The sequence below is a fragment of the Pseudoliparis swirei genome, chromosome 7 (assembly GCF_029220125.1).
Source record: "Pseudoliparis swirei isolate HS2019 ecotype Mariana Trench chromosome 7, NWPU_hadal_v1, whole genome shotgun sequence".
Classification (NCBI taxonomy): domain Eukaryota; kingdom Metazoa; phylum Chordata; class Actinopteri; order Perciformes; family Liparidae; genus Pseudoliparis; species Pseudoliparis swirei.
Window position 1 is genome coordinate 10,933,728 of NC_079394.1, and position 67,424 is coordinate 11,001,151.

General features: G+C 40.5%; 2 protein-coding genes across 3 annotated transcripts; one reads left to right on the forward strand and one right to left on the reverse strand.

The window, feature by feature from the left end:
* Positions 1 to 358: 358 nt before the first annotated feature.
* tacr1a (tachykinin receptor 1a) lies at positions 359 to 34,534 on the reverse strand. 2 transcript variants are annotated; one of them, XM_056419895.1, is made up of 6 exons: positions 33,840 to 34,534; positions 20,663 to 20,857; positions 7,545 to 7,695; positions 5,988 to 6,011; positions 5,815 to 5,891; positions 359 to 3,324 (listed from the first exon to the last, which is right to left on the reverse strand). In XM_056419895.1, exons 1-6 carry the CDS (start codon positions 34,241 to 34,243, stop codon positions 2,979 to 2,981), a joined length of 1,197 nt encoding a protein of 398 aa, XP_056275870.1. In that variant the 5' UTR covers positions 34,244 to 34,534; the 3' UTR covers positions 359 to 2,978. The 2 variants fall into 2 exon arrangements, with proteins under 2 accessions (XP_056275870.1, XP_056275869.1); XM_056419894.1 differs by having other exon boundaries at positions 5,815 to 6,011.
* A 5,220-nt stretch (positions 34,535 to 39,754) lies between these two features.
* On the forward strand, positions 39,755 to 54,293 carry zgc:110329 (uncharacterized protein LOC550500 homolog). Its single transcript, XM_056419838.1, has 8 exons — positions 39,755 to 40,027; positions 45,668 to 45,853; positions 46,838 to 46,912; positions 47,021 to 47,116; positions 48,902 to 49,018; positions 50,352 to 50,402; positions 51,630 to 51,746; positions 53,065 to 54,293. The coding sequence occupies exons 1-8, from the start codon at positions 39,941 to 39,943 to the stop codon at positions 53,398 to 53,400; spliced, it is 1,065 nt and encodes a 354-aa protein (XP_056275813.1). The 5' UTR covers positions 39,755 to 39,940; the 3' UTR covers positions 53,401 to 54,293.
* Positions 54,294 to 67,424: the final 13,131 nt, after the last annotated feature.

A 67,424-nucleotide genomic window follows, 5' to 3' on the forward strand; every position in this document is an offset into this window, starting at 1 on the left:
CTGTGTGTACTTTAGCGTTAGATGTGCCACTGAGACCAAGTTATGTTAGCGTTATGCAATTGTATCGTGTTCTGATTCCATTGCTTCTCATCTGCTTCTCAGTTTCATGTCAGCTGACACGGGAATGTATAACAACAGCTTTTGTGCGGTGTGAATAGACCAGGATTTAAAGGGTGACTATGGTGTGTGCGAGTGGGTTTGAAAGTAGAACGATGGGTGACAACAGGTGATGCCTCTCTGGTTGCGCGTGTATTTATAAGCACATGCAACCAAAGGTATATATATGTATATATATACATATATATATATATCCATCTTTAACCCTTGTGTTGCCTTCGGGTCAATTTGACCCGATTCAATGTTTCACCCTCCTGTCGCCTTCGGGTCAATATGACCCGATTCAATGTTTAACCCTCCTGTTACCTTTATATTTACTAACATATTTTACCCTTGAGGTCAATATGACCCCAGCTATTAAAATCTCCAGAAAATTATTAGAATTAATATTGTTTTCCAAGTTTAAGTGTGAGGTACTTTATGTTTGTTTGTTGACTCCCGAAAGAACACCGACATTAAACATTGAATCGGGTCAAATTGACCCGAAGGCGACAGGAGGGTTAAATATTGAATCGGGTCAAAATGACCCGAAGGCAACACAAGGGTTAAAACAGGATTGAGTCCATATTTTGTATAAATATTTAAAGAAAAATCTCATTTCAAATTTTAAATACTTTGCTAAGAGAGTTGCATCAACAAGAGTGAACCTTTAAACCCGATTAAATCATGGTTGAACTTTTGATCATCTTGCAGCAAACTTAAAACTAGCTAATTTAAACCTTTTTTGAAATGACAGCTTAGGTATGACTCTAAATTCAGTTGGACCAGAACTGAAATCTTCAATTCAGTTTCAACTTTACTTTTAAATTCAAAGAGATTTAACTTTTTCAAATGGCTTCCTTTGTCAAATGTATTGAGTTAAATAAGTTTCGTGAAGAAGGTTTATGGGACAGACTCAACTCAATTGAATGTTATAGTGCTGCTGCTACTGCTGAATTTCTTTCGGGATATCAGTTCAGAAAGGAACAGGAATATTCAAAACTTTGCTGTGGTCCATTTTCTATTCCCTATTTGTATTATTGACCCATTTATTAATGTGACATGCTTTTCTCAAAGAAGGAGAAATTTAAGCTTTGGTAAAAAACACAACCAAAAGATGAATTACATCAAAATGTGTGAAACTAGATTTTGTTATTAAGCTCACTCCAGGATATTTGTAATACAACTATTCTGCCTTCCATTAAACCAACACAAACCATGCGTGGAATCATGAAGTGATTATCGTGATACGAGTTGAAACTAATGCAGCCGCTTGCCACTGAAGTACGGAGACGAGATTCAGATGTTTTCACTAAAACCCCATGCAATTTTTACAGTAGTTATATTTGTGTGCGTGTACTTAATTGTGTGTGTGTGTGTGTGTGTTTTTGTTTACCACTGTAGGAGGTTAAGACACTTTCCCCCCATTAGGCTTCCGTAGCCCGTTATCTAACCAACCGTTTCCTGGAACCCTGCCGAGTGAGCAGCGTCTCTGCAACACTCGCCCTTTTACAGACAATATGCTGCTGCACATTAACGAGCTGCGGCGAACAAGCCGCCTGTCAACATGCTAGGATGTGGCATCCACAACGACCCTTAAACATGACACGAATATGCATCTTGAACGACTGGATTACATTATTTGAGAGAGGTGAAGATCTGATCAACTAAATCACGGTCACAGAGGACTGTAGCTACATTAACAAACCAAAAGCACACACATGAGACAGGTAATGAGAACATGTCATCCAGCCACATCACATTAAGACACGGAGTGCATGTTGCTGCCAGGTGGAAGGGTGGAGCTGCTGATGGAGCTACCATTAATATTTCCCAGTTTGAAAGTGGAGCCTTGTCATGTGTCGTATTAAAGGCGGAGCGAGTAACACAGACAGGCAGCCGAGGCAACACTTTTTATCGTGAAACTCTATTCATTCTGTGGGAAACTGGAACATTTGTTCTACTTTAGATTGCCGATCGATCTCGAAGCTATACACCAGTATCGCTCGGGTTCAGCGGTATCAAGCCACACCAAATCTCACTCCCATCTTCAGCATTTGGAGTTCAGATGATTGCTCGAACCTTTCAGCATGACGGCAGGGGATCCTTGGAGCACTCATTCAGCCAGATAGACAGTCATCATCTGCTCGGGGAGATACAGATGGCATCTGGATCTGTTCGCGCTCCCGCGAACGAGCCTGCGAAACGCTCCCACATGGAAAACTCAAAGTTTTACCATCATTGTTTTTTTCTCTCACTATCACCTCTTCCCAATGTGTATCTTCCTGTGAACACCAGGTTTCCTTCATTAGAGATCTCCACTTCCCGTCCCTTCTTTGCGTTCACAGCATGCTGGTCTCATGTCATAGCTGTGCTCCAAAATAGCCTACGTGTGTGATTGAGGATGTGTGAACCTTCACTCTTCACTGAGAGAAGGCTAGTGTGACAGGCGGAGGCTGTGAAGATCGGAGGTGCTAGCGTCTGCTTCAGTTTAGCTTTTGAACTGGATGTCATCAATGTGCTCTTTCTCACATTTGTTTTCTTCTCTTTTTTTTGGCAATGAGTAAACCTTTTCTAATGGCAGCTGATTATTTACAGTGAGCAGCACGAATCCTTTGTACAAGGGCGTTGTGGGTGACGACAGCAATCGGTGAACAGCAACTTGCAAGTCTCACTTGCAAACGAGCTAACACGACATTCCAGTCAAATCACTAGACATTTATTCATCAAAAACGCAGCCAGTCGCTGGCACACACACGTCCACGTTGTTCTTTTGCGTGAACATACACAGGCAACAGCAACTCTGTGAACAATCAACTCTTTCCTTTTCTCTCTCTTGCTCTCTTTCTGCTGTCTGGCGAAATGCCACCTGCGTTAGAAGTCTATTCCGGCAGGTTGTTACCCGAGTAGAAACTGGACGTCTCCGATACGGTTTTGGAGACGCTCCGGGACGACGACCCATTGGAGATGAGGTCCACGGAGGAGTTATGTGGTCCTGCTCCGACCACAGCCCCACCGGGTCGTGGAGCTGCTATCACCCTGACCCTGGGCTGCTGCACGTCATCCCCAACCTGGAGGACAGTGGACACAGTGGTCTCCATCCGGCTGGCCTTGAAAACACTCGTCTGGGTCTGAAGGTAGCGAGTGGACTTGAGTTCCAGGCCATTGTAAGTGCCTCGAGGGACACACGGGCAGAAACGGAAGGCATGTTTGAAACCAGCACGGAACCTGTTCAAGAGAAGTAAAGATTAGTCCTATTTAGTTTGGTTGAAGTGCACACAATTCAACAATGGTATGAATTTAACAGCCTAGCTCCCCTACTGGGATGAAAATATACCTGCCAATAAATGTTTTATATAACTTTTGTTAAACACCAGCCATTGTGGCAACACATTTAGCTTCATGTAGGGGAGTAGAAATATAATGTTGGCTGGAGTAGAAATGTTCAATTAAAACACAAAAGGGACACAATTGTACTGAAGTAAAGTAATGGTACTTAGGATATGAATATTTTCTATACGATTAAATAAATACTACTTTTATTACTACTTTTTAAAATGTACTACTACTTTTTAAAATTAGCGATAAGCGTGATACTGTGCACACTTTATTCATAAGGGAGCAGAATAAACATATGAATTTCCACCATGGGTCCTGAGGATGGAGGTGTTAAACCTGGAGCTCTGCAGCGGAAAGCTACCGGAAATCTTCCTAATCTGACAAGACTATTTATTCTCTGCTACAGCTTCATGAAGAACTGGAGTTACAGAGAACTGGCTGGTACAGTGTAGGTCTACAGTGGCTCATAGAGATGTAATGTACAATAAAGTAAAGAGAAAAGCTAATTAACACTGAATGTTTTTTATCAGCACTTTGATATTTAGCAAGACATAAACCACACATGGGAGATGACAGAAATAAGAATTGTCTGGTTGAGACACACACACATAGAAAAGTCCGACAAAGCCTGCACAGAGAGAGAACTGAAGGCAATCACTGAGTGCAGGAATGTCAATCTCTGAGAGCAGAAGCGAGATGAAAAGATATTGAGAATGAGAGGAAAGAGCCATCATCGGATAAAGAGAAAAGCCGACCCATATCTTATGACTAAACCTCAGCTCACTGCATTCCAACCCCACACATTTTTATCTTTTTGTTCAGAGTCATATTCAGAGTCATTTATTCAAGTGTGTAATCTCATTTCTTCGACAATAAAGACAATTAACAGGTGGCCGCAATGCGAGACACGGGGAGGTGTTTGATTCCAGACGACAAGCAGAGTCGAACATCTGCCTTTATTTTTTTAAATGACGATCTTTAAATTCATCGACATTTAAACTGTTGGTGCTCACTGTGGGACAATATGATCGCTGCCAAACAAAATCAAAATGTATTCGCCAACTTTTCTTAAAAAGGGGGAGCAACATTCTCACTGTATCTTATAGGGCAAAACAATTTCATATTTTCTTTTTTCTGGTGATTACTTAGACATGAAGATTCATGATTTTTTAAATTTACATGAGGATAGCATGTAATTAATTAATTTGCGAGTTGATTCAATTCATGAAGTTATAAATATTTTTAATAAACACTGCACCAATGGAGGAAATTAATTAGTAATAATACTTTAGACATTTTTCACATGTTCTGCAGTAATTAAATAATGACCAATTCTCAAACACCATCAACCACAATTAGAATATAAATCGGTGCTAACCAACAGTAATGTGTTTATTCATAAGTGCTTCTACTTTGCTGCACTTTCATTGCAAAAGTAAAGTTAGTGAAACTGAAAAACGTCCTGCAGATGTTTCCATCCATGTGTATGAAGAAATGGAGGACATTCAGATCTACAGTTAGAGTATTAAAATTGGAGATTAAACCCCAAAATGTTGTTTTTTCTAAAGAGTATTTTGAAAAAATGGTTCCTGTGTATAAATTCCATGAATATATATATATATATATATATATATATATATATATATATTGTGTATTATATGCCATGGTGCACTGGAGGACAGTTGTGTTTTTGAGTGTCTGGATGAACATTGAAAGCTTTAATGTCTAACGTCTGTGCAGGAAAAGCTTTACTGACGACAGCTTTAAGCAACAGCCTTTGAGAAGCTTGTATGTCAACACACCTGGATTACTGGACTCTCTACCAGAGCAAACAGGCTTAAACACATCGCCCCAGGTTAAGCCTTTTTTTCACCGACTTCCAGTACATTTTAGAATAGTTTGCATGGTTCGTTTAATTACTTACATGGCCCTTATTGGTCTGATCCTGAATAATGTTAAACACTAAGGGGGGCAGAGCTTTTGAGTTGAGAGCCTCAAGGTACAGAAACACCCTGCCAGTTGAGTTTGGGGCTTCCCTTTAAATTTAAGCTAAAAAAACCACTCTTTTTTATCTCAATGCCTTCCATGATTTCACCTGATTTTACTTTTTATTGTGTGTTTTGGGTTTTGCCATTTTGATTTATATGTTGCTCTATCTGTTAAAACTACACAATAGTGTTTATAGAATGACTTTGTTTTTGATAAATGTACAAATTAAAATTGGAGCGGGGACTGGGAGGCTTCTTCCTGATATATGAACAATAATAATGTCTCTAATATGAAGCCAGGCTCAAATTGTTCTTTGAAGGAAATGCTTTTGAAAAATGTTCACTCAAAGATAAATATGATTCATATTTCTGTGTGTCGGCGCTGACTGACCTGTCGCTGAGGCAGCAGTAGATGATGGGGTTGTACATGGTGGAGCTCATAGCCAGCCACATGATGGCCAGGTAAACCTGCTGGATAAACGTTTTTTCAAATATGGCAGGAAAGACCTCGTGCAGCAGGAAGAAGACGTGGTAGGGAAGCCAGCAGATGGCAAACGTACACACCACCACGATCATCATCTTCACCACCTGTTGGACACATGACATCACTGTTTTATTTTCATTTTTGTTTCCCTGTGCATTTTGGATGTAGCCAGCGTCCACATACTTTTCAGACTAGAACAAAATGGCCAAACGGCCGTTAGGTTACCTCTCCGGTATTTCAATATTTACATCGCAAAAAGCCTTTATGCTACAAAAGGGTTATCAAAACACATCAGTACACAATTATCCTGTCATGAAAGGTCCAGCGGGATACCTGCTTCATAAATAATGTAGAATATATATGAAACCTGTACAGGAAAACAATCAAACATTGTTACAGCTGTTTTCTGCTTGTTTTTATAAACATGTTATGATGGACCACACGGCACTGTATTGATTGTCTCCTCAGAAGATATTCTCTCCTTTCTTTGACAAGCTTCTCTGTTGGCTCAACAAGTGGCAAAATATCTGTCGGTCCAGAAAAAGCGCCGCCGCTTTTAACTCTCTGTCCGTCAAAATGAAAATCCAATGCTCACAGGCACATCATTTGCGCTTTCAATAGCTGACAGTGCTGCCTGGCAGCCAATAAATTGAAAATAATGTACATGGACAGACTTAAAAGACCTGAGAGGCCGTCTCATTAGAAGGTGGACCGGCCGCCTCGCACATGTAACATGATCAAGGGATCAATCACAAAGGAAGTCGGGAAAGTGTGAGTTATTGTATTTGAAAGACTGTTGTGTTTGTATATTTTTTTTCTAATAATGTTTCTAAGATTTCTGCACACCACAGCTTCTGAGAAACAGATCATACATGTCATTGCTCACATGTTCACGTCTCTATCATTCCTGACATGATGGTCTGGGCCACATTTCAAGATAATCTGTCTAATAGTTGTTGAGATATTTCACTCAAAGCCACAAATGTCAACCAAAATCCTTAAGATACATCCTCTGGGGAACATAAATGTCTAAAGAAAATGTAATTGCAATCCATTCAATAGTTGTCTGAAACAAAGGCATACCAACTAACCGACCCACATTGCCATCCACAGAACCGTGCTGCTAGTTTGGCTGTGGATAGATTAGGAAAGAAATCAATTAAAGCCGAAAAGTGAAGGAGCGATCTAAAATATAGAAAACTAAAATTAAACAGAATGAAATGCTTAAAAAAAAAAGTCAAACTAAACGTTCACGGACTGAGCTATAGTTCAGAAACAGCTTAGTAAATATGTATGGGTGAGATTCTCCTTTTATTTACTCGTCAGAAAAGCATGTGAACTGTGAACACAACTTACAGACATGGGCCATGAAAGATGACGGAAGACAGAAGAGGAAAAGACAAAGAGGTAGGCTGGAAAACCACCAAAGAAGAGAGGATGAAAGGAGAGAGGGCTTTGTTTCAAGGTCATGGTGCTGTCATGCTGATTTCACTGAAAAATCCAGGCAGACATCGACATTGCAGCCACGTCCTGTTAAAGTCTGCAGCGATAAAAGTGCATATGATGTGGTTGGAGTAATCTTATTACACTAGTATGCGATCTAAATACTGTGAGTATCTGTCTAAAGTGAGAGTTACCTTGCGCTTGGCGGTAAGCTGCTCCTTGTAGCGGTCAGAGGAGTCTCCAGGGATTTCGCTGGCCCAGAGAGTCAGTCCCACCACCAGGTAAGCACAACCCATCACCAGTAGAGGAAGGAAGTAGATCAGGATGGCCACGCACACATAGTACCTACAACAAGACATATATCCCATATCATAAATAAATCATATACATATTTCTCGACTGGTAATACAGAGATTCAATCTGAGCCTGTAGAAAAGGAACCTACATGCTAGTACAGATGTTCCAATACCATTTCTTACAGTTCCTGAATACAGGATATCGACCCTTTACCAGTGTGTTATAAAGAAAAACAACATTTTATAAGATTACATTTGAACCCATCATGATGGTTTTAGTTTAAAATGTTCCTTTTTTTAATAATAAAAAAACTTGAAAGCATCATAATGTAACTCAATGTAACCTCTGTTGACGTTAGCTGTTAGTTCGATATTAAGCCAAGCAGGACTACTACCCACCGGTTAACAGATAACACTAACTAGCTGTTCACAATGTAGTATTAGAAAAAAATATGGTGTACAACAAGGGTTTAACCACAGCTATGTAGTACTAGTTTGCACATGTGCAGTACAGATCAGGCGGGCAGTACAGATCGAGAAGCATGTGAGAGTAAATGAGGTAATACATTGTATAACTTGACTTAAGTAGTTCACAGTGAGTTTTTCAGAGCTTTTTAACAGCTGCATGCTCCTCTAGAAATGAGGATCTTTCTAGAAGAACGCAATGGGACCAAAGCAGGTGTATTTTCACAAAAATGTGCTCATTGGTCTGAAGAGCTTAAGGGAACTGCAGTTAGGTGATCATTCTCTACATAGGTTGTCACAACGAGTGACCCCTTGCACAAGTGGTTATGGAGCTTTAAAAAAGGGAATGGGGAAATTGCGAAAGATAAGTACCAAGGACACTGGTATCGGCAGACAAATGACTCAATGACAAGACCCGATACCCAGAGAGGTTTCAATAAAAGCTCTTTGCTTGATGGTGTTGTCCGATACACCGGTAAGCATTCCAAAACACAAGGCAAATAACTAAAAGCAGATGTGAGAAACCGGCACAGGCAAAGAAAGGGGAGCAATGATCTGAGGGCGATAGCGAGGGACAGGTAAAAACAATCAGGGCCGATCCAGAGGGTCAAGCTAGAAACACACAAGGGCAGAAAGTTTCAGCAAGTAATCAGAAACGAGAAAGGTGGATGTACCAAAATAAAACATAAAACATGAAACCTAACCCAGGAGTAGAGCTGGACATAACCGTAACATTCAGTTAAATGTGTATTTGAACGCAGTGAGTGTTTAACAGAAAGTATATGCATAATTTATTTTATGCCTGTTAATTCCCACTAACTCTGAAACACGAGTTAACCTTTTGAGCCCCACACGATTTTTGAGGTTTCTGCTTGAAATGACATACCCAAACTAATAAGGATGTAGCTCTGCAACCACAAAAGCTATTTGAATAATTCTGGTGTTATAATAAAGGCAACACATGTGAGCTTTTGTTCTGATGTGTAAATATTAATATATATGTTACTGGTTAAGAGTAAATAAAGATGAAACTTCTATGAAAATAGAAGTTTCAGGTTCGATTAGAGAAAGAAAAAAAAAGCACTTTCAGGATGAATATATCCTGGATGGATGCACAGCAAAGGCCTAAAATCTCCCAGATAATAACACAACTTGTGAACAGACTCTGCAAAGTATGTCTCAGGAAAAATAAAGCAGAACAATAGTTGGAGAGTTTTTAGGAAAGAGAATTTAGGCGAGGTCTCTAAAATTTGCATTTGGGCACATTGGAGCACCATCTGGGCCATTTGACTTTTCTCATGTACCAAACCATTTATTTCACTTTCAATTTTACTTTTGATGTTCAATACATCAAAAGTAAAATTGAAAGTGAAATACATTAGGTTGAAAGTGAAATACATCATTCTGTGGCTTTAAAACTGTAAACCAATCAAACAAAGTGCACGTGCGCGTTGGGGCTAAATTAAACACGTTTTAATGCAAAGGGCCAATTCAATCATCCTTAGAGTGTTTGCCAGAGGAAAGAAATAGTTTCGCTTTGTGACATGATTAAAAGATCCGAGGGGCACCAGTTAGACTCCTGCTCCAGTAGCTGTCCACTGAATTTAAACCCATAATAAGGTAATGCTTCATGACAGTTTCAGAATGTTGCTAATGATTTGTTAATCAAAGACAGACACACCGTTTGATCCTGTTAAATCCTTGTCCAGTGAGTATGCTGGTTAATACGGGTGTTATGGTGTATATATATACTAATGTGTGCGTGTGTGGGAGCGTTAATGTCCGTTAAAATGTGACACATTCTAGTACATCACTCTGGGCCGTGTAGAGCAAGTCTACATATCGTATTTAACCGTGTTCAGTGATGAAAGACCCCCTGACCCCAGCAACCTCAGAGGGACGATCAGTTTTCTCCTCTGCGAACGGTGCAGATGAGACTCGGGGGCCATTTTCTTTGCAATTAACTGCAATTATGTTTATTTTGCTAAATGCTCTGGAGTCCACATGACCACACACTGAGAAACATGCATATACAGATACACTTTAAAGTCGATGCATTACAGTACAAAACATAGTGTAGATACTATCGGAGCCTTGAGTGCTCCGTCAGGTTTATACTAAGAATGTTTGAATAAATCATTCAATGCAACAAAAGCCAAAAGGTAAAATAAGCAGGTCTACAACATGTTTGGATGACTATATGTTTGTGCTAGTTACAGAAATTATGATGAACCTTCTTTGACAAAACATTACCATGGATACATTTTTGAAAAGAAATCAACTAATTATTCCTCTTAAGCCCCTTTCTGTGGGAAAGGAGTTGTTGTATGCTTGCAGTCAACATGATATTTTCCTCTTTCATTCAAATCGAATTATCAAGATTGGATCGCCTTGACACAAGGTGGATATATAATACACAGAACATCAATAAAGTAAATTAATCTTAAGTGCTTATTAAATGGAACTCGAGGAAGTAGTTTCTAGTACTCTTACAGTCAGCGTCATGTGTTAGAGAAATTACTTTCATGCAAATTGGTCAAAAACATAATATTTTTTGAGGTTTAGTTTATCGTCTTGAAAATTCAAACCAGACTTTAGGAAATAAGAAAAACTGCAGAACTGCCTGCACCGGACTGACAGGTGTTTGCAATGACGTTTCCTGATCCTCATACAATGATTTCGTATGATGTCTTCAATTTTCTTACGTTCTCCAAATGAATGTCCACTAACACGTGTCACCAAACCAGAGCAACGACAAAAATGCTGCGTTCCTGACAACTCTGAACTAGAAAATGTCCGAATTCCTACGGAAAGAAAAGTCAATGGAACGCCACATCACAAAGTTGTGAATTGGGGGAAATCCATCAACCACGACTTCACAAAGAAACCTTTGTCTGATGTCACACAACAATGGAAGTGCATTTTGTACATGGTAAACCATCAAGTAAAAAGGAAATGTAAAGTACAATTATGTTTAAATAACATGATGAATGGCTATCAGATAGTGTGTTATGAGCCAAGTCAACTACTGCGCTGTTTTACCCAGGAGTGACCTGCTTGACACGCTGGTTGTCAGCGGTTAGGTTACCAAACCTGAATTTTTTATATAAATTGCTCTATAGACTTGTTTTTCTCTGTAGAATGAGAGTCCTTAAACATAACGCATGAACATAAACCAACTCTCTTGACTCCCAACAACAATCAAGCACACCATTTATAGAAACCCTTTGTGGTCAAAACACCTGACAACAGCAATGATTTATGTACCTAAAGAGCTGAACCCAGGATATTAGTACAGGGCCACCGCTGTATGCACAGAGATTATCAATTACATTCCTGGATTATTTCCAACACCATATTTGGTTCTGACATAGAATATATTCTATGTTTTGCTCAAAATGTACACTGTAAAACATAAACGCCAAATAATGTGAAGACTTCACCGTGGACAGTTACATTCTTGAGTCCACTTGATAAAGAAGGATCCATTTATCATGGTCAGCCATGTGTTTGTTAACGTTGAGTGTCTTGCACCTGCTTGGAGGTCAGAAGTTGAACATTTCCACGAGCAAAAGTCTGACTTCCGAATTGTCTGGAACGCAGCCTAAACAACAGAGAGAGAGAGAGATTGAGAGAGATGTAACCGCCTGTTCACACCCACACGGTCTTGGGAAGAGGACTAATCAGTGAAAATACCTGCTTAGATGAACCAGGCTGTGCACATCAGTCACAGATGAGTACACGTGCAACATAAACAGATGAAGTATTTACTGTAATCACATTCCTTCCACATGCAGGAAATCGAGAAAAAAGATTTTTACTGACAGAAAATGATGTGATATATTCACCAATGTACCTCAACTGAACGATGGCTTTGTTGTACGCCACTGTCTCCCTGACTGCGCTGTTAACCGTCACGCAAAAGAAAAACACATCTTCATGTTTTTCTTATACACAGTCTTCCTTACAATATTGAAAATGTTTAAACTTGCCACATTTCATGCGTATGCAATCGGGAGCTATCTGGCAGAGCTCAACGGAAAGACTCATCGTTCATGTTGTCAGTACCGCCTTCTTTTCCCCCCCCGTGAGTGGCGAAGAGAAACGCAGTCGACTCTAATCTTGTCTTTAATGAATAAACAAAGACGTCAAGTCTTCTGGGACGCCTGCAACACGTAACACTATTTAAAGGTATTAACTAAAGCCAACACACACACAGCAGCAGCCCGCGCAAGGCACTGATAACATTTACCACACGGCTGAGGAGAATCAATTCAGAGCAAAGGAAAGCTGATTACCAGCAGACATGGTGGGGTTTGTATACACACACGAGCGACCACTGGGAGTATTGAGCTTCTAAGAAAAGGTTTGAGTGTTTTCGAGTGTGTTTCCCAAGAGTTCAGATGGAACACGACAGACAACATACTGTGCATCACATCGGGTCATTTGCTGAACACAAGCTCCATTTCTTGGAAATATGGAAGAAACAGGATTAAATTTATCCTCCACAATCATGGGTCTCCTCTCACTGTCGCGCGCATGTTATTTCTCAGCTCTCCGGTGTCTGTGTTCTGAAGCCACTGTCATAAAAAAAACTACTTTATTTCATTGAAGAAAATCAGCCATTCAGTGTGACTTTCCAGAATCAGACTGCAGGTAAAGAAAGATGCAGACGCCCACTGTGTTTCAACCTACACGTCCTCATACCTAAACAATAGAATCAGTCGTGTTTGCCAAACAACATATGTGAACATTTTAAACCTGTAATTAACTTTTTGAAACATAACTACTGTTACCTGTTAGTCTGTGCACTATATTTTATATTCTTCTGTACATTTAATATGTTTCAATTCTTGAACTATGATGATTTCTGTTGATTTTTTAATGTTGCACCATCCGCCATGACACATTCCTTGTATGTTGTTGTGGTTGTTGTTGTGTATTTCATTCAGTCAATCATTGCAATACAATACAATATTATTCTATATAATATACAAAACAGAAAGACTGAAAAGGTATAGGTCGAAGAAAAAAATGCTTATATATTCCTATCCTAATTTTTTGTAATCAAATAAATCAGAAAATTAATATAAAATATAGAAAAATAAAAAATAAAATAAATTATATATATATATATATATATATATCCACATCATACATTACATCTTCCATATACTGTACATACGTTTCAATCACACTTATAACCCTCAAACATTTTTCATTAATAATCCTTTGGAAAATCAAAAATGAGTTGACCATTCTGATTCTTATTTTAACGTTGTTCCATAATTGGACCCCTACAATAGAAATACATCTTCTTTTAATCCCTTTTTTAGCCTTTTGTACAGTAAACTTACAAACATCTCTCAAATCATATGTACACTCATGTATTGAAAACAAACTTTGTACGTATGTGAAAGCATACTTGGCAATTAAAGGTTCTGATTCTGATTCTACTTGGATAGGTTTAGTAAACGATCATGGTCTGATTTTAAATAAGTAACTCTGTCACGGAACAATGCGTTGGTGAGTATGGGACTTGTAGTATCTTCTGTAACTTAAAAAAATTCCCCAAAATAAAGTAATTTCCCCGGGTGCTTCACTGCAGCCCACTGCTCCTTAACAATTTAGGATGGGTCAAATGCAGAGAAGAAATTCCCCACGAGGATAAATAAAAAGTCTAAATTACTTATTTCTTTTTCGTGATGGCTTTTGGCTTCACATGGGACATGAACAACCTCCTCCTGGGTGAAAGTCCTGTTGGTTTGTTCCATCCATCCACTCCAACCTCCTCCCTACGTGGACTTTGTTGTCTTCATACTTCATCACCTGACTTCCTCATTTGCTCACATCTTTATCTACGGCCTCAAGGGGTGGGTTAACACTGTTCAACAAAAACTATGAGGAAATATGTTCGTCAACCACCTTTTTCCCCGTGACTAATATGAGACAAAGACAACTCAGTCCATATAGACATGCAATATCATTTAAGAAAAAAGACAAAACTTACATTTTGTTTTATAAAATACAAATTTTACCAAAATCTTTTTATATTTACACTTTGCACCTTCTTTCCCCTCTACTTGTTACTCTCTCTTTGTCTCAAAAACACACACCGTCTCTAACTCTGTTTTTCTTGTCTCAGTCCTCAGTACTGACAATTTATTATAATAATTTATAAAATAATTCTTCATGTTTGCTGATGGACAGATTAATGCATATTTTTGCATGTTGAGGACTGACCTGCGCGTTACACCTGAGAACAGTCAGGAGGACTTGGAGTATCAAAGCTTTACTCTTAATTATTCAACCTGTGTTTTTCATAAGACGAGCTACATACTTATGTTAATTATCTTTGATTAAATGTACCATTTTTAGGTAGTGGCTAGATTAGATTGACTGAAAAGCTCAATAAATGTTGATGACTTAATAAATGCCATATTCATACATAAAAAACAAAAATGCTGGAAATGACACCAGATGTCCATCTTAAGTGCACTCTTTCTGAAGTGCTCCTTCTCATTAGTCCTCCAGAGAGTAAATCGTGAAAGTGTAAATCATGCAGAGATAGTTGAAGGATTCATTTACAGATCCTGCTGATTTGCATGATTCAAGTGTTTGTAGGCGGGAAGACGGTTGGCACCACATCCAACATCGCATTAAAATAAATAACCTCTGCTCGGATGTTGGCTCGACTCTCTCTCAATAAACAATGGTGCCAGAAGACAAATAAATAAAGGCACCAAAATATGAAGAGAGGTCAGAGAGATTGGCACGCTTGTGTACAACAGAAATGTAAATGTGTACATAGTAGTATTCCATTTCTTTAATAGGACACACCTAGTTTTAGAAGTCACATAAGTAGTTAAAAGGTGATCATGTGTGTATTTTTAAGGAATTTTAATGTATGAAGTAATAAAAGCTGAGGTTCAGTTGAAGAAGAGTCTATGGTCTGTTGAGACTAAAATATAAAACTTAATGTCATATTTGAAGTAATTTGAACAAATATAGCTTAAAAATAACATTTCCTAGAGGGGAAAGTCTCCACCTCGACATTCAGGTATTTTTTTTATGTTGACAGGTTTAAAACAAACACACTAAATCTACTTTAATTTAATGTTGCATGACAATAAAATATAAAAGCCATATAAAAATACATTTGATTGGCAATGCATACTTCTTTTCTTTCAGTGTGTCACAAAATAAGTCAGCATTCAATCCGCATTGGTATATTTGGATTATAAGAGTTTCACCGAGGCTACTCAAAGTGTGGCGGCATTCTGAGAATCACTTTATAGTTGGGAAAATATGTTCCGAGCAATAGGAAGCAAGTGGTTAATGGTGTGAAATTCTGATATCCAAAACAACTGCAGGCAGAGATTCAAGCTGTTATTTCCAGGCCTCACAGAAACTTCTTAATATGGTTCGGTATTTTTCACAATTTCACTTTTTTATTATTATCTGGAGTTAGAGGTTTCTGTGTATGTGTGTGTGTGTGTGTGTGTGTGTGTGTGTGTGTGTGTGTGTGTGTGTGTGTGTGTGTGTGCGTGTGTGTGGATTGCATACTTGTTAACACCCTACACAATCTAAAATGCTGAATCGGCATTCCCGATATTGGTATAGGTTTCGGAAAAACTCAAAATACATTCCGATTTATAGAACAAAATGTACACTGTCATATTTACAGTTAAAAAGTGTTCAGGGATGCTGTTTAAAAAAAACCAAATTATTCTAATGCTGGTACCATGTGACCACTAGTAGCCGTATGAAGCACTATTTTTGGCACAAATGGGCCTCGTTTTGATTGAGAGTCTCTGATTGGACAGCTAAGACTTGCAAGTGTATATAGTACTATTGTCAGCAAGCTAATCAGATAGTTCAAAGATATTTCTTAATTTGCTGGTAATGTGCCTTTTACATTCTGTTGAGCTCTCAGGGCCACCTTTCAAAGTTCAAAGTTCAAAGTTATCTTTATTGTCAATTTTCTAAATGTTACGCATACAGAAAATCTCAAAAAGGCTTTTCTCTTTTGTCCGACATAAAGTGAAATTATAGTGATAAAATTGATACAGCAATAAATAAATTGCATGTACATATTAAAAAATAAACTCGTAAATGGCTTTTCTATTCTTCTGGCCACTCAAAGCACTTTCATAATTCATGTCATTCATCCATTCACACCCATTCATACACAACATATATGTCTCTGAAAATGTAGTGAAGTAGAAGCATAAAGTTGTATGATATTGAAATAATCAACCCCCTTGAAAATATACTCAAGTGGATTACTTGATTAAATACAATCCACCACAGTTCCCATAATATCGTGGGCCCACGCTTAGTAATAAAGCACTGATCAGACTGTTCTTCAAAAAAGTTCTCCGCACACAATTTCTTAAGTTTCTTCTTTAAAAAGACATCAGCTGTAGATGAAATATTGCCTTGTACGAGCTCTCCCTTGGGCCCCAGCAGATCCTTCCACTGATGGATGATGCTTAAGGGAGTAGACGCTGTACTATGTCACCTGTCTGTCATACAAGCTGAATCAATACAAAACGCCTTCAACAGAGGCCACATACACACTGCCGGATGATACACACAGTCACTTTATTTCATGGCTGTTGCGTGTGTGTGTGTGTGTGAACATGCGTAGACATGAGAACAAATGTGAATATAAATACAAATGCAACAAATAGGAGTGGCTGGTGTTGTTCATCAAATGAACTTAATCAACATCTATGATCTATCGACAGTAAAGGAGCATTACAGTGTGGGTCATGTGAAGGAAATGCATTTTCATGCATAATTAAATTATGCATTGAATTGCATCTGCTTATTTAAACATGTGGGTGTGTGTACATAACTAATGAATGTGTGTGTTGGGAGGAAAGGCAGCTGTTCTTTTGACCTAGCCGACCAGCCGAGACAAGAGAATACTCGAGGTAACAGGACGCCTCGCTCCGAGCTGCCTTACTCATGTTGTGTGAGGCCCAATTTAGCGGAGAGAGAGATCACAGAGGACAAATGTGGCTCAGACTGTGATTTCCTCTGTGTGTGTGTGTGTGTGTGTGTGTGTGTGTGTGTGCGTGTGTATGTGTGTGTGTGTGTGTCTTACTTCAGCAGTCAGTGTCGTTGTATTTCTTTTCTCATGAGAAGCAAATATTCTCTCAAAGATAAAATGATGAGGACGATTCTGCAAACAAACACAATTAGTTAATTCTCATTTTCAGGGTGTTATTTGGTGCAGGTTTACTGTTTGCAATATAACTTGGATCAAGTTTTTTTTCTTAGTCAAAGGTTTAAGGTTAGGAGGAAAGCACAGGTGTTATGATTTTGAGTGTTTCCTGTTTTGTTTTGAAGTCCCTGTCTTGTTTCCTGTTTCCCTGCGCTTCCTTCCCTGTGCTTTTCTGTTTCGGTCCTGATTGTTCCCAGCCACGCCCTGATTGTTTCCACCTGTGTCTCCACCTGTGTCTTGCTGCTTGTTCGGTGTCTGTTCGTTTATGTTCCTGTCTGGTTCTTGTCCCTGTTCCTGCTAGTTATTAATAATAAATACTGTGTTTTTTTGAGAACTCTGCCAGCTGCGTTTGGGTCCAAACCTTGCCTCACCTAACAACAGGTTAAAGCTAAAAAAAGAAAGCACAAATGGCGTGTCACCAAAGCCTCCCACAAGCTGCTGGCTGGACAGCTGTGAGTACTAACAATAGCCATGTTTGCTGGTTACATGCATTATGATCCAATGCTTTGGAGGGAGGCCTGACAATGTGGCCAACGTTCCACAAACCAATGGTTTGTTCCATCAGTCTTGGTCACTTAACATGCAAAGGAGGTGCGGAAATGAAGTTGCAGATGTAAAAGGAGGGTTTCTAAATGTCTACTCGCTGCGTAGAAAGGTGTTGTCTCGTTGTGTAGGGCTAATAATGTTATTGGGGGGGTGGTGTGTGTAGCGGTGTAACAACAGTTATCTGCATAAGCGTGCATTCACAAACAATGTCATCGATCAATAATGTGACACCTTACTCCCTAATTCCCACTGGCAGGAGACCAGAGTGACTAACAAGTGGCAGCGGGACAATGCCCGGAAAGAAAGACGTGGGATCTGACCTGGGGTCAGCCCTAATCAGATGTATCATTCACCGACTCAGCACCTGACCTGACACACTCCTCCTTTCACACACGGCTGCTATGTGTCCCTGATTACAGTTTCATTCCAAAAAAGTAATAATTGCACTTGGCACTTCCTTAATGAACATTGAAAATGCTGTTGCGCTGCTCATAACACACTTTATTTCCATGGAGAAATGTGACAGTCGAGGCGGTAGAGGGGGGAAGGCAGCGTGCAGCGGAGCAGGGTGAACACTGTCAGAGCAGTGTTGCTGAGTGCCTGCGTATCTGCGTCATTACGTGGGTGTATTTCTGTGTTTGCCGAACTACTCTGTGTACATTTACCGGACGATACCTGTGTTTATGCCTTTGTGTGTATGTCGGCCAGTTACGCTAGAGGGATTACAAAAAGACAAATTGAATAAATTGAAGTCACTGCGCTGGCGCAAAGTGTGAATAAATTAAATCACTGTAATGCCTGATGCATTTATCGTGTGCTTTTGAAGCAGCTTCAGAAGTTTTCCCATCCCAGTGAGGTTCCAGCATGTGCAACGGGAAGATTGACACCAGCATTTGCACAACCATACATCTCCTTGCATTCTCTGTGATCATAAATCACGGGGTGAGGGAAGAAGGAATAGGTGCATTTTGGCAGCAATGGCAGCTTTAGCTATTTCCTCTGCACGTGTTAAGATGATTTAACCATAGGCTAGTCAGTGGTATGATATGAATTTGGCTTTGGTTCTATTTTAGCAGCCCAAAGCAATATGATATCTGGAGGAAAGGTGACTAGTCAACCCTGACTGTCACTGAACAGTCAGACCAGGGTGACATAGTGCCTGTAAATCCTTCTTGGTGCATGTTGTGATCTTCACTAACTTGCTGCGTCAGTTATTCAAATGGTGTCTGGCAAGCTTCCCGTCAAAACCTCTATGGCTGTTCGAGTTTCAAATATGCAAAGAGTCCTCAAAGGAGCTCGTGGGAAATGAATACCTAAGGTGCTTCACTGCGCGTCAACTCGTTGCCTCCAGACGTTGCAATGAGAGAGGAAGCAGTTTGGATCGAGGTCGTACGGGGCATAGTGGCTGCCACCCAAGTAAACACGCTCATAGTTCACATTGAAGAGAACAGCTGATAATGCTGTCTAAATAATTGGATTTGTACAACATGGCCGGCGCGAGTTATTTATAAGGACAACCTGAACCCGATTTTCGGTTGTCAGGATGGTTGTCAGGGCGTGTGATGGTAGCTTAAAAGTGCTTTGTATAAATGTTGTTTCACTTAAAATCCTCCCCCAGTCAAAATGTTGATGTTGGAGCTTCACTTTGCAGAAAAATGTTTGAAGAATTTGCAACTAAGCTTATTTTTCATCCATCTGTCAAAGGAGGAGAGTTTCTAAACTGTAAACCAAGAGACACATTCAGCTATTGAATACAGAGTAGAGGATCAGACTTTGACCTCTGCATGCCTCCAAACAGAGAAGCCCTCAGTATGCCCCAGAAATATAAACCCCTCACTGTCCATTACAGTTAGAAATGTGCACTCTGTGCAGCACTCTGGCTGAGCTCGCTAAATCTGCAGCGATGAAAGGACAAACCATATCAAATCAGGTCTGTATTTCGCTCCCTCGGGAGCTGCTGTAACCGTCTCTTCCATCGGGAGAATCAAGTCAAAATGACAAAGTTGCACTGCTGGCTTTTAGAAAATCGTGGAATCAATAGTGCAAGTAAACATTCCTTCAAAAACAGACTTTGAACTGTTGTGGTTCGATAAAGAGCCGGGTCAGGTGGGCAAGCTTCTGTCGTCAGCCGACCCTTTTACGTACATCTGATTACGTTTTGGTGTCAAATGGGAGACGAGGCTTTCGCGTTGAATAAAATGTCCGGCTTGAGTTTTCTTTTCTCCAGCTTGCTCTTGAAGAGTGAAGGCCATGGACACACGTTAGTGAGTAACCATGAGTGTGAAAAGCTGAACCAATCATCAGTTGAAAACGAAAATAGGCTAATTGTCTTTTATTCCTTTAAAATATCTTTCTAAACCCCCTTTCTCCTAAATCTATTGTATTCATGATTTATTCATTCTCAATGGTCTATTGTTTGCTTTGTGAATCACCTGGTAAACCGTTCTTGAAAAGTGTGAACTTCTTCTTTGTCGAGTAGAATTACAAACTGAGAATGAATGGCGGGGAGAGGCTTCAATTCAATCCAATTGTTCTTTTCTCCCATCCAACTAGACTGGTTTGCCTTTCGGTATTGACGGCGAGCACAAATCCCCTATGATGTGCCTTCAATTTATTTCCCCGCAAAGCACAAAAGCTTCCGTGCTCTTTCGACGCGCTCTCTCATTTACACTTCATGCAAACAACATCCTCACACATTTGCCGTCTTTTTAAAAGTAATTAACGGTGCTTGTCGATGACGTGCGTGGCTTTGTTCCACGGAGACACTCACATCTTTCTGAAGTCGTACACGGTGTACTCGGGCCAGTCGATGTAGCACACCACCCGGCCGGGGAGCTGGTCCGTGTTGGAGTAGTAGTACTGGGGGAAAGCCAGCAGCAGAGCCAGCACCCAGATCACTCCCACCACCACCTTGGTCTCTGTGGAGGACATGCGCTGCTGCAGAGGGTGGATGATGGCCATGTACCTGCAGGGGAGAAGATACAGGGATGCTGAGCCTGAGCCTCTTTGACCCTCGTATTAGTCATATTAAATATGTCACTACTGTTTCTGACATAATGCAGTTTGGATGATCACTTGATTTGCTGTATGATTGATTCACACTTCATTTGCTGGCTTTTAAAGTATCACGCTGAACTGATACAATACAATATTAGCCATACATGTAGACAGATGAATAAAGCAATAGTTCAACATATTGGGAAACACGTTTAATAGCCGGTTAGCTCAGCCGAGCAGGAAGACTGGAGGCAGGGGAAGGAAGCTCATTAAACATTGCACACGACCAAGAAATATTCCTGCAAATAACTCGTCGCAAATCTATAAATGCTGATATTACGCTCTGTTTTTTGTATGGATTGAATATATAAGATATGCATTCAGACATACATTAGTTGTGTTACCTTCGGTCAGAGCCAGACTAACCGCTTCCCATGGTTACCGCTCTTTTTTGCTAAACTAATCAAAGTGGCTGCCGTCGGTGGCGTTATATTTATCGCACATGAAAGTGGTATCACCAAATATTAAATGTGATGACTCATTTAAATAAATAATTGCTAATGCAATAAATCTCTGACCCCTAAAATGCTGTGACTATATATATATATATATATATATATAATTACAAGAAATTCAACCTCATTGTCACAATGTTAATACTACGGTACACAAAATGTAGATAAGTGTTTGTTAATAGGGAATAAGGCCCTTATAAGATGTTTAATAATATGTGTTGATAAGGTAATAAACACATTAATTGTGAGATTATAGGCCCTTTATAAGCACTTATAAACCACTTAACAGCTTATAGACTGCTTAACAACATTATTAAAAGCTTTGAATTTATCATTGTTTATAATAGCATTTCAAACACATTCATTAAGCTTAATATTTGTTACACATTTACTAAGCTATTTTTGTTGCTTTATTAAGATTAATAAATACTTTAGTATCCATTTATTAGCAGTTAACTATGTTGTTTACAGTTACCAGCTCTAAAGCAACAACAATGACTTGTTAATAAAGGGTGAATAATAAAAGTGTAAATAATTGCTCCAAAATCTATTAAACGAAACTACAAAACCAAAGCGGCCAATTGCAAAACATCTCTATCCAAATAAATTAGTTTTGTGCATAATTGTGTTTTCTTTTTTTCCCTAAGGGCAGACTGGAGGAGAGGACAAAGAGTCGCACAGATGGAGAATTCATTGTTCAGTGTGTGATCACAAGATATTTAGGTCCTTGATGAAGGCAAAGTGTGAAAAATGCTCATTTGTGTAAGTCATAAATTGAAAATAGAGTTCTTGAAGGGTAACTCAAACTTCACACAACCTGCAGGACATGCACACACTCGCCCACACAGCTACATCTGACACATAAGGCTTCAAACAACACAGTAAGATTTGATTTGGCAACTCATACTGGTGCAAAATCCATTTTTTTAAATAGGCATGGGTTTACAAACTCTCTGAAGAGACACTAAGATGAGAGTTACATTACAAAGACTGTGATTAAGTACTGTATATTTCTATACAAATCATTACCGTCTGCAGTTTAGTAATCCCATCACATTGTCATAATCAGGCTCCTTATCAGAGAGACGATGAGGGCATGAATAATTTAAAATGACCAAGAATATCATGACCACTGAGCGTCTGGAATTACACCTTCCGGCTGAATCCATTTCCTCAGAAAAATATAATAATTCAGGGTCTGAGTGGAAATTTTAAATGAGTTACCTCGGTTTTGTTTTGAATCCTCCAAAAATATTTTTGACACATAATTCCCATCAACATGCGTTGTTCTTTCTAATTAGCTATGTTTATATTTATTTAAATAAAGTGCTAATTTTATGGAATTAAAATTTCTCAGTCATGCATATATTCATTCTTCACCTCATTTGTTAAAAACCCCTGAAAAACAACATTGTTATGCGGGACTGTATTAATTCTGGAACATGCACGGCATACAGAGCATTAACAGCAGTGCTATTATTATTTTTTGACCCCTTTTAAGTAAAGCTCTCCAGTGAAATGTCGGGTCTAATTAAGGGCTTAATTACACTAATAACCCAAATGAATCTGCTAAATGGACGTCAACTTCTCTTTCTAATGATATCAGAGACAAGAGGAGGCCTTTGAAATCAAACGCTCTCGGCGTTCGGCTGAAAGTGGGCGATCACATCCTTGGCTTTACTTGGGCTTTGCTTCCAACAGCGCTGGCAGCCATACGGCTTTTCTTCACGTAGGTGAGTCAGTCGGGCTGTTGATGGCAGAATCACACACACACACCTGCTGAGGACAATGCTCTGCTCGCTCAAATCATCATCATCACCACCCCTGCTGGCTAGGGTTAGGACCGTGTTTACATGCATTCGAATAACTGGCTTATGGGTCACATCTGGGTCACATCTAAGGCACCCTGGGCACCTGAGCAGACAACATGAAGGGTTGAGTTTTTAGAATGGCCGATCACTCTGGCAAATTGATCAAGAATGATTAAATAAGCTGCACTATTCATTTGTGGTTCATATTCTGTCAAATGTTGAAGCCAATATGAAACAAACCTGTGCAAAACCTCCCGGCAACAGCATGATGTGCTAACAATTAATATGCAGCCACGCTTGAAAAAAATACAATAATGTAAAGGTTATAGGACCTTTTTTATCCTAAACTAGCCAACTCACAAGCTTTCTGATCCATGTCTGCTACGCACATTCAAACACATTACATTTCAATGTGTTTGAGTTGCTTCTCTGCCAGCACATAATCTATAGCTCCTCCAGCATAACTCAACATGAACACTCCATTTATTCTCACTTTTTTTCCTAAAAAGATAAGTCTCTGTATTCTAGTGGATCCCTGCAACCTGGATAAATAATGTAGGAAAATGTCTGGATGGATTTAAATGTCCCACTAACAGTTCAGAGGTATTTCATGTTCATTTATTAGCCTGAAGAGAGCTCTGTTTACCTTTTTTTTTTCTTTTTTCTCCCTGACTTTTCCTTAAGATCTTGGAAAGCACACCTTTGAAACTTTGCACTCCAAGTATTTGTCTGTGGGCAATATCTGATTCCTCTCTCACTTGGTGGCAGGCTGCATGGGCAGCTGGGGTTAGATTGCATGGGGGACATACACCCAATTGTCCACAAATAGCACCTAAACGTCTGTGGCAATGCAACAGTTTGATACAAACAGCATGAGTCTGCAACTCTGTTTTCCTGAAAAAACTGAAGTGATTTACAAGGAAGCAGTTAAAGCGACGGATGACATGGCCTTTCCTTCAAGCCTTGCCTGTGATTTTTTTTCTTTTTTTCAAAATTGCATTTGAAAGTCGGCTGTGGTAATTTGATCACAAATTTGCTTCATCTGGATTATTGGCATCTCAGGGGTTGTTGTTGTTGTTGTTTTGCAGAACATTACGTAACACTTCCATCTAAGGGTAACGGTGGCAGAGCCTGGGGTGTCTGTTTGTGTGTGTCTGTGTGTTAGGCTATTTGAAGGATTGTCACTGTTGTTTCCATTATTGTCTACATGCATACATATGAATCTTTCAGCCACCTCAGTCTCATCAACAAGCAGCAGACACCATGTTCTGTGCCAAACCAATATCCACCTCTTCCATGGTTGAGTGTGTAGCCTCTGTGTGTGTGCGCAAGAAATGCTAAGCAGTGTGTGTCCACTGAGGCAGAAGATGAGCTTGATTGTTGAGGTTAGCCTAATCTAGAAAATCCGATCCTCACAGTGTTCAGGAAACATGCTGCAAAGTGACAAAAGCAAAACCAAATAGAGAAATCACAAATTCACTTAATGCTGCAGGTTGCACAGCAATAGGAATGACTACTCGATGGACTGAGGATACCATTTATTTTATGTTTTTATTCTTCAAGTTCCGCCATTCTGATTTTATGACTGTATATTATGTCCTATGTTCAGTGGTACGCTATGAATACTCAAAAGGCTAACACTAGGTTCACTGCAGGTATCTGCAATATTATCTAAGAGTTGAAAAACTAAATGTGTGATCATTTTGCAACTGGCGGTTATTTGGCCTTAGTGACTTTATGAGTCACAAACGAAATAAAACCACATATCCCAAACATGTCCATGTTTTAGTTTTAAGATGCATAGTGTCTCTTCAAAATAACCCCTTTTTTTACTTGTTTTTTAGATCTATGCGCAATAAAAGCACTTGGTAAAGCGAAGTAAAAGATTGTGGTCTTTCTTTATTTTAACTAACTACTCTACGTAAAGTACGGAAGTTGCGGAACAAAACTACGGTAAAATATGTCAACATTGACCCTCCACCCATGCTACCCTCCCCCCTGCACTAAGAAGACTATCACGTACTTTAGACTACAGCAGTTGTGCTGAGAATCTAATAATGGCGTGGATTGGTTCACATTGGAGTCGATTGAAAACCTTGTGTATCTCGACACCAAAGGGTGCCCCCCCTCTCCATCTCTCTCTCTCTCTCTAGAAGAAGAAGAATACGTTTTTTATCATTTGCTGGTGTTTTGTCTCTTTGTATGAGTTTTCCTAAGTTGCAGCGCATTGATCTTTCGGGGCCACCGTAGTTATGATTTCATTTTACAAAACAATTAAGACAACAGATAGGAATCCCAAATGAAAGATAACATCACGTCATCAAAAATAAAAAATTCCGCCAGCCAAGTGCCCTTCAGCAAGACACTAACAGCGTCGGAGCCATTTGTCCTGCTCGAGTCAGAGTTGATTTTTCCGTGACAGGAGATGACAAGTGTTAATTGGAGTATTGTTTATTCACTATGAGCTGACACAGCGCTGAGGCAGCTATTCAAAATGATCTAAGTGTGTGACATGGAGTCTGATGGAGGTGGATTCACAGGAGCATCAACGCTGTCTTTGAAAATCATCAGATCTGTAATTAACAGTGAGCATTTTTGATGTGTTTCTGTTAACAAGATATCCTAATGCAAAGTGTGCTGTGCGTGCAGATCAGAGATACAGACACATAATAGATTCCACCCTCATTACATGTTGAAATGGAACATAAGCAAACTGAAACTTAACTTATATCACAGACATATATTCCATATTTAGAAATCATTTGACTTGTTAGTCTCTTGTCAATGTGTTATTGCAACAATATTATCTTAGTGTGCCAGTTAACTTATGTTTGTATTGGTGTAGTGATTTGATTTAAACATTTATGAATGCAGCTCTTCAAAATAACATTATTCTGTATTTATTTCATGCACCTTCTCAAATGCCCGTTGGTAGTGATGTATTTAGTGGACATGTTGCCTGTGGCTCAGGCTAAACCAGCAGAGGCTGCATCAAATGTACAATATCATCACTGAGCATGCCCCCCGATATTTGTGTCCACAGCCAGCGTATGTTCTTGTAAAGTACCGAGAGTAAATCATGTAGCTGGTGTCGTACTGTGGAAATTACTAGTGTGATTAGTCTGTTTTCATTGAATCACAGAGTATTTATTTTTGGTTGAGTTTGAAAGATGGTCTTTTGGTTAAGATTTTAATACTTCACCATGCTTTGTGCCTGCATGGATGTCGATGGTGCTCTGTTATTTGATCGGTCAGTCGGCCACTTTGGTCGAGAGTGAAATCTCATCAGCGTTGAGATGAATTGACTCCCACAGTCACCAGAAGATGTATCCCGCTGACTTTGGTGATCCCCTGACTTCACAGTCACAGTTATTTTAATCCATCAGTTCCTTCAGAATCATGGACAGCGCCACAGTCTTATCAATAGACCGCATAATGAGAAGCTTTTGACACGTGCTGCGGTGCGTCACGAGCAACGTCTGGAGGCAGCTTCGGGGGCCACGCCACAGACACAATGCGGCTCAGCTGCACCAAGTGGAGGCTATTGATATTTCAGAGAGCCATGGCTGGGGCCAGACATTTAAACTTGCACAAACCTCAGTTGAATAAAGAATCATTGATTCATGTGGAACCACTGCCCCTGCACTCTCTCTCTGCTACTAAGGGATGGAGAGGGGAGATGGCTGGTTGACGAGGTTGATGCATTCTGGTCATGTTAGCATCTGCCATATTAATAGTGTCATTGGAAGCATGTTATTGAAGCATTTGGCTAATGGCTCTCCTGTGAAGTCTCACATTGCAAAAAAAATTCAAATCTCTTTGCATAGTTAGGATTTTTACGAGCTTTTGCATCTAAGAAAGCTAATAAAGGAATCACATTGTGCGGAACAGACTTATTCTATCCGTACGCTTACATTGTTTAACAACTGGGAGGCTTTGAGTCCTAACCAAGATGGCAAACTGTGTTATTCTTTTCAACCTTGACAAAAGCAGCGCATGCCAGATCCACTCCTACGGTTCCTACATGTAACAATAAAAGCCCCAGAAATATACAGCACACATCATGAAGTAAATAAAATGAAATAGCTTACAGAAGCTTGGGCTATACTATAATTTACCGTACACAGACTCCCAGGCAATGCTCTGGGTCAATAGGATTCCGGTAGTTGACTCTCTGCACACGCAAATCTAGTTCAACCTTTTATTCAAAACATGTTGCTACTTTCACAAACTTGCACCGCTGTCAGTATGAATAGCTTTTAATATTTAGCATTATCTTCTTTTTTTTTCATCAAGCCCTCGATGAGTAGAGGTCCCAATCGTATTTAATGTGCACAGCCCCTACAAATAGAAAATAACTAAACCATTCAAACCACAGATCCATAAATAGATGAAACAGAATGGAAATGTATGAGCCGAGGGTTTGTGGTGGGATCAGACGGGGTTAAAAGCTGAGGGAAAACTTCACTCACAGTAGAAATCCAAACAGACCTTTTCTTGTCACACCGCTTTATTTCCTGTTTGCTAGGGATAAACTATTCATGAACTTCATTATAATTGTCAGATATACAAAGAGGTACAGACACAAAATTTGACCGCTACATTTAACCGAGTAGGGGGCTGATGTGAAGCACCCTGGGAGCACCTTGGGGTTTAATGTCTCGCTCGAGGACACGTCGACATGCAAACAGGAGGACCCCGCAAACTGCCAACCTTGGGATCAAAGAACAGTACCCACTGAGTTACATGTGTCACATAGTCCTTTTGTGAGAGAAAAAACAACCATTGTTCTCCTTTTCCAAGCACAGATAACACGAAAGAGAAAGGTGGGCAGAATATCTTCCTATGATTTCTCTGGGGAAAGAAAAGACTTTGAAGGGAGTGGAGGGAGTGGAAATTGGAAGAGGAAGGTGAGAGAGAGCCAGAGAGGAGGCCACCGTGAGCTGTTATTGATATGCTGTGCAGTAATGCATTGTAATCCATTGTACTCGGAACTCGGATAAAAGGGAAATTCAGAGAATTATTTAGCCCGAGGTTGCCAACATAAACACACCTGGCATCACAGCAACATGGCGGCTCACACAGTAAATTACCATTTCATTATATTTTACTCTATGCCCTGTTTTATGTAGTGTTGTGACAACGTTGTAGCTTTTTTTCATTGTTTTCAGTTGATTTGTGCTTTTGTGTGAGCATGCGGCACCAGCCTCCTCGGAGGTTACCAAGGATGCTTGAAATTACTTAAATTAAATTATATTATTATTCCCCACAGGATTCTCTAATTGTTCATTTCAAATGTGTTTCTTTGTTTGTTAATGGCTGTGGTAATTAATATAGGCTCTCTGTAGATGCTCGTGAAACTCAGAGACTTGCCTTACAAACATCAGCTGTCTCCAGGCGTCCGTGTTTTTCACGCATATGCACTGGGAGTCAGGAATACTGACTCAGAATTAGCAACTTGTAACGTGTTTCAGTGTTAGGCTTTTGCTGTCTTGACCTGGTCTGTCTAGGAAAAGCTGGTCCAGCATGATCCAGTCTCAAACGATCCCTCTTTCAACGTATTAACTCCTCAGCGGTGTGAAGGGCAGCAGGTAATTGCTCAGAAATCAAAGAGGCGGGGAAGTAGTCGCAAAGCGGCAGGTTGTGAAGTAAAAATATTCTTATTTCTCGAAACAACTCCCACCGTAGTGCCGTTAAACCCCCGAGCACTTATCCACAGTCAGACACTGACAATCGGTGCAAAAAATAAATTTCACTGAGCTTTTTCAAAGAATGCTTTTCTCAGTATCAACTTTTGTTTTGCCAGGTTGTGCTTGCTTCTTCATACTTTGCCTATTTGGCTGTTTTATTCATCAGGTAAAGCCTCCAATGGAACACTTGACCTCACATTGTGTGACAATACATGTTTTTTTTCCGTGAACCCCTTTCACAATATGCTTAGCCATTTGATCATTTGTTACAAATATGAATCAGTGCATCATAATCCTTTAGATTTCAGACCTTCATTTTGTGAAACCCTTTGGTTGCCGAGGTCGCAGCAAATCTGGTTTGATACCAAAGCAAATACTCCTTGAGCAGCAGTTTTGTCATAATTACGTCCTACATGCATCCTTTTTCTGTGAATCGCCCTTTTCTAACACTGGAATGGCAGACCCCACCACCACTACAATAAATAATTACTAAACGTAAATATATGGAATGGCTATCACAAAAAAAGAAGTGTCAAACCATAAATCAAAATGACGTCCAATTTCATGAAAATCGTAAGGATTATTATTTAATTAGCTCGTATAGATTAAAGTTTGGGGCCAATTTCTGCCAGACTCTGTGTTTTTTTTTTCCCCCTATGATCATGTCAGTGTTTCATTTGTGCTTTCTGTTATGCTGAAAACACGTGTAAAATCAGTAGTTGTATGAGGTACAATCGCCTTCCCTTTCATGTTGACAAAACTGCAGCATTTTACTTCATTGAGCTCCATCAAAGCACCTTTGAAATAAATAAGTGCCACCAATCTGATTTGATATCTTGTGTAATTATTTCTTTTTTGGGGTCACTTTTCAATGTATATTAACAGTCATGGTCTCCTAAATTGCCACAAACATCCAAATTCTGCCTGTCTTATATATTCGATGATTTCTGCCTTTTGATACTTCAGGTGAACTAATACAAAGTTTACGACGGCTGCAGGACTAATTCAACTGCCAGATATTCCTCCCCTGTATCCTATAAAATTACATTACTGCATCTTACATTACGTGTCCGGGGAAACAGTATTTTCTCCCTCAGATTATACACAATTTCAAAACATGGTTAATTTATGTAATTTGACTGCATCGACTGAAGGTGATCATAGGTGATTCACAAAAAGGGCCAAGAGCAGCTACAACTAGTGTGTTTCCATTCTCAATGTGTACAAAACTACGAAATTGCAAACAAATCTTGAAAATAAAGTGATTAATCTTGGCAGAGGTGGAAATATTGGAGTATTGATAAAAGAAAATATGACAGTGCAAAAGAAATAAATGTTGCTATTTGTTTGCACCCTCTTCATCTGCAATGATATAATGGTTGCCTGACTGGAAAATCTACATTGATGAACAAAGTCCTAATAATCATATTATGGAAACCAGCATATTGTTGCATTTTCTTTTGCTGATTTCCTCCAAAATTCTCCATTGACTTTTGAGCAGACTTTAGCTGTATGCAGGTAAACAGTCCACGTGAAGAGCAAAAGTGTCTGACTACAAATGGCCCATTAGTAATCTCGGAACCCATCACCTATCCCCATGCGATGATTTAGCTTTAGGTGGTTAACATGTGCTTGTAAACTGGCTGATTGTGAACAATTGCTTCGTAGACTTCGTCTCTCAACTCCTACTCCACTCTTGCATCTGAAATTGCTCATCGGACTGTTGACAATGAAGGGCGCACACAAGAGGAAGTCGTTGCCCAAATTTCTGGCAGCCCGATACATTGGTCACTGCTAAATCATCGTCAGACTGATAGCAGATGGGTTCCAAGATTGCAATCACTCTGATACTTAAGGATATGATCATCATTAATGAAACCATGAAGCTATTTTTTTTTTTTTCATCCATTATAGTCTTTTCCTCACTACATTTATCTGGGATTTTAAACCAGTACTGGCAATCCATAGTAAACAGAAGAAAGTAGATAATTATATTATATATATATATCATTGGGGCTGTATGCTGCTTGATGCAGAGATGCTCACAAGTCATTTGTTGCCAGGCCAAGTTAAGTGTGAGTGCAACCGTATTGCATCATGGTATATAATCACATTGGGTCTTCTACTGCAAATTAACTCATCCGTCTTGTCTCTCAAACCCAGTGTTTTGTGTTCAACAACAAACCTGGTACGTGCCTGTTGTCGACATTAATAATTAACGTGGACCTTTCTCTCGCAACATCAAGGATTAAAGTTATCCAACCTTTTTTATAGTCATGCGAAAGCCTGCCAAAGTGTGGCGAGCGCAGAAATATATAGCAAACGTCAATCAACTAAAGTTACTCATCCTCGAGATCGCCTTCGTGTTTCTGCTGCATCTTAGTCATCTATGGCCACCTAATGGTTACGCATGATAATGAGGGAGGGAATTACATTCAGCTTATCAGACATGCCCATTATTGTTAATCCACAGAAATATATGGATATATAAAGAATAATAAAGATTGTTCAGAAGTTCCTTGTCCTAATTTGAGTCTCTCTCACGAGAGCGTGACTTGAGTCAAACTCCCATGTGGTTCTAACTCAGCACACTGACATCATCACCCTGGCTGTACTGGTGATCTATGGTTGTGTATCTATGGTTGTGTGGTGTTCTTGCAATACACAACCCATAGATCGCCGGTCCTGATTGTACCCATGATGGAGATGAATAAAAGTCTTATCAGCTGCAGCACAGTCCTCCATCTCCCCTGATGAGATGCTGCAGAGTTCCTTCATTTGCAGAAAAATATGTCATGTCGAGAAGCTAATGGGAGCTCTTCAGCTCTCACAGGAAGTAGTGAAAATTAAGAATTTAAATATTAGCTGCAGCCTTAACAGCAGTGAGAGATGGCTGTGAATGGAGATTCACAGGAAGAGCCAGAAAAACAAAACATGATGGTGTTAGTGTGAATTATAAGCTTCTCAGGTTTTCAATGAAATGGTTGTGCAGCATGGACACGGTTCAGGGGATCAGGGGAAAGTATCCAGATTTTTATATCCTCTGAATGGCAAATTCCCTGAATGTGTGGCCTGTTGCCATCTTAATTTGCTTTTTGTCCTCCTGTTCCCTTGTTCTAAAAGTTCATGGCTTTCTTGCTGAATGAGATTTACAGGCCATTGTCACTGAAGATGTAGAACCTGTAGTACCTCTGCAGACTTGACCAGCTGCCGCAGGATGTTCACAGCTTTATGTATAGAAACGGTATGAGCAGCATCCGTATGTGTCATTTATGCCCAGAAACACACACACACACTCACACAATGAATAAAGATTAGAGACACACAAGCACCCATTGTAGATACAATAGCATTCATGGACACAGATGTACAGGTGCACACACAATGTATACTCGCATACATCCATAGAGACAAAGATGCACGCACACGCACAATCACATAAAAATACAACGGCTCACAGCCCCATGATCAGGCACTCGTGCACATTCACAAAGCAGCACAGGGCTTTTTATGCATCTAATTTCTATTCCCTCTCATCGCCACAAGGAGCCGTCACCATTGATGAATAGTAAGCCTTCACATGTGGATGTTCATTGGGAGGGTTATTCCGAGCACTGAGCTCCAGAGAGCTTCCCTCAACGGGACAATAGGAAAATGGAGAAAAGAAAGCTGCACAATAAAGAAAATGTAATAATAGTAAAAACATTTCTCAAGACTGAAAACACCTTGTGTATTTCCCTGATGTTTCTGACTGTGAATAACAGAGGCCTGGGTGTGATTTTAAGGGCCTGATTTAGTGATTTGAGGGCCTCGCGCCACCACTGGCCTTCTTTATTTTTCACATTCTCTAACTGGGTTTGAAGGTGTTGGCAATAGTAAGTAATCAAAAATGTTTCTAAACTAAAACCATTACCTATGAATTATAAAATGAGTAATACCGCTCAGTAAAAGTCCTGCATTCAAATGGTTTACTTCAAGTAACGAGGGAAAACGCCATTATCAACGCATTGTACTCATGGAGTTGGAGCTTATTTTAGAATGAGTAATGATGCATCATATTTTAATTGTTACATTGTGTCTGCTTTACAGCCAATTGCAGGATGGAGTCACTTTTCATTCCACCTTTCTCTCCGTTCCTCAACCCCCCCAGAGGACATCCTCATGGAGGTGGAGGGGTTAAGACCACCAGCCACATGAGCAGATGCCTCTCTTAGACACAATGAATCTGGATATAATGAGCATATCTGCAGGAAATTGCAAGGGTGGGTCAGACATGCAAACATAATGTGTTGCAAGAGCACCTGGAAAAATGGCAAACAGAAAAAGCCTTTTAAATAATTTTTGCAGCCTTTCTGATAGTTATGTTAAGCTACTGTAAGGTTGCACAATCCATGTCCTTATTCTTGTTGTAATGGGATCTTGGTTTAATAAAACATAAATACAAAATGCATAATGCTACTTGTTGATCCTTTTCTTTAGACAATTGTGTAATGACAAATATCAGTGTTCAAAGTAGAACATGGTTTGGTTACATGTATGCATTTTGATATGAGATGAACTATTATGTTGAGTTGCATGTTGGTCGAGAGCAAAACAATCTAAGGCAATCTATTTCTATCTAATATAAAGTGTGCTTTCAAAGAATAGTTGACCTCAATGTACCTGAACAACTAAATGATATTGCAACCTGTTCACCACCTGTAAACATTAATGATATCACTAGTGACATATAGGACATAAGAGTGGGCAACATGGAATTAAACAGCAATTCTTGTGATCATATCACTTTTTTTGGTAACCAGTATAAGTGCAAAATTCATGCATTTTGATGTCAATCAGGAGAATATGGCGAAGAACTTTGATCAGCATTTAATTGATAATGTAGCAATATAAACACATTCCTTATCTCCTTGTACAACAGACTGGCAGCATACCTGTCCAGAGCGATGGCGGTCATCGAGTAAATGCTGGCGAAGACGGCCGCGATGGGAAAGAAGTTGTGAAAGCGGCAGTAGACCAGTCCGAAGTACCACTCGTTGTGCACCGCGTACGTGAAGTTGATCACCGTGTTGAAGGCGGACATGGAGGCTTCCGCGAACGCCAGGTTCAGTAGAAAATAATTGGTGACAGTCCTCATGCGTTTATGCGCCATAATAATCCAGATCACTGTGAGATTTCCGACCACGGACACAATGACTATACAGCTGTACGCAATGGCCCAGAGCACAATTCTCCACACTGGCTGCACAAACTGGTTCCAGTACGCGGTCCCGTTACTTGTGTCGTTGGTGTCGCTGGTCCAATTTGGCGCATTGGTGACATTGAATAAAGGATCCATTTGTTGCTGTTTCAGACCCGAAAGTCACTTAAAAGCCGACCAACTGGATACAAACCTAATTCATAGCAAAGACAACTCCGATGACAAATGGAAAGTGACCCAAGTTTAAGAAAAGCATGACAGCCGCGCGCTCTGTTGGAATGTTCACTGGGAGGCTCTTTTCTGGAAATGATAGTAACACGTGGGGACTTTACATATACAGATTACATATTCATCGACTACCCTACTGGTTATCACTTATCCCTGGGCGTTAAAACGCGCAAAACCAAATTCCGTATTCCCTAAACTGCTCGGGACATATCGGAGCTCTCTCTGCTGCGTCCTCTCCGCTCTGATCTCTGCTGCTTCTCTGCTCAAAGTGAGCGGCTGCACGCCACTTTTATGTGGCGAGCCTGCTGCGCACCCGTCCAATAGGCAGTCTTTGTAATTATGATTATGTTATTTATTCCATCCGACTTAGACCTCACGGGGAAGCCAACAGGATAATCATGCCTAAATACCTCTCATCTGATTAAATTCGCTCATAATTCCTTTGTATAGGCAATAATGCATCGCATACAAGCAGCTGAAAGACTGAACACATCCAGGAATATAAGTGATAATGTACTCGTATTAGTATAAATAGTATCCAAATTGTAATACACATGTTTGTGGTTTGAATGGATTTAATCTCGAAATACAATTGAAGGAATCCATTAATTCTGAGTGTGTAATGTGGTGAGGTGCGTCCCTGTCTTCCCACTCAACGCCCCCTCTTGTGGACTCACAGTCTGGACTGTGCATTTGGGGATGAGCTGCTTCATGGGAACATCCTGGTGACAAAGATCAATTGTATATGCAATGTATACCTTCAATTTTAAAAGGTGAATATTGTAACAGAAACATCGACACAACTCAGTGTAAAGACACGTTTAATAGTGCAATGTATATATATATATATGTTATTGATAAACACTCCAATAGAGGTTTTTCATAAGAGGGGCCAGTCCAGGATATTTCAGCAGACAGACAACTTTTTTGTTAACAATAATAAATATATTTGATCAGAGCCCTGTTCCTGGCTCCATTTGCAGGACGCTACCCAGAGGAGCATTGTGGGACGATGAATGAGCTCATTAAGAAGGCTGCTTCCACTGGCCTCTTGGCCCCCCAAAAACTGGAGATCAAGAAGTTGAATGGACCTTAAAGTCACAGGCCTTTGTTGTGTGCTTGTGGAGTAGAGGACCTTTAAATGCTGGTTTTGGTGCCATGAATCTGAAAGGTGTCACAGTGAAAAGTAACCACAAGGCTACAGTGCTTTAAGCCAGCGTTAGAAACAATTTTTAAAAAGGAGAACACAATTATATACTAATCTTGGACATACAGGCAAGCTGCTGATTATCAGAGCGATGTTCCCATGAATAAATGAATGAAGCTGCTATTAGCTTCCACATCAACAACGTGATGTAGAGTTGGAGAGGGCCACGGTAAATTCACTCCTGTAAATACAGCAGCCACACAATAATGCCACACAGAGCACCCTGTCAGGCTCTTTTGGAGTATTGGAAAAAGAACAGACAGTTTCTTTGTCATGCACTGAGGCCATCATGTCAAACTCACCCAGCGTAGGAAATCATGCAATTCACGTCTTTGACTATTTTCTGCCTCTCTCTTCAAAGCTTCCATAACTATTGCTCTGTAGACTAGTCCTTTCATGCAGACTGGTCCTGTGTTAATGCCAGAGCACCGAGAACATAGTATAAGCAATTAGGTTGTCATCTTGACTCAGGCTCAGTGGACCAGAACAAGGGGAAGCAATGCTATTGTGTGGTGAGGATTGTGATTAAATGATCAAAAAGGATATAAAGTCAGTTAATGTCTTCTTTTGTCTGTCCAACACAACCAGAGAAACAACTCTTGGCCAGCTTGCTATGACATTTCACAGGATTTTCAATTCAGAATAACCTCTTGATAAACACATTGGTCTGTGACAACTCTGTATATTCATGGTCCCCAAAGGGACCCACACACTTTCATTTTAATGATCAAATCACAGGATGTAAAACCTTAAGAACAACACATTTTCACATGTGTGATAGAAATATCTTGTGGCTTATACACCATGGCGTTGGATGTAAGAGTGGTTTCATCCTCTAATATCATGAACTGGCCTGTCAACATGTGGTCTCTCCTCTCTTCTGTAATTGTCTGCAAATGTCTGCTCTTCACATAATGTCTGATCTATAATGACCCCAGCAACGAAATTTACCAAAAAATTTTCTCCTCCAAAGATAATTCCATTTTAGATGGTGTCCAGTCCGAGTAATTGTGTTCCTTGCACAAGGACATTGTTTTTCTCTGTCTGTCCTCTCCGTCACAACCGTCAGAGCTCCATGGTAGAGACGAAACAGCTTGGAAGGAGAAGCAAAAGAGGTGAGCGACACCAGTCTGTAGCACACACTCATGAAGAGATATTCTTCCATATTTCACTATTACCAGCTGCATCCCGGATGCACTGATTTCACTCCATGAAAACATCAGCTCGGTCACAATAACGTGTACCTCTGCCATCCATGCATCACGTCACATTGGGCCTCATGTAAGAAACTAAATACAAACAAAGTTCCCATTTTTTCTCTTCAACAATTTGTCCTGATTTTGTAAATACCTGGGACTCATCCTTCAGCGCACCTGGGTAAGCTGGTGAAGGAAGTTTGGTGCATCTGGATTTGAATTCTCTTGTTTTTTCTCTTGACATACATTAAGACAAAATATAAGAGAAATGTAATAAAAATGTTACTGCATGATATTACTAAAGAATGTTTGTATTTCACAATGAAAGAAAACCAAGATCCACTTGAGCCTTGTTTTACAGCGCGAGTTGTGTTCAGATTGATCCTAATCTCCTTTTAGTCTAAATTGAAGCAATATGTTGATATATGATGATATACAATGTGAAATATTTGTATTATGGTATGAACTCCCATTTAGCACGTATGGATCATCAAGCTTAACCTAACTATAAACTGATAGTTAGCAATGTTCAATAGTATTAATTAGCACATTTTGTTCACTGCTGTTTTCCCTCAAATTAGCCTGACTTCAGTTATCTAAAGACATATGTATGTCAAACTGTTTTTTTTACCACAAATAATTCACTATTAGGTTAGTGTTCAAATGAAAAACTGCAGATAAAAACTCTTTAATTTCCTAGTATGTTTGGGCCCTAGTGGTTACATCTACTATCTATTACCCTCACCACACCATCCCTGACTGGAGACAGCAGTAAGAGCAAAGTGATTATCATGAATCTAAATGATTCTGGCCTCTTGACTCTAGCTTGAATGTACAATCCTGCAACAGAGTGAGCTCTGACGTGTCTGCAGGAGTCATACACAGATGCCACCAAACCATGGCACATATTGTCTAGACTGTATCAGTTGCATAGGATTCATGAGTCAGATCATATATTCGCTGACACTAACTGTAATAGAGCTGTGATACAGGCAGAAGAGCATTCAAGCAAGAGATACAGCAAAAGTGATGAACAGTCAAAATGCCTAAATAAATAAATAATTTCACAGTCTTCGCACAATATTAGATTAATATATTCCCATTGCAGACAAATATATATATATATATTTAACATTCCTCAGTTTGTAGCGATCACAAAAGGCTCTGTTTTGTGTGGGGGTGTGTGTGTGTGTGTGTGGTTTGAGTGTGGAGAAGAGGCTGGCAAAGGAAGTGCTGGATTCAGATGACTTAACACAAGAAATGAGCTGGGTTACTGAATTTAAACTAAATTCAATCCATGCCAACTGTCTCCGAGGCTGGCGGATGGTCCAGAAGGAATGAGAGACATAAAAACATTCCTGAATTTTCAAAATGTTATTTCTGACCTATCGATTGATTGACTTTTTCGTAGATTAGACTAAATGTTTCCCTGCTACTCACTGAATTTAAATTAATCAATCAAATTTAAACAACCTGGCCCTCAAAATGTGCACATGGGTGATTTAATTCAATCCTGGGCAATTCCTTCAACAAAGATCAATGAATATGCTTGTGAGTGTGGGAAGCCCTGAGAAAGATGAAGATTATGGATTTCGCAGGGCATTATAATAACTTTATTGTTTGTCCACTTATTTGTGTTTATGATCGTGGGACTAGATGCAATCCTAGCATGCACTGGAGTATACCCTTCCATGTCTAGGCAGAGCAGTCCACTATAAGATCAAAGGTTGTCGGGTCAGCCACAGAACAGATTACTGGAGACATAATAAGTGAGGATGATTTTGGGGGCGGCTGTAGCTCAGTGGGGTAAGAGGGCCGTCCTGCAACCCCAAGGTTGTCTGTTCGATCCCGGCTCTCCCCATTAGTTGCAAGTCGAAGTGTCCTTGAGCAAGGCACTGAACCCCTAGTTGCTTCCCGGGCGCATCACTGCAGCCCACTGCTCCTTAATAACTAAGGATGGGTTAAATGCAGAGAACTAATTTCCCCTTGGGGATTAATAAAGTATATATCATCTTATCTATCTGATTACAGCAAAAGAGGATAATGTTGGTTGGACTTTAGTAATTCATCTAATGTACCCTGATGATTCAAGGCTGATGCTTCTCTCTGCAACACACACAATGGAGTGTTGACGTGAGATGAGGTCACACATCACCTGCATTTGAAGCACCACAGCTATGTAAATGCACCTTTCTCCAGGACTGAGCAAATCAGGAGAAGGTGAAACTACTGGTTACAATAGAATAAGAAAACAAACCAACTTCTAAAGATTATAATCTCAAACACGTGTGCTAATAATCATTTAGGTGAACACATGGCCAGTTTTGAAAGTGTGTAAACCAATTTGCGAATGCATCAGTAATGTGACAAGCATGCCAACTATATCTAACCTGATGGCGGCAACACCTGATGCAACCAGAAGCAAGAGAGATTAGCTGTGCACTGAGTCTGTAACTAATGCATTACAGCTCACAGTTGGATTTAAATGTTTTCAATTTGACATACTCATGTGTATACTCATTTTAATATATATATTTTTTCCATTTAGAGAAAAGTAATGTAACAAGGATTTAATTACTTTTAACAAGCCTTATTGATTGTATTCCTGTAACTACTATGTTGTTACTAGTATGACCCTGTTTCTTGAGAGAGATCATTATATTTCCCTCCTGTTATTATTAATTTATTTGGATTAATACAATATGTTTGTCCACAAGTTCCACACCTGTTCCACTGCTATAGGGACTGATCTAGCACTTCTGACCTTAATGTCAAACAACAGTCTGCTTTTAAACTGTTGTCTAATTGGTTTGTCTTGTTATGATTGCAATATGTCATAAGCAATACACATTGACCACATTAAACGTCACACGTATTATCGTTGAAACTAAACACAAATGATGTTACAAATTAACCGTAGCAGCTCAATCTAATTCAATAAGGAGGACGAGTCCACTGCCCCTTTAAGAATGTAGTCAAAACAAAGCGTGGCCTGGACCCGGGCCGTGCGGAAGTGGTTGTGTTTCCGTGGCTACCCACAATACTACATGAGAAATGAGGGCTGCTATATATATAAAATACAGTTAGCTCTTTTAAAATACTTTTTTTAAATTTCACCAACAACGTTTGATGTATAATTATCATTATTTTATATTGTCTGAACGAAACGAGGGATAACCAACGTCAGCTAGCTTGTCAGCAGCCATGGCGTCCTACTCTGAATTGAGGAAAACCAACCACTTCTACTACTTCATCAAATTTACCTTGAATATCTACTCAATGCTCTTCTCGGTAAGTCCTCGGTACATTTATTAACGTCAGCATTATATGCACCGTAGTGCAGTTTGAGCTGCAACAGTGTCAGCGAATTGTAGTCGACGTGAACCACCCAGTAGCGTCAGTGAGTCATCTCTCAAAACCTCATGCAAAACTCTTGCCATTTAAATGTAATATCTTCTCCGGCGCATCATTCATGTGTTTTAACATAAACCCCAGGTATATTCAGAGTCTATATAGTCTGCTGTACAAGTCGGCATACACCCCGCAACCAGGATAACGACATTTTGGATGAAAATTGCAATGTAAAACACGGATTTGCCCAACATTCTGTCGAACCGCTCCACCTTTTTAAAGCGTTATAGCTTGAAGTAAAACTGGAATTGTAATCAAATGAATTGCCTCGTGTCGACATGAGCGCATCCCGTATTTACCAGGAGACTACATTTATTAGAATGCAAGTCATACATTTTGATAATAACGTTGTATTTCCGTTGTAGAGTAATGCAATATAAAGTGTCTATTTTTTCTAATGGGATTTGGTTTTAAAATCTCGGCTTTCCAGCTAGCTGGTGAACGATTAGCTTGCAAGATAAATATTAGCACGAAAGGCATCCTCCACAATTTGAATCCGTTGACAAAACAAGGATTTGGGGCAATCTAATAAACCATTTTGCATGTGGTATTGATGCAATACTCGGGGCTCTGTGGCTAGCAAACAGCACGGTGGTGCAGGGCGTTGTATCTGATTAAAGGGACGTGGGAACCTTTTTTTTTGTCGACATAAAATAGGAGCAACGTTAAAAGCTTATTTGCTGCTCATTAAACTAATCCATGTTCATTCTATGATTTTAAAATGAGTCATGTCAGTAAATTATATCTGAATAATTAATTCTGTTCATGCACATGATGCCTGTCTATTTTAAATATTACCTTCCTAACCATGTTGGTCAAGTTCACTTGTACAGTGAGAACATTATTCCAAACTTTGTCTTTGACCGATGATCAAATATACACATTTCAACGAAATAAGAAAAGGTGTGTGTATATATACAGGACTGTCTCAGATAATTAGAATATTGTGATAAAGTTCTTTATTTTCTGTAATGCAATTAAAAAAACAAAAATGTCATGCATTTTGGATTCATTACAAATCAACTGAAATATTGCAAGCCTTTTATTCTTTTAATATTGCTGATTATGGCTTACAGCTTAAGAAAACTCAAATATCCTATCTCTAAATATTAGAATATCATGAAAAAGTATACTAGTAGGGTATTAAACAAATCACTTGAATCGTCTAATTAACTCGAAACACCTGCAAGGGTTTCCTGAGCCTTGAAAAACACTCAGCTTGGTTCAGTAAACTAAATCACAAGTATGGGGAAGACTGCTGATCTGACTGCTGTCCAGAGGACCATCATTGACACCTCCATCAGGAGGGTAAGACCTAAAGAGAGGCGCAAAATCCAAGTTGCTTGAAATCCAGTGTGAAGTTCCCACAGTCAGTGATGGTTTGGGGAGCCATGTCAGCTGCTGGTGTTGGTCCACTGTGTTTCATCAAGTCCAGAGTAAATGCAGCTGTGTACCAAGAGATTTTAGAGCACTACATGCTTCCGTCTGCTGAAAAGCTCTATGGAGATGAGGATTTCATTTTCCAGCATGATCTGGCACCTGCCCACAGTGCCAAAACCACCAGTAACTGGTGTACTGACCATGGCATTACTGTCCTCGATTGGCCTGCCAATTCCCCTGACCTGAACCCCATAGAGAATTTGTGGGGTATTATGAAGAAGAAGCTGAAAGACACCAGACCCAACAATGCAAATGAGCTAAAGGCCGCTATTGAAGCATCCTGGGCATCCATAAACCCTCAGCAATGCCACAGGCTGATTGCCTCCATGCCACGCCGCATTGATGCAGTAATCCGTGCAGAAGGATTCCCAACCAAGTACTGAGTGCATTAATGGACATTTTCAAATGTTTGATTTTGTTTTGCTGTTATAAATCTTTTTTTTTAACTTGGTCTGAGGAAATATTCTAATTTTATGAGATAGGATTTTAGAGTTTTCTTAAGCTGTAAGCCATAATCAGCAATATTAAAAGAATAAAAGGCTTGCAATATTTCAGTTGATTTGTAATGAATCCAGAATGCATGACATTTTTGTTTTTTTAATTGCATTACAGAAAATAAAGAACTTTATCACAATATTCTAATTTTCTGAGACAGTCCTGTATATATAGTCCAAGATTTGGAATATTGTAATATGGCGTACGTGTTGTCTTTGCCCGGTTTTAAAGGCTGCATTAAAGTAATCGGGTGAAAACTGATGAATATTTCTTACAAAATTAAAAATGGTGTAAATATCTTGTCAAACATATTGGGATATTTTATTTTCTTCATATCGCCCAACCTAACCACCAGGAATGTTGGCAGCTACATCAATTAGCTACCCATAGCCAACACTTTGATCAATGTTTTATTTCTTTAAGTGCCCTTTTTTAAAATGTGAGATCCAACAGCCACTTACATTGCTGTACATGCCTGCCAGGTCATTCCGGAGTAAAGATGAGTCATCCTCAGCATTCATAGAACCACTTACCCACCCCTGTGTTATATTCTTTGATCTCACCACTAACTAAATCACCTTTTTTTTTCTCCAGGAACATTAGTGGAGTAATGCTCAATTTGCAACCCCACCATCTACCTGACTGACTGTTTAATAAATATATATACACCCTAAAGCACATTATGAATATGACTCCAAAACTCAGTAGCTTGATTTCATTTGCACTCCATAGTCTTTCATATGATTTGTGGCTCTGCTCTAATATCTCTATTACTGCTGTGATAAGATAATGAGGCTAAACAAAGAAAAGCTCATGCGTTTGATCGGTGTAAATTAGGTGGGACTCTTACGTCAGGAATAAAGCTGCAGGTGTCCAGTTAAAATTATTTTTTTGGCTTTTTTTGCTCAAGGTTAGTTACACTCATACTAAATTAATAATAACAATCATGAGAATATTTTAATTTGATAAAGCACTTTTCTAAGTATTTAAAGATGTTTTAAACATCATACTACACATACAATGCAGTTACATTGTGTATTACACATTGTATTAGGGTAATAATTTAGTGAAGTTCCAAAATCCATCCTTACTGTAAAGCAGCCTTACATACTAATAAAAGAGCTATCAGCTTTATTGGTCAATTTCTCAACGGTTAACAAACTGATTTTTACGCCTCAATCTCGGCTAAATTGTATGTTGTTTTCACAGGGGCAAGGAAAAAACATTAGTGCATGAGGTCAAATATGCAGGCATTATATTAAATTCCCAAATCGCATTCAAACATAGCTGTGAAAAGAATAACATTTAATTTAGCAAACATTAGACCTATTGTCAACTATTAAAAGGTGCTAAATATGAGATTGGGAGCATTTCTATTGCCTCTCAACAGCCCTCATAGCGACTACTAAGCCAGCAGCTAGCAGTATTCTACTGTACTTAATGCCCTCCCCCCCCTTTAATGAAATCATTAAAAAAAAACATCAGTCATCAACTAGAGTTACCACATATAAGTAGTACCTTTGGGCACTCACCTTTTCCCAATCCGGCTTCTCATAACTGGAACACTTTACCGACAGTGACGGAACTAAGGAACATCACATCTTAATTTAATCTATAAAACAGTTGTAACTGGACAATCAAACATGCAGTCGTAATCTTTAGTAGTGTTTTTTTCATTGTTTTACAAAATTGTCTCTGCCTGTGTTTTATAACGGTGCTTTTTGTCTGCACATGGCTCGTTTCCTGTCATACAATCAACATGTCAGGGACAACAAATTAGCCTGTTTTGCTAAATCTGGCACATTCACAGATGGATTCAAGGGCTTATGTTGATGAATGTGCATTGTTCCCTCTTAAATTCAGTTAAACAAACAGTAGACGGGGATCTATGCACAGTGAGAGTGAGTGATCAGGAGACTTGGGCATCTGATGCAATAAACCCTCCCATTCTTCTAATGTCCTGTGATGACTGATATAATGCTAGCAATTCCGGGTTTTCTCTTTTTTTTGGGGGGTTGGTATCGGATCCGTTTCTGCAAAGTCTTCTACTTATTCTTATCTTCATTACTGCAGCAGTGACCGTAAGAAAGGATGACATTGGAAGTTGGCTCAAACCAAATGTATCTGCCAATGCTTTATGGAGGGTTGTGAGCAGTAAATGGAGTTGGAGTAGATGGACCCCACTCTTAAGGCAGATTGCCTCCTTTTCTAATTGAAAATCAATGGCAGGAAATCAAGCGCTGTTTGTTCCTTTTCCTTTTGAATGGAAGACCACTCTCCATTTGACTAATTTGTCAACTTGTACTCTCACAATAATTAACTTTTTTGAGCATGTTTAGACTTGGTGAGGCTCATTTTAATGTAATATTCTTAACAGTGAATCACAGTGGGACATTATGATCTAGCACACTGAACAGAGCTAAGTACATTTAGTCAAGTATTGTACTTATGTACAATGTGAAGGTTTTTTCATTTTACCTTGCTGCCAGTTCACTGCCTGGGCACTACCGGGGTGCCCTTGAGCAAGGCAACTCTTAACTGCTCAGGGGTTGGCTTATTTGATCTATTTCTCCACCTGAATGTTTATGGCATTAATTCTTAATCTTGCTACTCCACTCCCTGTACTTTTTACTCTACTGTATTAGACTGTATTAGTTTATTTGTATAGCCCATTTTCACAAATTACAAATTTGTCTCAGAGTGCTTTACAATCTGTACACATAGACATCCCTGCCCCAAAACCTCACATCGGACCAGGAAAAACTCCCAAACAACCCTTCACGGGGGAAAAAAAGTGAAGAAACCTTCAGGAGAGCAACAGAGGAGGATCCCTCTCCAGGATGGACAGAACAATAGATGTCATGTGACCAGAAGGACAGATTAGAGTTAAAACGCATTCAATGAATATGACAGTGTATGAATAAATGCATCTTTCGTAATGTCGTGTCACTGAGGAGAACCAAGCCCTCATCACCGTTGCTTGTGTCGGAGCACAGTGCATGCTGGGCCTCTGATTGAGTGACAAATGTACTGCTTTAATGCCATGGAAATGAATCTTTGCTGCTTACTAGCGAGAGGTTAAATGGCGGTCCTGTGCCCAAAAGACATGTATTTGGCGAGCCCTACTCTGAACTGGAACGTCAATGCAGAAGTGCCTTTTAACTTGTATTCTATTAAATGGTCAGCAGAGGGCATCTTGTAAAAATAAGTCTGATTGTATATAAGTCAATAAGAAAATGACCCTACTTCTCACTTTACTTATTAGCTCAATAAACATTGTAAACATGAGTTTATGGTCTGAATTGCGAGTTTCAGGTTTTCTTCAACACAGCATGATGCTTAGTAAATCATGGTCCCATTCAGAGTTAAAAAAAGATGTTTTCTCTTAGAAATTTGTCTCTCAGTGGGTTTTCAATTCGTAAAAAGTTAATTGCAACATTGTGGTCGCCAAAAAATGTATTTTTCAGTGTTACTTTGTAGGTAACTTTACCCACTCAAGTCACTTCCAGTTAATACTACGACTTCATACTGAGGGTTGTCAAGGCTCTCATCTCATGAGCCCTCTCTCTCTCTTTCTCCCTCTAGCTGATGGGTCTCTGCGTGCTGTGTGTGGGGGTGTATGCCGAAGTGGAAAGGCAGAAGAATAGAACCCTGGAGGGCCTTTTTCTGGCCCCTGCCGTGGTGCTCATCTTGCTGGGCCTGGTGATGTTCACAGTGTCGATGGTGGGCATGGTTGGATCCCTCAGGGACAACAAGACCCTGCTGCACATGGTGAGGAGGATGAGGAGGAGGAAGAGTGGCGGCGGCGGCCGTGAGCGCATGTCTTTTAATGTTTATTTCCATGATGTGTGTGTGTGTGTGGGGGGGGGGTAAATGTAATGAATTTACATTTTAAGAATTGGATGCAATTTGTGTTGTCAGCTGAATAACAAAATCAGAGAGGGAATGAGGAATAAAATTGGGAGTTATACGGAGCACAAATTGAGACTAAAGGAACATGAAGCACTGATTGAAGAAGAGAGACTTAGATAGCAGGAAGAGGAGAGGATTAGGAGGGAGGAGGAGAAGGTTCACGAAGAGAGGAGACGAAAGGAAGAGAAAGTGGTGAGAAGGCAAGAAAGGGAACGTGAGGAAAAGTGGAGGTTTGAGGAACAAGAAAGGAGAGGAAAGGAGGAAGAAGAGAGAGTAAGGAAACAAGAAGAGGAGCAGAGGAAAAGAGACTGTAGTAGGAAGAAGAAGAAGAAGAAACAACGAATGTTTTAATTTTTTTGGTTAAGACAAACGGGTTTTGACAGGAGCAGGTGTTTTGAAAATGTACAACATCGGAAATAAATGACCTTTCACGTTAGACACTGGACATTGCATCTGTTTATTGCACGTGTGTAAATAGTCTTTATTTGATGGGCAACGGGGTCACTGATATTGGCTTGTTAGCAACTTTAATGCCTGTCAGCAAATATGCTATAAATAATCCAATCAATGAAACAACCCAATACAGAGTCTTTAAATATTGATCCAATACAATATCTATATTTGCTAAAATGACACACACATGCATAGTCAAACTACAAATGGAAAATGTCGTGATACATACATTTTTTTCTTCCAAAGATACGGCAGCAGAAGTTTAAATATGTATGTGACACTGAAATAACGGTGTGAATTGATAAATTTGGCACACCTTATCTACCAAGAGCTTATTGTAAGAAGATATTTCCTCTGAATGCTCTATGAATTATCTCTCTCTCTCCGCAGTTCCTCTGTGTTCTCTGTGTGCTGCTGCTCCTCCAGGCCATCGGGCTCACCACGGCTCTTATCTTTGAAAACAAGGTAAACGCCACATTCTCACACATCCTGTACATCCTCTTCAGCCATCAGCCTCAGAGGTCACGCCTTCCTCTAACTGTCTGTGTTTCTGCCCCTCTCCACTTCCTCCAGACGTTGGCCTTGTTTCAGAACAGCATACGAGAAGGAATTAAACACTACTACGATGATCTGGACTTCAAAAACATCTTGGACTACATGCAGCAAAAGGTGGTTTGATATTTTATTTAGAAACAGTGGACGGGGAAATCCCTTATATTTGTGGACCGTAATAATGGTTTCAAATTTGAAACTCGCTGGGTATTGTAATAAAAAATATGGCATTTTTTATATTGTTGCAATAAGTAGGCGTACGACAAAGATCTGCAACGCTCAAATAATTAAATGTGCATTATTTAAAGCTTTAATGAGGATTCACACAGCTTTGTTTTCCTGCAGTTTATCACCAAGCTGGTCATTTAATAAAAAGATCAGATGGCTGTTTATTTCAGTATTATTCCTTAATATCAGTTAGACGGTGGGAAAATGTTGCTTTGTCATCTTTTTGTCAACATTTGTGGGGTGATTTTCATTTTAAAAATACATTTTAAAAAGCCTATAACAACTCGCACATCTGTCCCTTCAAACCCTCTTGGAGAATTATCATTTTCGGAAATACTGAAGTTATCCTGTAAGACAAGGTCTGGCAGGTTTTCTACAACAGGACTATTTATTATTTCGGCTCATGTCACTGGATCAAATCCGACTTTTTGAAACAAAGATGGACCCCTCGACATAGTTTTCTTTTCAAAAAATATCTGAAGGAATCTTTTCGAGCAGCGAAAAGATAAATTGGTGTTTTCTTCTACCTGGATGGCGACGGTAGTTATTACAGACGATAGTCGGGGAACAATTTAGTTTGAGTTGGTCTGCAGCTCCTAAATCCATGAAGCGAATAACAGGACAATGCTCTCGTGGGTATTTTATAAATATCGAATGTTCTCTCTGTTTGAGACATTTTATGTGAGCAACTGCGGAACTGGCATCAGAATCTGCTCCACTGAAGCAGAAACCCTACGTGCTCAGTTTAAAAAAAATGTTTGGAGACAAATGAATTGGCTGTAATGGGCATTTAACCTTTTGGCTGTGGGCTCACAATAGTGTCGCAACTACCATCCTCACAGTTTTCCTTTTGTATCGAGGGATACTCGCGGTTTCTTTCATCACGAGCGTCAGCAGAGGGCAATTAATCCCACCTCTGGCCTTCTGTCCTCTTTTTTTTCTTTTGTTTCTTCTCCCAATGTAAAAACTTATTTGCACAGCCACTGTGGTTCCTGGCAGCGTGCAGCGGAGGTCAGACGACCACAGAGATAAAGATGCCCTTCATCGTCTGGGAAACTTTCAAATGACAGCCTTTTAATTTGATTGTCTGAAACTCTGCAGTCTTCAATTCAATTCAATTCAGTTTATTTGTATAGCCCAATTTCACAAATTACAAATTTGTCTCGGAGTGCTTTACAATCTGTACACATAGACATCCTGCCCCAAAACTCACCGGACAGGAAAAAAAAAAAATAACCCCCCTTCAAAGGAAAAAAAAAAGGAACCTGGAGGAGGAGAGGAGAGGATCTAGGATGACATGATGAGATGATGATGATGTAGTGTAATGTGTACAGAAGGACAGATTTAGAGTTAAAATACATTCAATGAATATGACAGAGTGTATGAATATGAGCACCGGTTATGTCTGCGTCTATTTTAGTTTGCTGTAGGACTTTGGATGTAGAGGGAGATAATGTTGTCTGTCTCGGGAGGCGAGATAAGAAGGCAACATGGTGAGTGATCTCCGTCTCAACTCTGAGGGAAAACACACACAAGTGTGGATTTACTCAGCGGGTTGTTTTAATTTCAGAGATGTTGGAGAACTTAAGCTTGTTTTCCTTTTAATTTGAGATGAGCCTTTTGTTTTTAAGGCCTGCATTGTTCCTAATCGCCTAATACTGTTTTGTTTTCCAGTTTTCATGTTGTGGAGGGGATGAGTACAAGGATTGGGGAGTCAACCAGTACCATTTCTGCAATGGCACTGGTCCACTAGCCTGTGGTGTTCCATATACCTGTTGTGTTCGTGAAAAAGTGAGCGCTGGCAACACAAACAAACACACGCACAAAATCACACGAAATGCCATAAAACATTGCTTCATCTGTCACTTTCTGCTTTCACACCTTTTCTATTATTATTCCAGTACATTAGACCCAGATCAAGAACAAATCCATACCTTTTAGTTCAACCGTAGTCTGGTTCATGGCCACACGGACTCGATATTGAGCATAATGTCATGGCGACTGACGGATAACTCGCTACTAATTGGACAATTTTGGGCCTCTGTCATCCTGCAGCGTTAGCAGTTCATAAACCGCCTTTAGGAAATACAATCCCTGAGACTGACAGTAAGTCATGCAGCAGATTACAGCACCACATGTGGTCATTTTAATTCCCTGGTGTCAAAAGGTACTCGAATTTTTTAATTTTTTATTATGAGCATGGGAAACCAGACATTCAATTAACAAATTTCCCAGTTCAGCAAACAGAAAAAGGCACCAGAGTTGGTCTAAACCGCATGTAACCGGTTAGGTGTGACATCCCCCCCACCACAAACTACAATTCAAGCTTGAATACAGTATTTTTTTACAGGATACTCATGGAGTTGATGCTTCTGAAATGAAACGTAACATAAACAAAAATTATAATGGCCATTTTGTCCACTCACATGCATCTTCTCAGACAATTAAGCGGCCATCGTGGAAGACCATGATCAGACTGAAAATGTTCAGGAAATAGACTGAAAGTAGACAGACTTGATTTCTACAGTAAGATGAGGGCACATTTCAGTGGAGCGCGTTAAATAAACATTTTTGATACTATGCCATATATCAGTGCAGCCACCGTGTTTAATAGTCCCTCCTGGCAAATGGCACAGATCCAAAAACATGTACTGAGTTAGGGATGTCTCGTTCTTTCCCAAAGCATCATTCATTGTACGAGGGAAGCATCTCGCATGTGGCCTTTAGGATAGTGCTCTCTTTAAATGAGCTGGACCTCCCTTGTGGCCTCCTGAACCCTCGATATGACCGTTATCATTCCTGTCCCTCGGCTCTAAACACCGATACTGTCTCCGGAAGCACCGGAGCTGACGGATTCATCCAATACACACACACACCAGAGAGATAGAGGAATTGATTAGGGAAGCTGCACATTGGCTAGGTTTCTACTGTTATCAGTCCCTACCTGTCAGGGTTGCAGCCATTTAAAAAACGCTTCAGTTCATACAGTCTGGCATGTCGGGGGACAGGAACACCTCGTTTGGAGGAGCAGGGCTCCACACTGATGTCCCCGTGGTTCTGTCTTGTCATCTTAGCTCAGTTCTAGTCTTGTCTCTGACTTTCTTAATCTTAACTCTCTGCACAGGTAGGAGAGGTCGTCAACACTCTGTGTGGTTACAAGACCCTGGATCATCAGGTGAGAGGAACAACAGGTTATTGTTACCATTTGGGTTTTAAGCATGATGACTCCGAACACAGAGGTAACGGATTTGTTTGGACCACTTTAGAAACCGTTCATTTGTCATATCCATTGTGGAAACGTCTGCCGTCACAATTATGGGAGGATCACACTTTTCTTTCATCGGCGTAGAGCTGCAGCAATTAGTGGGTTAACTGAGGAAATCATTATTTCATCAAATTGACGTGTTGGCGTCTTCAATCGTATGCAGTTTAGGAATGGGCAATATGGATGGAATATAATATCATGGAAACTGTCATATAAATTGTTAGTTTATTTCATAAACCCTTTACCAGATGGAAATGTATGTTGTGTGCTCATCCAGTCAGTCATTGATACAAAACCCCATAAGAAGTGTCACATATCAAATGAAACTACTTTGGGGGAAGATGATGAGTAAACAAATCCTGAAGCAGCTGCACACACACACACACAGACACACACACACAGACCCACAGTCTCCCATCGGGCTCGTTCGGCCTTCATAATGATTCGTTTCAGTCCGTTTTCAGACTCACTGAGCTCCTCCTCCTTACATCTGTGACACTAATTCTTGGCGTTTTGACAGGATTATTTCGTCCCCGCTCTTCGTTTTACAGTTGGAGGATGCTTTATAGTCATTTCCACACTACATACATAATGTATGTTTAGTAGGTGATTTTGAACGGAGCCTGCACTGGTGATCCCTCCATTCAATAATAATATTTGACCATGAGAATACGAACTCGTCTAGTCGTTGAATATAATATGCATCCCAGTAGCATGTGATGTTTTTCACAAGTTGTCTAGTATTTCAGGATTTAAAAGGAATATATAAATATTATATGAAGCCCATGTTAACAATTTAAATTCTGCTAGCTCATTGTTATTTGAGAAAGATTCACATTACTTGTAGGAACTATTTTAACGACTGAAAAACATCACTTAAAGAATATTATTGTCACGTCATGCTGTGCTGTTGCTACAGAGTCTGTAATGCTAATTGACACATGTTGCTGTTTTTCCGTCCTCCAACATCTAGTTTCTTATAGCTGAAATTTAAATATTCTTTTACTGTGTGTGACAACTTTGTCGTGTTGAAACTTCACTGACTCAACATGCTAGTTTTCTTGTCTTTGTTTTTAGACGTAGTGACTGTTCAGTTTTAGTTTGAAACTTTCCTCTCGTCTTCCTCTGGTTCATCAGCGTGAAACCCTGCATGAGCTGATCCACGTGCGAGGCTGCATCCATGCAGTCAACCTCTGGATGAGTGACAACATTGGGATGACCGTTGCACTCTGCTGCGCCATTGGCCTGCCCCAGGTAATTTAAAACTCCTCGCACCGGCTCACTCACACTGAACGTGGTTCTGAAGCCCTCTTTCCAACCAAATGCACCTCTTCAAATTAACCTTCATATCTGATCTGTAGATTCCCACTTCCTGTGAAAGTTTCTGATGTTTTTATTTTCCTGGCCTGCTAAATGATTTTCTCTGCTGCATTAAAAAAAACTGATTTGGACCAGAATACTTAACGGTGTTAGCAAAAACTGAATTGATTGGGTTTTCCAAGAAACATGTGTAGTATATTCTCATGATACCAAATATGTATCTTCTTGTCGACCGTGGAAGATTGAAGAAATGATGATGAAGAAGGAAAGTTCGAGCGACTCAGCACTTGATAGGAATACAAAGTTTATTCTACAAGATACAGGTCAACAACAGACGCCTAGAACGACTGGGGACTTTCAGGAGCCAGATTGCGAAAGTCCGAAGATGTGACATTCTGCTACAAGTTATATAGGGAGAAGGAAGGGCCGTTTAAGGTCACAATCTATAGGCCGGCCACGTCAGTTGGGGCTAAAAGTGTCCTTCTGACCCCCACCCTACATGGTCATCTTCTGCACCAAGGCCTTCACCCCAGTGGGCTTCTATTCTCAGATCTTCCCCCAACCTACAGCATTGCTACTTGATACTGTTGCACACCACAAATTCCCCACACATGCTTCAGTGGTTCGGTTTTTGAGGGTTTCATGCTCTTTTGTAATCCTCATGGAGGAATAATTACACTTCTAAAACAACTGCATATATAAATACCATTGGTTCTTTCCAGCACCTCAGATTCAGAATACATTCTAGCTTATTAGGTTTGTCCGAAAATAGTTAAGTCCCCTCACACTTATAATAGATAAATATATTTACTTTATGTCTGTCTTAAACTAACTTTGTTAACGGATGGGTAATATTTATTTCAATGTTTGTTCTCTAAATAGACATTTATACTCTGTGTAGAATAATACTATTCATACTATTGTACTATATTAGAGGCCTTCAACCTCAGTGATTGAATGTCTCTATGCCAAATGCTGTCGGAGATGTACTTAACCTCACACCAGATGTTTTATGACATGGCTGTTCATCTTTTGTGCCGATGATTTAACCCGAAAAGTTTCATATAACTTTAATATAGTTTGTTTCTGATTCCAGCTGTGTATTTACTCCTGTTATTAGTGACCTTACTATTGAGAAACAAACACATTGTTTACCTGTCTGTTAATTTTTCTGACATTGTTGGAGTAAAGTCAACATAAAATCATGAAGTAAACAACAATAATAATAATGTTGTCCCATGTGTCCCTGCAGCTGCTGGGCATCGTCCTGAGCTGCGTCTTCTGGAACCTGCTGGTGGACATGAGCGAGTCGAGCGACATGGTGGACTTCAAGCTGAAGAAGGTGGACGTCGAGTACGGCGAGCTGGACCTGGGCGGCGCCGGCTGGTGTATGTGTCTGCCGAGGGACGGCGGCTACCTGCCCGTCCCCGCTGTGGAGCCCGATCTCGACCCCATCGATGTTCACTTGCAAAAGCTCAAGAAGCAGGCGCCCCGCACTCACTCTCAGCTCCGAGAACTGCAGCAGTCCAGATCGACCACCGGGCTGGACGAGGTGGATGTCGGCCGGAAGCTGAAAAGGGAACACTAATTGGTATTTTTGCCCTTTCTTGCCTTTTGTTTTTTCTTTTGCCTTTTTTGTTTCTGTCACTGTAATTATTGCATTTGTTGAAGTTGTGTTGCACTACGTAATGGTTGAACCTGTCCGTCACTGGATCAAGAGAAAGTTGGTGTCAGCTAAAGGGATCAAAAGTACTTTGGCACTTTGTTTGTGAATCTGTTTACAACAACAATTTGAAAGGAACAACATGCAGCGTTGGCTTTAAACAAAAATAAAATATTTTGTCTTGTTTGTGGCTGTTGATATTCAAAGATTTATGGCATTATGTCACATTTTAATTTATTAAATTATTTTAGCCTTTGAAACTGAGCTGTGTCTCATGGGCTAAAGCTTACCTCAGGCTGTTTTTAAAAAAATAGCCCAGTATCCAGAGGACAGTACTATTTGGTGTGTAAATTAATGGTAGCTTGAAAATATGTTTTTCAGTGTCTGAGAAATAGGATAGCCGAGTATGTATGTCTTGCGTGTAGCGTCTGTGACGGATGTGTACAGTTTGTGTATTATTTCATTTTACTATGATTTTGTGCAGTCAGTGTACATTGTAAGACTGGTAGTTGTGACATAAAATGGGATGCATGTTTTGTACTGTATATAAATTAAATTTAAAAAAATTTAGAAAACATTCTCAGTTTACATGTTAGGCTGTCATCAGGGGGGCTTCAGTCTATTCCATTTTTAAACTAAACTTTTTATTCCATCTTTTAATGGAACAAATAAAGGGAAATTATCCAGACTACAAATTCAGTAAAAGCTACTCTGACGTTTTTTTGTATCTGAGTTATGCACTGTTTTGAGCTTTCCCCGAGCTCCTGCCTTGTATCAGCACTACTGTTCTTGTCAATAAAGCTGAGTTTGTCTACTGATTTTTGTGCTAAGTTGCTTTGCATAAAAATGCAATGAGGTTGTAATACATTTCAACAACAACCTGAAATGTGTTTGTCTCAGGAGAGGATTATATGTCACTTTGTAGCACACACAAAGTCACATATATATATATATATATTCTCCGTGGAGATTTATTTGAACAAACAAAAGGTATATGTACATTTAGTGTTACTCACCAAAAGTCATCGTGTGAGGTCAAACCTATGTGTTGAATTTTCCTCTTTTATTAAACATTTGCAGAATTCTATTAGAGATTTAGCATTGTTTACATCCATGTTCTCTTCCATTGTTGGCATGTAGATCAATACATTGATAAATGGTGACACCATTGGCTGGACAATGTCGCCCATATGCGTTGTGCTGCTACTTCACAAAGTTAACGGAACCTCGATTTATTTATTTAGATTTCTCATAATGACCCCTTTAAGCAGGTGATTATAATAACCACATTTATTTTCTTTATTTATAATCCAGATGACCTTTTAATTGAGGTGTTTATATTCATTCGACAAATAGAGTAATTTGGACTGAAAAGTTAATAGTTTGACTTTTTGAAAAAAATATGCATATCTGAGTTCGATGAGAAGAGTGATATTACATTTCTTGGCCAGGACCAGTTGCCAAGCAACAAATAGAGATTGGGCTGGAGTTGAATAGACAAAAAGAATTGCGCCCTTTCCCGAACACTTTTCTTTGACCTCCATGGATGAGATCAAGGAAAGATGTGAAGGAGAATTCACAACTGAGGAAAAGAACAGCGAGGCTGAGCTGCAGTGATGAACGTTATTGCCGTGGATGTGGGGGATGAGGTGTGTGACTTCACTTAAACGCTTCTCAGTAAAGCACTATGGAAACCTAATTAATAACTGATGAAGTGTGTCTTAGCTTCAGCACTGTTCTCTCAAAAAGAAAAAGGTAAAACTCAGAAATAAGCAGTGACAAAAATATGTAGATTTTTTTAAAGACTGTATTTTCAGGTGCATCTGCAAATGAGTTTGATAAAAGCTGATTGTTGCCCCCCCCCAGCTCTCTCTCCTTCTACAGGTCATATCTCCTCATTTACTCTTCACCTTTCTTCCTCCGTCATCATGATTAAGAGACAGCAGGTGAAATAAGAATATGGCAAGGAGAGGAACTGCGTCAGCCGGAAAAAGAAGAAAGAAAACAGTCAACAGCCTGAAAGCAGGATGTGCGCACATCCAAACAAGCCGTGATTATGATAATATGGAGATGAAATGTTGATAGAATCAGAAGAGGTAAAACAAAAACACTGTTATCTCTCGGCGAACAGGCTCAGGTATTTGAAGGCTCACTGCCCATATCACTCGTGGCGCATATATTGAGATCAGATAATAAATTACAACGTCCAGGATTCTCAGAAATATGTTGAAATTGCAGCACATTGTCAACAACCTCCAGCCATATGGTGGAAAGCTAGAGAGATTATATCATTTAGGTTTTGATTATTATAACACATCATTCCAAGTTTTAGAGCTATTGCTATGAAAATGTGTTCAAACATTAACTATTAACAATTAAAATAAGTCATTTGTAGGCAACCAAAATGTCACAATTAACTTTCATGAACTTGAAACACGCTGTGAGAGGGTTAAAGGTTTAATAAAGGTTCCGGACAATAAGCGCTGTGCTAGTGATCTCTCACTTACGGAGAAACCGTACGCCCTTTTTGTGACTAGTGGAGTCATACACTGGAAATAATGCAAGCATCGTGCTGCTTTTTCCTTTTTTTCTCTTAAGATAAATTTATTGGTACTCAAAATGTTAGATATTTTTTTATAATCCAACCCTAGTATGAACTTCTCCAGAATGTTATACCCAACCTGCTAAATGACAAATTATCTAATTAATAATTGGACTACTGAAGGTAATGTGTTGCACCAGATTGTATTTAGGGTGTTCATATCAAATGGGATGGATACATTTGCAAGTGCAGCTTTTTATGATTTTGATATCTTCTGAAATCTTTCAAAAAACTGCTTTTTTAAATTTCACTTCACGATTTTGAAGAGGTCCATTACATTGAAAAGCAATTAAAAATAGAATTAAATTCCATGTTGACATGGAAAAACAGAGTAAACACCAAGGTGGGTGAATACTATAGCAAGGTTCTGCAGTCATGTACTTAGCTACTGTCCACCGCTGCTTTAAGCAGTGCAATGCTTCATAGTGGCTACTAGGGGTCAGACTGTGGGAAGGGGGGAACAATACCGTAAATCAATGAAGGCCTATGAAATCGACCCTCATCAGCGGGTTCTATAATCTCTTTAATCTCACTTTTATAATGTGGTATGTGAGATTCTTCAGAATATATATATATACATATTTTTATTGTATCTATTTTTTATCCCTAATGCTATTTGAATACCTCCGTTTAAAACACATACACTACCGTTCAAAAGTTTGGGGTCACCCAGACAATTTTGTGTCTTCCATGAAAAATCACACTTTTATTTATCAAATGAATATAAAATGTAGTCAAGACATTGACAAGGTTAGAAATAATGATTAATATTTGAAGTATTAATTTTGTTCTACAAACTTCAAGCTCAAAGGAAGGCCAGTTGTATAGCTTATATCACCAGCATAACTGTTTTCAGCTCTGCTAACATAATTGCACGGGTTTTCTAATCACACATTAGTCATCTAAGGCGATTAGCAAACACAATGTACCATTAGAACACTGAAGTGATACTTGATGGAAATGGGCCTCTATACACCTATGGAGATATTTCATTAGAAACCAGACACTTCCACCTTGAATATTAATTTACCACATTAACAATGTATAGAGTGTATTTTTGATTAATTTAATGTTATCTTTATTGAAAAAACAGTGCTTTTCTTTGAAAAATAAAGACATTTCTAAGTGACCCCAAACTTTTGAACGGTAGTGTATTTATGTGACGAGCATCAGTTCCTGGCTTATCTCAAACTCTCTCTCTCTCTTAACATTTGCAGGACGGACCAGTGTCCACGCCTGTGTGCCCCCTTGATTGAATTACCTACCTATCTGGCAACTGTTACAGGGAAAGCTTGACCAAGCAATCTGCAGGCAATTTCACACTAAACGCTCCGTGCGCCGCCGGGTACAAACACAGATCTGAGACTTTTACCAGAAGCTTCTCCCCCAGGGTATCAAGACTATGGATTTCTTACAACAGGACTTCTCATCCAACGTATCCTGTCTGTCTCATCCTCATATTAACCTTTCCTAGTTTAATCGCTCATTACAGCCACACCTCTATGGATCTGCAGTGCCACCCTATTAGGTTTTAAAAGACTCTCCGCTCTATGAGTGAGTTAGCACAACGTGAGGGGGGGGGGTTAAGGATTATCATCGACACAACCCACTGAGCAAGCTTCAATTGATTTATTCAGAGCTGGGAGGGTTCTGGAGCAAAACTCATTTGCTCCCTCTCAAAGTACTAACTGTGAGAAATCCTCCATCTTCTGTGTTTCATGTATATTCACGAGATATTTTGTTATAGAGTATTTTAATTTACTTACTGTTCATTGAAGCTATTTCTACTCAACGTGTCCCCTTCTCTTCCGTCATAAAAGTTACGGATTTCCTCCCAGAAGTCCTTTTGTCAGCACAGAGAGAGAGTTAATTATATGACCATATCATACATATAAACCATTAGCATGTTAATAATTCTATTGTGGCACTAACACAACATCAAAATGGGGACAATAACAACCAGATGCCATTATCTCCAGACAGGAACTTTAACAAACTAAGCCTCAGCACGCCAATGAATGTCTTGTACTCTGATATTAAAGCTCAAATCATATCAGAGACATTTCTGGTATGAAATGATGTTAAAGATTGAATGATTATGTTGATTATCTTGTGACACACAGGATGACTCAAAACGGTTTGCTTTTATTGAAAAAGAAGAAAGAATATTTCAAAGAACAAAGCTCACAAACAACGTGTGTTCGTGACGGGAAAATAATGTGACGAGGGAATTCATTAATATTCAGGCCCTGGTTGGCATTGCACATGATTTTTCGGAAGGAAATGGATTTCACATGTTTGTTAAACACCAATAATTCCCACAATGAGTTTCAGTGAGTACCTGCCTGTAAATATAATTAACACTATTTGTGTATGTTCACAAGAAAACTCCACATTTGAGAGTAGTCAGCATGATGTAAAAAAGCTACAACTGCTAAAAGCAATCGCAGCAGTGGATGTAGTAGAATAATATCAATAATAAAAGCAGTGATGGTATCGACAACAGTAATAATGATGCCACTAAAAATAGTAATGATAGTAGCAGTAGGTGTTGGGCAGGACCAGGATCCAGATATAACCACGGTCCATTGACACCTGTGAGGAGAGAAAGCATAAAGACTCCGGGGGAAGAAGCAAAGTCGTGAATGTGCATTAATGGGACAATAATTCATACAGAAGAAAAGAGAGATAAAAGTGGGCATCAGCAGGGCCAAGGCAGGAGGCAGGAGGCAGGAGGCAGGAGGCAGGACCAGATATAACCACGGTCTATGGAAACCTCCGAGGTGAGAAAGCACAAAGACTCCGGGAAAGAAGTAGAGTTAGTGATTTGCATTGATAGGACATGATTTCATCCAGAAAGAGAGAGAGAAAAGAGGGAGAGGAGCTCAGTCTATCCTACGATGTCCCCCAGCAACCTATAAACCGATAGCAGCATATCTAGGGGCTGAACTATAAGCACAATTAAAGAGTCTTAAATCTACTCTTACATGAGGTGACTGTGTCTGTTTCAAGTTTTATTGTCATCCCCTTTTTTACAAGTATATCGTTCGTGTGAAAATTTTAAATGCAAAACCCGACAGCAGCAGACTAAAAAAAAAAAGAAGAATGAGAGTAGAAACTACACAATCCAAACACAAAAAAGAAAAAAATATATATATAATATATATAAAACAGTGTAATAATATATCATGACAATATATATATAAAACAATGTAATAAATAATATTTTTTTGAGACTATATATATATATATATATACATACAATATATATATATAATATATATATATAATATATAATAAAATAATGTATATAAATATATGATATTAGACAGTATAATGTAGAATGTGGTGTGTGGGTCTTCCCTCAGTCTGTTGTGCGGCGACTGATACTGCGGTATCGCCTGCCTGACTGAGTAAAAGGTGAACAGTTTGTGGGGGGGTGGTTGTGTGTTTTCATCATCCGCTTGGGCCTGCCGCGCTTAATGGTATATGTAGGAGGGAGGATGAGCCAGCTCCTCACCTGTACTGTGCGACCGCACCACCCCTCAGTCTCGGTGCCCCTCTCCACAGGCGGTGCAGTTCCCGCAGATGCAACCTGCAACCACTCTCGACTCACTCCTGGGAAGTATCTGTGGATGGATGGGAGAGGATATGGGGAGGGGGTGCGCGCCTAAGAAAAATAGGAAATTTGTTGTCACCACGCCTTTCACCACTGTGTGAGTGGTGTCACGTGTGTGTGATGTGAGATGTGAACCGAACTTGCTGACCCTCTCTAGCTCAACCCTCTCTCTACTGCATGGGGTGTGCTCTCCTCTGCCTCCCGGACTGAAGGTGAAGCTGGTTCCATAAAAGAGGAGCTTGATAACTAAAGGCTCTGGCTCCCTTACTACTTTGTCGGACTCTAGGAACCACGAGTAGCCCCGCATTTAGTGAGCTTTAGTGAGACAATATGGAACTACAAGCTCCTGAATGTCATGATCCGGAGTTTTTGTGTCTTATTTTGAAGTCCCTGTCTCTCGTGTCCTCTGTACCCTGCATTTCCTGTCCCTGTGATTGTCAGCTCTGTTCCTGATTGTTTCCTGATTGCAGACCCCACCCTCATTGTGTCCATCTGTGCCTCATTACCATCACATTAAAAATGCGGAAGGTTATGTTTTGATCGCCGTGTATTTATTTATTTATTTATTTATTTGTATGCGTGTTCCTCGCATAACACAAAAAGTTTTAAACCGAATCGCATGAAATTTGGTGGGATGATTGGTCATTATCCGGGGACCATTTGATTAGATTTTGGGATTGATCGGGTCAAAGGTCAAGGTCATGAAAAGGTCAAAATCTTCTTGAATCGCATGAAATTTAGTGGGATGATTGGTTATTATCCGGGGACCATTTGATTATATTTTAGGATGAATCGGGTCAAAGGTCAAGGTCAAGGTCATGGAAAGGTCAACATCTTCTTTTTACCATAGCACGGTCAATTTTGATCCAATTGGCATGCAACTAATGCCAACATGTTCATAATTCAATGCCCAATCTTGTGATATGCGAAGGTATGCGCTCTACCGAGTGCCCATTTTAGTTCCCTGTGTATTTAGTCTGTGTCAACCCCTTATTCTGTATCAGTTTGTCTCTAAATGTTTGCCGAGTAAAGACCTTGCGTTTTTAATCCGACTACCTCGTCTTGAAGTCTGATTTTGAGTCCTACTCGCCGTGGCTCCCAGCCATTCCTTAACACTGAAGATATGATGGTGCATCATCAATTAGGGCTTTGTAGGCGAGGAGAAGAATTTTAAATTAGATTATTGATTTTACAGGGAGCCAGTGGAGAGCAGCAAATATAGGAGTAATGTTATCTATTTTCTTTTTTTTCGTGAGTACGAGCTGCACTGGAAGGACTTGAGAGACTTGAGATGGCGCGGCTGTGTCCAGACGCCGTCGAGGTAGCTCCGCGGAGATTGTGCGCTCTTTTAGTTTTCGTGTTTATTTTTAATATTTTCTTTGCCACAAACACATCGGCACTAACAGCATACGACCGCAGCACACTTTTGGACATAAACTTTTGCGCAAAACAAGGGTTTTTGTCCACTTTTTCCATCGATCCAGCGTGGCCGGCAGAGATCGTACGAGCGAACCACAACAACAACAGTGGAGCCGCTACTACGGGGACGCGAAAACATCGAGGAAGCGGGCGGAATTCGGAACAGACTGAGAGTTCAAGCCCACCGTCCACCTCTGCCCAGCATCCTTCTTGCTAACGTCCAGTCTCTGGAAAATAAGATGGATGATGTTAGGGCAAGGATCAGATTCCAACGGGACATGAGGACTGTAACATCTTTTGTCTGGCGGAAACATGGCTGACCCGCTGGTGCGGATCGAGTCATATGCCCAACCGAGTCCTTCTCTGTTTTCCGTGCAGACAGAACGGAAGAGTCTGGTAAATCTAAGGGTGGAGGGTTTGCTTCATGACTAACAACAAGTGGTGCAACCCCAAGAACATTAAGACTCTTTCTCGTTCCTGCTCGCGAACCTGGAACATCTGACGATCTCATGCCGTCCATTCTACCTTCCCGGGAGTTCAGCTCGGTCATCACCACAGCCGTCTACATACCACCACAAGCGGACACCGGCGTAGCACTATCGGACCTACATGATGTGTTATGTCGGCATCAGAACAAGTATCCCGACGCGGCTGTGGTGGTGGCTGGGGACTTTAATAGGGCAAACCTAAAAAAAGTCATGCCGAACTTTCACCAGCACATTACGTGTGCTACCAGAGGGGAAAGAACGTTGGACCACTGCTATACGCCATTCAAGAGAGGCTACAAGGCTGTCTCTCTCCCTCCGTTCGGCAAATCGGACCATGCCGCCATTTTTCTGCTACCGGAGTACCGACAAAAGATCGCGCGGGAAGCGGTAGTGACGAGGAACGTGAAGCGGTGGTCTGACCAATCAGAGGCTGAGCTACAGGACGCTCTGCGTGTCGTCGACTGGGACATGATCCAATCCAGTTCCAGTGACGTCAGCGAGTTTTGAAGTAGCAATGAGCCTCATAGCAACGCTAGCGGACACCATCGTCCCCACGGTAAAAGTTAGGGTCTTTCCTAACCAAAAGCCGTGGGTTGATAGATCCATCCGTGAAGCTGTGAATGCCCGTACTGCTGCCTATAACTCCGGTCTTGTATCCGGCAACATGGACGAGTACAAGGCAGCGGTCTATGGACTGAGGAGGGCGGTGAAGGAGGCCAAGAGGAGGTACCGAGACAGAGTGGAATCACAGATGGAGCAGCGCGACACCAGGCGCCTATGGCAGGGGCTACGGACTATCACAGACTACCAGAGCAGACCCTGCGCAATGGTGAGTGCCGGCGCATCCCTAGCGGACGACCTGAACTCATTTTATGCACGGTTTGAGGCTAGCAACAACAGCGCTAGCTCGCCGGCTAACAACAACACCGTTAGCGTAGCCGAGGTGAGTTCTACCGCTGGGGATGAACACACACTCTCTGTGACCGAGCACAGTGTGAGGAGGGCTCTGTTGAGGGTGAACACCAGGAAAGCTGCAGGTCCAGATGGCATATCTGGGCGAGTACTGAAGACCTGTGCTAACCAGCTAGCTCTAGTGTTCACCACAATATTCAACCTCTCCCTGGCTGAGTCCGTGGTCCCCGCCTGCTTCAAGAGATCCACTATTGTCCCTGTGCCCAAGAATGCTTCTCCAGCATGTATGAATGACTACCGACCGGTGGCCCTCACCTCGGTGGTCATGAAATGCTGAGAGGCTGATAAAGGACTACATCTGCGCCTTCCTCCCTTCCTCCATGGACCCGCTGCAGTTTGCTTATCGCCCAAACAGATCCACGGATGATGCTGTCTCCCAGGTACTGCACACCACTCTCTCATCTGGACAGCCAGAGGGGGCTATGTGAGACTGCTGTTCATTGATTATAGTTCAGCTTTCAACACCATAGTCCCTCCAGGCTGGCCGGCAAGCTGATTGAGCTGGGACTGAACACCCTCCTGTGTGCTTGGATCCTGGACTTCCTGACCGCCAGGCCACAGGTGGTCAGGGTGGGCAGACACACCTCAAACCCCTCACCCTGAACACAGGATCCCCCAGGGTTGCGTCCTCAGCCCCTACTGTACTCCCTGTACACACATGACTGTGTGGCCAGGTTCAGCTCCAACACCATCATCAAGTTTGCGGATGACACAGTGGTGGTGGGCCTGATCTCCGACAACGACGAGAAGGCCTACCTGGAGGAAGTTGCTGATCTGTCACTCTGGTGCCAGGACAACAGCCTCATCATGAATGTCACCAAAACTAAGGAGCTGATTGTGGACTTTAGGAGGGTACAACAACAGAGGACGTACTCACCACTGGGGATTAACGGGACTACTGTGGAGAGGGTGAGCGGGTATAAATACCTGGGAGTCCACATCACCGAGGATCTGACATGGTCAACGAACACAGACACTCTGGTGAGAAAGGCAAGGCAGCGCCTCTACCACCTCAGGCAGCTGAGGAAATTTAAAGTTTCCCAGAGGATCCTTCAGTCCTTCTACTCTGGAGCTGTAGAGAGTCCCCTGACAGGCATCACAGCCTGGTTTGGCAACTGCTCGCTCAGGGACAGAAAGGCTCTGCAGAGTAGTGCGTTCGGCTGAACGCACTATTGGAAAACACTCCCCAAGCTGCTGCGGTCAGGCAGGCGCCTCCGTAGTCGCGCTGCACAGAGAGAGAGAGAGGAGACCTTCTTTCCTCAGGCCATCAGGACTGTGAACTCCGACTCACCCAGGACCCCACATAGACCCACACACGCCCTCTTAGGCAGCAATATTGTGTTGTTTTTTATTAAAATAGTGTGTACTTGTTGCCCTTACATTCACACCCTGTGTGTGTATGTGACAAATAAAACATCTTGAATCTCTCGAGCAGCCTGATAATAAGGAATTTCAGTGAAGTCTAGAAGTAACAACCACTTGAACAGGATGATTTTGAAATGTCACCATGCTGCAGACCCTGGGACATCATCGTATGTTTCAAGTCAATAGGCTTAAAAGAGAATTCATATCGTTGGGGTAGAAAACAAGTGCAGTAAAATCACTAGTTGAAGCATGATCATAGAACATGAGGGTGATTGATTTATCACACTGCATGGAGGCTGTCAATCGCCTGCTGTATGGTGAGAATGGCAATTTATGCAACACAAATGAGCAGAACAGCAGGCTGGTGGCCAGCTACAAGGGCTTTCCTCTGCTGAGTCACAGCATGTGGCTGAATATCTTTCTTTTCTAATACTAAACTTGAAAGACCTTTCTGTAGTGAAATGATAAAGATGTTAACGACTGAAACATGAGGTTGAGCTTTACACTTGTCTTTGAACAAACAGGATTTCTGTAAAGACTTTGCACTTTAACTAGCTCGGCCACAGCAGATTTTTTTCTTTTATCTTTTTGTACGAGCCGGGTCGTGTAGAACACACACAGTCACACCAATATAAGCACTGTAAAAAAAAACTATTAATTTTCATTCCCAGCTACTCACGCACAATGTGAAATGAAAGCTTGTTGGTTTTCGTGAAGTATTTCCATACCCAGTAAATAACAGTTCTAATCCGGGGATGTCATCAGGTACTTTGTGCAACAGCTTTATTCCCATCCAACTATGGAGCTGAACAACTATTGGGAAAAGCCTGATGTCAAATCTATGATCAGATGAGGTCCCACAGTGTTTTTCTACCAGCAGCATCCTGTGACGTCCTATTCTTTATCACTTTTTCAATAATGCTATATATATATATATACCTGCTGGTACAGTATAGTGAGAGTTTCTATTGGCGGTTGGTATCAACCACATTGTGCCTGGAGCTCTCTGCTCAGTCCTAGTTTGACCATTATTGAACCAGCCATGAGAGAGAGAGAGAGAGAGAGAGAGAGAGAGAGACTGAGTGAGAGACAGTCAGAGACAGATGGAAAGGAACTTTCCTCTTTGACGAATTTGTGCCATTCAATAATTAGTTGGAGCTCCAGTGGCATGTTTTCATTGATGCGACCCGACGAGCAGCAAAGGCCTTTTCTGCTTTCACTCATTCCAGCTGACGACTAATCCAGGTAGGTTATCTGATGCTTCTGTCTTATTGTTTGCCTGTTTTGTTATGTTTATTTTTTCCCTTCTCTGCACTATTGGTTCTGTCGTACTGAGCTCTCATGTCCGTACGGTGTTTTTTAAATGTTCTCAGCCTGTTGAGTCAGAGATGGCATTTAGTCAGTCAACGTTATCTTCCTTAGGTCTCAATAGACATGCTGACACTTTGGAGAATTGTAGGCTCTTGAGTATCAACTTCAGACTGATATTCCACTTAAACATGTCTAAAGCAGCCACGACTGATCTTTTAACTGAAACTAAGAGTAAGAGTTGGGCGTGATGGTTTAATGTTTGATGGTTTGGTTCCCTCGCTTATAAACATACATACATGTGGTCTTTCTGTAAAGTGTTTCTGAAACAGTTTCATGTGACCATATCATGTGGAAAAGGTTAATCAAACAGGTTTTTTAAAACTACTTTGAGAAGTTGATGAGGCATACAGTTATTTTGTTAAACTTACTGAAGCATTAATGAGCACCACTTATCCGAATAATTTTATTTACTGTCTCACTTTATCTGCACGCACACAAATCTCTCAAAAGTTTTAGACTTTGTGCAGTTGGTTAGAACTTGAAGTGCTATCTCTGTGCAGGTGTGTATGTGTGTGTGTGTGTGTGAGGGGTTCATACATGTGTATGCTTGTTTATTGTGCATGAATGTTGTGATTTGCAGAAATCTGGAAATTATTGATGTTTGCATGTGTGCACGTTTACAAATGAGTGTGTGTTTGTGCACGCACACAACTCCATCTCCCCGTATGAGGGTTTTGACGGCGAGCCCATCGATCAGGAGCTCTCGCTCCAGCTGCCCACTGGGTGTGAAGGACACTGGTGTGACAGTACTAATTACAGAGGCAGGAAGCCAGCGCTACAAACATTCACAGCGGCAGCTCCACCGGGCTCTGCTGGGCTGAACCCATCCTCCACCAGCTACTTTCTCATCCCTCTGGGGTGGATTGCATTTGAAGAGAATCAAGGTCAAAAGACGCATTATACTCAGAGTATAGTCAAAGTTTGAAAGCTAAGCTATATTTAAAAAAGTTAAAAGAAAAATAATGTAGGACTCTCATTTGGACCAGAAACACCAAATGAATGCAATTGTTCAAACGATAACACATTTATAAAGTCCTAATATGTCAGTTAGCTGTTAGCTTGTGTTGAGGTCGTTTCCACAAGTAGGCTAAAATGTAAAACGTTTTAAATATATTAGGCTACCACAGGCTCAGCCTTAAAAACCCTGTCTCCTAACAATTATGTTGCCATGCAACTGCAGTTGCAATTTCCCGGTTAGTGTTTGTCAGCTAACTGAAATTATAATAACGTAAGTTTGTTTGTGTCACTCATCCATTCTTCCATCCATCCACCCAAACCCCCTCTGTGGACTTCCTTTGCAGTGTGGACATAACACTTCACTTTTATGTAAATTGATTTACTGACAACAACAACAAATTTCACATCTGAAAGAGATGTAGGCAAATTCAAATTCCAAATGACATCTTGTTTACAATTACAGTAGCTTAGTCTGCTTCGCGCTGTGGAAGTAAGCTCTCTCAAATGTGTCACCAGCAGGAACAGGGTGGCCTTAAACTTTGCTGCTGGCGTTCAATGTGTGAATCGTTGCCACGTGCGATAGTTTTCATCACATTTGTTTGCCATTGATTTGGCCTCCCTTTTAATTATTTCCCCATTGATCTGTGTGGCAGCAGGGGGGTGCGGAAGCACAGCTGCAGAGCGGGGGAGGCGGGGGCGTGGCTCGAGGAACGGTGCCGGAGTGGCAAAGTGACCGCAGCTGCGCCAAATTAGGTGTTTTCTGTCCAATATAGGGACAGAGCTAGCGAGGGAGCGGGAGGACAGGACCTGGCAGCAGAGCAGCAGCGTCCTGAGAGCTGGAGATTAAATAAACCATTGTTCTTCCTGGCAAACCCATTTGTGCGTGTCCACTTTGTGTCCCGGAGACCCACGGTCGTCTACAGTGGAGCCCAACAAAGGGGGCAACATGGATACGCAGGCTCAGCAGGCGGGGTCACCGGCCCAGCCGCTCGTGGCCTTAGGGCAGATGCTAGAAAGGATCACGGCTATGCAGCGCGAGGAGGCGGTGACAACCAGGCAATTTCTGGGGGCGCTGCACGACCAAGCCCAAATGCACTCGGCGGCCCTGGAGCAGTTGCTGGCCGGCCGATCATCGGCAGCTCCGGGACCAACGGGA

What these genes read in the sequence shown, in the direction of transcription:
- tacr1a (XM_056419894.1), bottom strand. Translation starts at nt 34,243, where the DNA reads ATGGATCCTTTATTCAATGTCACCAATGCGCCAAATTGGACCAGCGAC. An exon ending in GTGTACGACTTCAGAAAGAT is followed by an intron (nt 7,696 to 20,662) that starts GTGAGTGTCTCC and finishes GTCTTGTTGTAG; the next exon opens with GTACTATGTGTGCGTGGCCA. An exon ending in AGCTTACCGCCAAGCGCAAG is followed by an intron (nt 6,012 to 7,544) that starts GTAACTCTCACT and finishes TGTGTCCAACAG; the next exon opens with GTGGTGAAGATGATGATCGT.
- zgc:110329 (XM_056419838.1), top strand. Translation starts at nt 39,941, where the DNA reads ATGGCGTCCTACTCTGAATTGAGGAAAACCAACCACTTCTACTACTTC. An exon ending in CTCTTATCTTTGAAAACAAG is followed by an intron (nt 46,913 to 47,020) that starts GTAAACGCCACA and finishes CACTTCCTCCAG; the next exon opens with ACGTTGGCCTTGTTTCAGAA. An exon ending in GCGCCATTGGCCTGCCCCAG is followed by an intron (nt 51,747 to 53,064) that starts GTAATTTAAAAC and finishes GTGTCCCTGCAG; the next exon opens with CTGCTGGGCATCGTCCTGAG.